Source organism: Pezoporus occidentalis, unplaced genomic scaffold (assembly GCF_034315485.1).
Source record: "Pezoporus occidentalis ecotype Australia unplaced genomic scaffold, CSIRO_AGI_Poc_V1 ctg190, whole genome shotgun sequence".
Classification (NCBI taxonomy): domain Eukaryota; kingdom Metazoa; phylum Chordata; class Aves; order Psittaciformes; family Psittacidae; genus Pezoporus; species Pezoporus occidentalis.
The window spans coordinates 670266-737597 of record NW_026913749.1 but is presented as its reverse complement, the minus strand read 5'-3'; the positions used below and the strand labels follow the sequence as shown (position 1 = coordinate 737597).

The window sequence follows — 67332 nt, the reverse complement described above, 5'->3', positions numbered from 1 at the left end:
CATAGGCCCAAAGTTTCAAATCCTCTTAGAGCATACCCAGTTCCCACTAATTCCAATCAGAACTTGACATTCAAATCCCTCAGGCAGCTGTAGAAACTGCAAAGCAGTTGCACCACTGGAGCCCTAATTAAAAGCTCAGTTATCCAACTGGAAATCAGAGCACTGGTTCCATGACAGCACTCCTCGACCATAGTTTGTTTTACAAACCTGCAGAAATCTAATTGCATCTCCTGTGCAATGGAATACATGAGCCACTCGCGAGCAGTATTTCCAACAAATGTCACAGAGGTTTGTTTTTTTTATAGGAGGAAAACTTCAGCCTCGCTTTTAAACAATAAAATCTGTTTTAGCAAGTCTCCCTGTTGCCAAATTAGTGCTGAGTGAGCTTTGCTTTGCTTCTCTGTTTTGCTTTTATGTGTCTAAGTTCCCTTAAAAATAAAAGGGGGGTAGGGAGCAGCAGGGAGGGAACATGGCATTTTTTCCAATAAAGTGATGGATCCTAATGATAAATAGAAATGAAGAAGCTGTTCTCAGAAGATCGAGATGTTCCTACAGATTTATAACAGTATAATAAAAGGAAAAATGACTTTCTATCAAGTCCCATCCAATTCCATAAAAGTTATTTAAAGTAGAGTCAATGAATAAATAAATACTTCATTAGTCTACCCTGAAGTGTGTTATTTAGCCCTAATTGAAGGAAAATTCAGAGCAAAGTCTGAGCTAACTATTGATCCCATGGCCTTCACTCGTTCTTGGCTCTCTTTCCACTAAACAACCAGGGCTGGTCTTTGACAGAAATATGGGTAAATGAAAATATTCACATAAAATGCCTTGTTTTCTGGAGAAAATCATACTTTTATTAAAACAAAAAAAGCCTGGAAACATTAAAGGTTTTTGTCTTCACTGAAAGCTAAAACATTTCATTAAAAGCCTAAAAGAGCCCTTCCAAGAGTCATCTTCTCGATGGTCCTTGGGAGGGTGTTTCAGCTGTTGGCTGTCTCCTGTGACGTCCCATTTCCCTCCAGTGAGATGAGAGGAGGGATGTAGTGAGATAAGGTGAGGTTTAGGCAGTTGTAGTTTTCCCATAGAGGAAAATGGTGCTTTAATTCCTCCACAATGCAGCTCCCACGAATGAAAAAATAGCATTTATTTTTCATCAAGAAGTTCAAATTTCACCACTTTTAGCCCAGCCAATTAAATAAGGTCCCTTTTACTTCCCCTTCTGTGACCCCCACCAAAGCCTTGGTTATTTAGAGCCTCGGGAACATTTGACACGAGCGAATGGCACAGAGCTGGACTTGTGTCTTGTGTTGGAGAATTTATGACTAAATTAGCATTACAAGTGGAAACTGTCCTTGCACGCTCCTTTAAATGAACCTTTGCATTGACACGCGGTATAGTAAAGTCAGCACATCCAACTGGGGCTGGAAAAAACGCCCTCATTTGTTATATACTCTTTTGCTCACACAATGTTATTTTGATCCTCGCTGGCGTTTCTGTGCCACAGAAATAATCCCCTGCACATTCGGTAAATGCTCCATCACACATTTTGCAGCTTCGACACTTTTTTAGGCCACGCTCCTTGTAAACAAGTTATTTTGGGGGAACCTTGAATTTTCCTTCATTTCGACTGAATTTAGTGGTGGTTTTTTTCACTTCCTGGCCTGAATTGTCCCAAAGTGGCTCCCCATTAGCAGCCCTGCAGTGGCTTGTAGAAACGGTTGGCACTTTGCAAAGCAGTTAGGGTTCTCCTGGATGAAAAGCGCTGCATAAACGTGAGGTCACTGCCATTTAACTCTTCTATAGCTGCATGTTTACAGCCTCTGGCAAGGGGTCTATACCACTGCTTTTTGTTCCTACCGGTGCCAGAAAGAGGGGTGCTGACAATCCTGTACATGTCTTCCTGTGTATCTGTGTACGATGTCAGTGCTGGATGAGTACCAGGATTTACTAATTATCACTTTAACCACTATCCACAAAGAAGGGGGCGAGGGATGAAGTGTCCAAAGAAAATAGTTAAAATCTTCTTACCAATGTTCCGACAGGGCTGCCTTGTGTTTACAGGAGGGGGCTCCCGCTGTGAAAGAGAAAGAAAGTTGTGATGTCTGTTTCAAACAGAGGAGGAACCAGCTTGCTTTACACACCGGTTTTCTATGTGTCTGTTCCCAGATGGAAACGCTGCACTATGGGGAAAAGGGACTATGGAGCAGACCAGGAAAGCAGGAGGGTTTGGATGGATCAGACACAGCTGCCAGACAGTGGGACCCGACCACCTCATGCCCCGCATTAAGTCATAACTCACTGGACCACACGTTCAGAAAGTGAATGAATGCTATAACCCAAAGAAAGGAAAACTTTACACCCAAATACCAGCTAAAACTCAGATTTGGAAAGTTCTGCGCTGGGCACGGTGCCGGTTTCTCTCACCTCTCCCACCAGTCTGTACAGCTTGCTTTCCCTATGTCTTTTGCAGCTCCACCAGCAGAAACTTTGTCATCTCCCCATCCTGCTTCTGAGCCAACATCCAAACGCTTTTCTAACACTTGGCTACCTCAGAGAAAAGGTGATGCCCGAGCCCTGTGAAGCAATCAGAGGTAATCCATCGAGTGATACCTGACGGTCTGCTGGCACCAGCCCCTCTCACTGATCTTTGGTTAAAGGGAGAAGGCCTTTCCTGGATTTAGGCTCCACTACAAGCCCTGGTATTACCACCAGAAGTTGTTACCTGCCTATCGTCACTACACTGCACACTTCATAACTCCCTGTACCAAATCCTACCTCCCGCTTCCCAGCCTGTCCTGGGATGAAATGCTGGAAAAACCATTTACCAGTCAGTTCAGGAAGTCTTTAAACATCAAAAAAGAAAGGTTCAAGGAATAGGATTTATTTTTTTTTTACCCTCTCAGTGCCTACATTTGTGGTTCAGGTTTTGGTTTATTTTATCCATTGGAAGCTGAGGACACCACCTCTCACCTCTCTGGCAGTGAGGCCAGTCCAGCTCAGGCACCGAACAGCATCTGACTCTGAGAACTACAGATCAAATCCTGCAGGAGAATTTCCCATGTTCCATTGACAACTGTGAAAGTTCAGGGGTTTACACTCAAAATTCAAGGTATCTGCAGTAGTAGCTATATTTAGGTATAAAAAGCTGGATTGTGACAGTGCACTAACAGGCAAGCATGGCATAACTTAAAAATAGCAGTGCTGGCTTTTCCCCTTGATTGGAAAATCAGTGGATAATCAGCAATAATGTCTGTCTCAGGTATGCTGCATGTGTGTAAATACATCAGGTGAGTATGTCACTGTTAGAAATACACCAGGGAAACTCACCATATCACTGCCCTGACGTGGAGCATCCATAAGCCCCTCTCTGTCCCCATCAGCCAAGCCATGTGCAGAAGGGGCAGTCCTCTCCACACTGCAGCTCCAAACAGACCTTGTGACGCACCACACGCAGTCCAAACCCCCTTCCCCTTCCCTTCTGCTCTATTCTTCTGTATTGTTGATGGCAATAGAGAAGCTGCTTTCTTACCTCATCTGAAGTAGCTGAGAGACAGCAGCAGCAAAGGACGGGCATGTCAGTCTACACAACCACCCCAGGAAAGGGGGATGTCAGAGGAAAGCGTCTCACTGGGACCTTTCAGAAACCTTCTTGCACCACAAGAAAACAACAGCAACCCAATTGCAAAACAGCTGCAGCCCAAACAGAGTCAGGACTTCGTGTCATGGCATGAAGGACTTCCCATGCCAGGGACTTCCCAACGCAAAATGCTCCCTTGCCCCGGTATTCACTGGCAGTATTCCTCGTTAAATCTGCATTTTCCTGTCGGCAATGCAGTGGTGTCTGACAAGGCAGATTAGTGCCAGCACCAGGAGGACCCAGGGACAACCCCCATTTCCCTGTGCTGTGAGCAGGCATCCTCATGAACACAGGGAGCTGCACCTACACCAGGATATTTTACTGTGCCATGAAACCTGGAGGATTAGGACTGGATGTTGACACAAGCAATGCTCCCCTTCTGTTCTCACGAGTGCTTCCATACTGTGTTTGGCTGCTTGTCTTATTTGACATGTCACAGCAGGAGGATGATCCTGTATAACCCATCTCACACTGCGTTTCACCACTCGTCGTCTCTTATCTCTGTGGCCTTGATTTGTGCGAGCGTTTCTGATTCCACGCTGCACATGCTGATTGGGCAATTTCTAATACATATTCTATTAACCTGGGTAAAATTCAGCCTTCCCACTACAGACTAAGAGTGAGCTGGTGTTTAATCAACACAGCAGCACAGGGAGCACACCTGAAGGGGTAAATTTGTCAGTGTAAGTAGTGACCTGTAGCAGCAGTGCCAGAACTTAGATCCTCCTTGAGACAAAACAAAAGCTAGAAGGATTAGCATCTCCCCCTTGGCTCTCAAAGTAGCCTTTAATTGTTGGATGGCTCCTGTAATACAGTTGGACAATCCGCTCCCAGCCAATACGAGTCAGAGAGACACAGATTCATAAAATCTTTCTGCATCTCATAAAATGCAATTGCTAAATTAGAAATTCAGATCTTCCACATACTTGGCTGAATGGAAACGGAGACTCCAAATTGCTTATTATTAACCACAATGTGCTGGGCTCGCTTTGGTTTTTCCCCCAAACCCTTTTTTCCCACTCCTGCTATGAGATCTTTTCTCTTTTTCATAGCAGCCTTTCAACCACGAATCCCAAGTCATGGTCAGATTCTTGTTTCAGTCTCAGGGCTCCTGCCCATTCCCTTACTCATATAAAATGGTGCAATTAATTTATTGCAGTCTCGCCACAGTTGTTTTATTCATCATCACTGTAAAGCTCCTGTGAAGTGTGCCCAGGAGAGGTAATATCATTTTAACTAAACTGTCCTGATGAAAGCAAGCTGAGAACCAAGGGAGAAACAGCAAGATTATATACCTGGAGTGTGTTTCTGAGACAGTATTTCTTCCAATGAAACATTATTTCTTATGGTAATGAGTATACGGCCTGTTCAGTGAAGAAGCCACACAGTAAACAGATGTGGGAAAAGTCAGAGAGGAAAAACAACAGAATGAAGCTAAGTGAGCTATGGCAAATTCATCAAGAGATCCACTCTTACCCTGTGTATGGATCTGGGATGAAAATGTAACTGTCTTGCAATGTGTGTGTATCAAGAAGGAAATGATCACAGCTATTCCACAGGTGGCAAAACCCAGATGTGGTGGATGTTGAAGAATGGAGTGCCCCTAGTCAAAGGGACAGGAGAGGATCAGAGGGAAGAGAATCATCTGCCCACAGGAAAAAGGCAAATCTGGGTCCTGGTTTCTCCCAGACTGATTTTGTAATGATCAGTTCTGATTTGCAGTGATCAATGACTGATTTGTAACGATCAAATAAGGCACCTGATGGGTACTGGCTACTCGTGATGCTACCTAAGGATTTACAGGGAAAAAAAAGACAGATCAGCTTACAAATCAGCAGGTAGAGCAAGCTGCCATGAGGTTAGTTAGCCTTCTTCATGAACCTGAGCTACGTTTTGGTTTACTTTGATTGAGTTAAGATTGCTGGTAGAAACCTTGACACATGTAATCGGGTTTCACAGGCTGAAGGCACGCACCTATTTGACTGTCACTATCTAAAATGGTACGTTTGAGTCTAAATCACAGTCTAGAACCTGTCTCACTCAATGACTGCTCAATGCCAGCTTGGAGTGCTGAAACAGACTCTCCATATTTTTTGTTCTTATTTCTTTCAGTCAATATGTGCAATCCTCTGAAGTCACATTAGCCTGGCACTGACAAACAGGCGTCAGCCTGCTCCCAGTCTATCTCTGTAGCCCATCAGTTTGGTTTATGGCTCTTTCGAACAGCTAGAAGGGTCTGCACATGAAGAAGCAGCAGAGATCCAGAACTGGCCTGTCTCCCTGTGACATAGCGCCATGAGGTTCCCAGACTGCTGCTAAGAAAACACAGCTCATACACACGGTGCCCCTGCCCAGCTGTGCTGCATCTGCCAGGCGATGTTGAAACCGGGCCTCCCTGGCGCTGCCTTTATTTACCACAGTGGCACTGACTTCATGCGCCGCGGCCCTTTCCATTCGGGTTGCCTCAGCCAAGGTCATCATTGCGTAAAGCATGAGCCCGCAAATAGCAATTTCTTGCTATTTCTGAGGAGAATTACTAGTTGTGTTTGCATCGAGGACTGTGAGGAATCCCTGCTACACTTGGGACGTGGCAGAGCTCACTTACTCAGAGTTTCTTGGATTCAGCAGGACCAAAGCAAAAAAAAAAAGAGTTAGATGAGTCACTGCTGAGTGCAAATGTACTCTGTAGCTCCTCATGGAAATAAAGCTTTCTGAAAAGTCATATGATGTGCTTCTATATATACTTGTTCTATATACTGATATAGACGTGAGAATGTACACAAACACACGGAGATTCAGGTATGCATGCACCCAGAAACGTTCGTCTATGCACATACACCACCACATTCTGAATGGAGGGGAGCATGCATGCCCAGGACATAAACCTTAAATCTACTGAAGGAACTGTACAACATATACCTACACGCCTCCTGTGCCTGCTTTGCTGAAAGAATAACACTTTAGGAAAAGAAGTTATCATGAAGAAATGATTCTCTGCGTAAAATCAGAGGCATCTCACTCCAGATTAGAAGTATCTCAATGCCCGGCTCCTGTTGAAGTCACAAGCCAGATGTTCTGCTCATCTGCTGTCACAGGCCCAGGGCAATGCAGAATCTCTGAGACATTTCATAAGTGTGAGCTACTGACTTCAAAGTAATATCCCTTTCACTCATGGTTTTACTTTGGATTTCCCCTTTCCAGGCAGTCAGGTAATACAATATCACAAGGGGGGGAAATGGAAATGTCCTATGACTGAGAAATACTAATTGAAGATATTATTACTAGTAGGACTATTTCTTTATTCCTGGGCTGGCCTAGGTACCACAATATCTGTCTGCAAGCATCTCACTTGGAAAATATCCTGCATCCACACTGCATAAGGGAGCACATGGCCAGTAATCAAGATAGGTAAATAACACTGATCCTCTAACTAATTGCCTAATGGAGTTAATCTGTTCAGCAATTAATTCCACCTGAAGAGGTTGGCTCTTTCTTACCCTTGATCTTATTGTGGCTGTTCTGACTCAGAAGGTACAAGGTGGCTGGATAAGGAGCACAAAACCAATCACAGAAACAAGAGGATCACACCTCCAGCGTGATTGGATTTCTCCTCCTTTGCTGTGTCTAATTAAGGTTTTACAAGATGCTGCAAGCCCTGGTCTCTCTCCACCCCTTAAGAAACCCCCTCCTGCATGGTCACCACATGACAAAGAGACACCCCCATATAAAACACAGCTGCAAACTATACAGACAATTTACAGGTCTCCGAGATCACATTTATGCAGAGGTCCTGCAGCAGGGAGATTCTGAATGTCGGACCCTGTCGGTGGAATGTCATTAATCAGAGGATAATGGACAGGAAGGTGGGTGGCTGCTGATAGTTTTGGCTCATTTAAGACGGTTTTGGGAGGCTGCCAGATTGTGTGGAGGATTTTTGAACTGGTTGAAACAATATGGTCTTTACAATGCTATAAAATACCAGGGTGGCTCGAGTGGGTTTCGAACTGGCTCCTGGCCAGGGAAATCTCAGGATTCCAGTCAGCTGTAACCTGGACTCAGATGTATGTCTGGGGTGGCTGAGGTCACCGGCACCCCTTGCACCCTCCCTCCTCCTTGTGCACCACCATAAAGTAGATGATGTCCATAGCATGAAACCTTAAAGCTTCCAGCTCATCTCTCCATGGCTTTGCTGCTTCAGCTATTTCCCCTTTGTAGTTTATAGAGATGCCTTTCCCTTCAATCAAATACTGAAATAGTGCATTGATGATCAGGTAGGGCTGTATCTCCCGTTGTATTTCATCTGTCTTGCCACAAATAGAAATGATGTGCTATAAAGGACAGATGCCTGCAGGGACATATAGAGTGTGATGCTGCACACTGCTTCAGTAGCATGCAAAAAGGAGCCTTAACCTGGATGAGAATCAGGTCTGCAGTCATCTTAGGTTAAAAATTATTAATGGGTAATTAATTACTTGCTGATGTAACTGCACTGCCTTTATAACAAGCAAAGCCACAGCTAGAATCACAATGTAAATAACTATTGGGTTTGTTTCTGTCGGTACCACTCCACTGCACAAAGTGAACTAATTGTATTCACATGAACGCCGCAAGTCCCAGACCAGGCTCCTTCTTCTTATCCACAGGAGGTAGCTGCACTTTCACTAAAATGAGGGAAACTTTTCGGAGCTCTCTTGAGAGCTGTAACACTGAACTCTTTCAGCTTTTTAAGAGTAAAAGTTTCCCATGCTGGTAAAAGCGATATTATTTGATTTTATTAATTTAATATTTTGGGGGTTTATCTTATTTTAGTCAAATATCATCCTGATCTTTTTATTACTTTTGCTACAGAAAATTATTCCATTGCCAAATGAGACACAGCTCAGGCTGCTTTATTTATAGGAAAGTAAAACCTAAACCTGAAGCTATCTTTTCCTCCCTTCTGTGTTTCCATAAACATGATTTCTCCCAATAGAAAAAACAGCTGAAGTAACTTGTCATAATATCATTCATCAAAAGGAGTCTGATAATCCCAGCCACTTGAAGCCACGTTTGCAAGCAAAACACACTAAATGGAAACAGAACACTCTAAGAATTAAGCAGTTTGCATTGCTTGTCCTTCCTATGGTTAGAAAAGAGACTGTCATGTTGTAAGGCTCTTGGTATGCCATGATGCTTCCTCTGCCTGTATATCCATAATGAACTATGGAAGCACAAGGCTGCCATTCCAGCCTCACCTATGTGACACTACATAAGGGAAATGCCACATCTGGAGGAGTTTCACTGTTCTTCAAGATGGAACAGACCTCCTAGACAAGCCCATCTTCTTGCCAAGCTCCTCCTTCTTTCTCCATGTGATTGTGTAGTGGATTACTTATCACTGAGCACATGGCAGATGTCAGGGACACAGTTTCTCTTCCCAGCAGATTGGGATTGATCCATTAAATAAAACCCTTCTGTAAGAAAGAAATGAAAAGCCATTAGCAGTCACAATGGTGAGGACTAACAAGCACCCACTGGTGTCCAAATAAAATAAACAGATAGGAAATCAAATCAGGCAAGACTGTATTCTGGATGTTACTGCCCAAGTGCTTGCTTGGAGTCAGATGTATGCTTTCATAACTGAAGGGTTCAAGCTTTTCTTTCCACCTACTTGTTGTGCCATTTCAGGAAGCTTACCAGGAAGGTTTTTTTTCATGGAATCATGGGATGGTTTGAGTTGGAAGGGACCTTAAAGCCCATCCAGTTCCAATCCCCTGCCATGGGCAGGGGCACCTTCCACTAGAGCAGGCTGATTCAAGCCCCATCCAACCTGGCACACATTCACACTTGCTTTTATCACACAAACTTCAGGAGCAAAACACCATTATCTTAGGCCTCTCTTTCACAACAGGCGATCATATAAATTAAGGGTGGAAAACCTTTTGGAGGCCTAAAGAAACAGGAGGGAAGTAGAAGAGAAGGGGGCTCGCTGTGTGTCTCTGGTGAATAGCTCAGTGTAGCCCCGCTCCCATTGCCCAGCCAAATGGCTTAAACGACAGGCATTAACCTTAAACCTGCCCTTTTATTCGGCTCTGAAGTTGCCAAGGCAGTTTTCCTGATATACCTACAGGGTATCTCAGCCTTTAAAGCCTCATGCTCACTTCATTAGCTTTGCAATGACTGCTGCACGTCTCTGAAGCTATAAAGTCTTTTTGTTAATAAAAATTATACTGTGATTATATAGTAGCTTAAAAAGCAGTAACATCAGAAGTCTTTTCAATATTCCCATAATACTAAAATAATATATATGTTATTTTGAATTCCCAGAAATACAATCTTTTCTTGGAAGTAAACTCATGGTACATAATCACATGCTCCTCCCCGCCACTGAATGCACTCCACCTCTGATTCACATTTATGTTGTGAGTGGCTTTTAATGACAGAACAGGGGAATATATTGTGGTTTCACACATACACAGATTTTACGGTCACTTATTCCTAACTAGGAGATAGAGAGACATAGCAGGGAAGTATTCTTTCTTTCTTCCAAGCTACTTCACCTCGGAGTACAGGAGGTGGTTCCCTCTATTGTAACGTAATATCTCAGAACCAGTTTTATATCAAGAAGGAGAAAGGTAAAACAAGTAATCCTGGGGGCTAGATGATAAGGAATTGCTTTAGGAGAATTCATTTCAGCCCTAATACGTGTGATTTGGGGTAACTGAACAGTGGGTTTATTTCCTCAGCACAGTAATTCATCAAATTACCTCTTCTCATTGGGCCTGAATGCCATGATGTTACCTCATTTTAGTGTGTGTGCAAGTGTAAATCAGCCTGCACGTTCCCGAGTGGGAAAGGGGAGTGCTCCCACCCTTTGGTGCTTCCTATCCATTACACTGTGCTTGGAAAATCCTTCTGCCCCGAGACGGACAATGGAGATGGAAAGAGTTGCTTGCAAGTGTAGCTTAATTAACCTTATTGCAGATAGCTTAAATTCAAGGAAGCAAATATTACCTTAGCTCACCTTCCCTTTTTAGTTCTTGGTGGTCGTTGAAAGCCTATTTCGGATTTGAAATACGTATGTCTTCATGTGATATATGAAAGGTAAAGACTTAAATGTATAATCTGCTTCCTATCAAGCTGTACTGCCTGTTCTTTTGCCCATAGAACGCCTTGTTGTGGCAAGTCCTGCTTTCTATAGCAGCATCAGCTCCTTTCAGCCGGGGATGAGTAATACCGAAGCAACATGATGATAACATAGTGATAAATGACAAGCGATTAGAAGGCAGAGCAAGTCATCAATGAGTAGACAAGAAACATACACTTTCCAACTACTTATCCCACTTGATTCCCCCTCCTCTTAGCAAGTTCAGCCTGATGCAGAGGTGTTCAACCTTTATGCCTTTATTAGAAGCAGTAAAGCACTTAAGATTATGGTCTTCTGCACACAGTGGACTTAAAGTGAATGACTTGTGTTAAGTTTATATTTAAGTGCTTCCCATGTGAAAGCTCATTGACTAAACTTTAGCCTTATTCCATGTGTAAAATGTGCCTCATTTTATACAGCCAAACTTGAGAAGATTGGTCCAAATATATTGTTGAGTTACTTAAGTCTCTTAAGTGAAGACTTAAGTTCTTTCCGTGCCCTGCCTGACACTACTGTTTGACAGGAATTTGCCTTAGAAATGGCAGTGAAAAACACAGCTTTGCAGTAAACACAGCCTCATTTGGTGCTGCTTTTGACTGGCATTTCACATTTTCTTTAACCAGGATATTAGTAGCTCCTTTACAAGCTGCAAAAATAAACAAGGAAAAGTAAATGCAAGCCTTTGTTTGGGAATTTCTTCCCTTTTTTTTTCTTTGGGCTTCCATCTGAATATATGTGGCCGTCTGGGGTGAATCAAGGCTGATCCTGGTGCAAAACTATTCTCCAGCAGATAGCCAAGCTGCTTGAACAAATGGTTCGCGTTAGCTAGAGAAAGACACTGAATCTAAACCATGTGCTTCTGGGTCTTGTGGTTTCAAATTGAACCACAAACACTCAGGCAAGCTGTCAGTCTCTATTCACAATTTCAACCAACCCTGCAGAAAAAAGGGGGGGTCTTTGCCCACCAATCATGTTTTTAACCCTTCTGTGATTAGTGGGGTGGCTTTAATGCTTTGCATTCGAGAGGCATGCTGCTGCTTAGAAGAAGTAAGTAAACTGGTGACCTGGGAAGGAAAGAAAAGAAAGGCAAACACTTGTTGTGATGGGGGTGAACATAAAGATGTTTAGAATCCTGCAAGTTTGGGCTCCAAGGGTTCTCAAGAAATCAGCCAGTCCAAAACCTTTCCAAGAGACAGATCACACTAAACTAAGCTGTCACTGGCAGGTGTCTCATTCATTCCGTGGGAGACCTCACAGAGCATCTCTGAACTGCTTCTTTACAGAAGAGCTATTTATAACATGCTAGAGTTCTGCCATTCTCAGTAAGCCGCTCTGAAAGTGCTGTTGTAGCAGAAAGTCACCCCTGAGAGTGCACTTGGGACATTCTGCATCAGAGGAAAGTGATGCCACCACCTGAACTAAAGAAATCACCTCTGTGGACTTGGCCTGTGTTTACTGCTCTGGACCAGAACACTGCAGTACATGGGTGTGAAGCAAATATCCTGTTTGCTCCCACGCACTACTTCTTGGTTTAGACCACCCAACAGTGAGCTTAGAGGGTGACATAGCCATACTGCTTCCATTCCTATTGCTTTGTCAAAAGAAGCCAGAGTACCACGTAACCCAGTATGCACAATCTCAGCCTTTGAGTCAGCTCAGGCAAGAAATCCAAGTGAGGCACCTAAGAGAAGATGCCTGTGTATGCTGGAGGACGTTATAGGAGGCAGCTATTTGCAGGTTCCTTCTAGTTTTTTTTCCAGCATGTAGGTGACTTACGTGCAAGGGAAGAACTGCTTGTTCAGGAACTGAAGCTGCTGGGGAAAGCACACAGGGACAAGCTGCATTTCTGTTCCAGGAATCACGCTGGGTAAAACCCTGCTGCAGAGAGTTCAGGCACACCTGGTTGCAAGCCCAAAATGGAAATGTGCAAGGGTTGAATATTTTGTGAGGACATGTTCTATAACAGCATTGTTTGGGGGGCTAAAAAAAAACCCTCGCTGTAAGGCCTTCGTAAGTCTATATCTCCCACCTCAGCACTCTTGGAATACCATAGGAATGTTTTTCTCCTAAAGTGCTGTATCATATTTGGGACTGCTTAGAGGACTGAGGGCTAAAGAAGGGAAAGAGAGGCAAGGGTTAGAATCTGTAACTTTGAATCTCATTAGTTCTTTACGTGTTAAAATGAGCTGCAATCTCCTTCCTCCTCACTCTTTATTCCCCTGCATATCCAATGAGATGGCACTGAGATCTCCTTGGGAAGCCTACTAAAAACTGTAATGAGCCAGTTTGTACCAAAATCTTCTCATGTTTTCCTTTTCACTTAGAATGAAAACCCAATTTTGTATTTGGAAAGACGTCCCAGACGTTATCCAGGGGAACAGGACTGATTTCAACAGCTGAGGATTTACCCTAGTATTGAATGGAAGAAATAATGTCAGTGTAAAGTGATAGGTTTAAGTATTAAAGAAGGACTTGGTGAAGATATGAGACTTGCTCCAATGTTGTAAGAAACTTAAGCAATGAGCCTATTGAGGGAGAGCAGAATTGGGTATATTGGGCAGATAAGTACATTTGGAAAAACTAAGATTCCTGGTTTGCCAAGCCATCTGCTTACTGGACAATGCTGCCCTTGTTGAAGAGCTTCCTCCCATTACTACTTTTTCACCATAATGATGATCTTAAGCAATTAGTCCTTATTATATTGATTTTTACAGCACCACCTTGTTATATTGATTTCTTACAGCACAACTGTCACCCAGTCACAATGCAGTGTGTGCTTGGGACAAGTCTGCGACAGACCTACTCAGTGAGCAGCTCCTGGCTGTAAATAGGAGGAATGGCTCAGGGGGATAAAGTGAGATCAGATTCCATCACTTCTGATATCACCTTGAGGATTTTCACTAACAGTGCTGAAAGATCCCCTACATTTCAGTACCAGTCAGAAGGGAGAAGATGGGAACTGCTTCTGGGGGGGATGACATTGTTCATCTCCTTACAGCACATTGTATGCTGTCCTGATGGGTTTTTAATGACTGATTCTGAGGGGTGCCTGGTCAGGCCCTTATTTGGCATTTGGTTTAGCTCATGTTTCTACTTTAATTTCCATTGCCTCCACTTCTAATTTGGAGACCTTTGGTGAATCCAAACTCAACTTTGTGCAACCCAATAGAGTTCTGGATTAACACCACCACAGTTCAGAGCTACCTCAGACTGACACTGCTATAAATGAGTGCTATAACTCCTTAAAAACCAACCCTTTCCAGCATTGCATGAAGGTTACATGATCCCCTACTTAATATGCACACGAACTGGGATGCCACAAACTTCCCTGGGGTTTCCTGAGGGCTGAAGTAAAACTTAATTATACCAATTGGTTCGACAGACTGTTAAAACTTTTGTTTCACATCCACTTTTTATTCCCTCTCCTCCATCTTTTCCCATTTGCCAAAACCTCCTGAAGAGAAAATAGAGATTATTTTACTTTTTACCTTAAAGGGCTCCTTGTGTGCATTTGCCTTATTAAATAACTGCCAGAATATCTAATATTCCATGGACAGCACTGATGAAAATGAAGCATAACATTGGTCAAATGAGCAAGTTTCATGTATAGCATTGTCCCTAATTTGGTCTCCAGCCAATGAAAATCCTGTACCAGGCATCTGTTGGCTACAGATGAGTCTTTGCATTCAAAAGGGTCTTAGAAATAGCAGGATTTCTCTTTTCTGTCACTATCATTTTGAGCTTAATCATAACCCACTCATTTATGCCCCACTGAGCTTCTTGCCAGCCAAACTTCAGTCATCTTTCATCTGTCCCTGCACAGGGCTGAGTCTTTCTCCCCTTGATGCTGTTATTTTTGCCAACCATGCAGAAAAACCAGCACATGCAGAGCTACGTTCAGCAGCAGATATTGATCACAGCAGCCTCTAACCTTTGCCAGTTCAGAAACAGCAGAGGGAAATGTAGTTATTGCTATCTGCAGTAGTCTGGTAAAGTCTAAGGAGGAAATCTGGAGCTGCAGTGTCTTCAAGGCAGCCAGGCAAATACCCCACATGCCTGTATGCATCTGGCTGAAATGCGCTCTGCAGACTGACGCATCATTAAGTTCTCCTTTAATGATTTAAAGGGGAAAAGGCCTTCTGCTGGATTTCCACAGAAGGTTAATTTTCCCTTTTCTGGCAGATCTGCAAGGTCCTTAATGGCAGATGGAAGGAAATGGTGCTACCTTTTTACACAGACTTTTCTGTAGTTAGACCACTAATGTGAGGACCACCATATTCTTATGTTTTACCTATAAGAAATTAAACACCAGCCATTAATATGTTACCTACTGACGGCAGCTCAATTCCTTTCCTGTAGGTTTGCCAGTTGTGAACTAGGAGGTTCCATTCCCTGACTTCAGACAGGGATTTCTTCCTCCATGGTAAAACATCGCCTACCTGAGGCACTAGGATCTTGTTCAGCATTTCGGTCCAGAAACAGCAAACACAATCTAGCTGTGGCAAGCAGGGGGAAAACTGGAATGCCAAGGGCAGGCTGGGAATCCAAACCACGATCCGCTGGAAATAAGGCCGGTTCCTGGAAAAGCCAAGAATTTCCACCCTGTTTGTTTGAAAAGATTTCACTTGTCTGTGCACACGCATGGGCTTGACTATAGAGCTGCAGAACTCTTCACAGCCTCACTGCAAATCATGTTAAACTTCATACCGCATACGATCGGGAGTTTAAAATAGTCTTCCTCCAAGTCCATCCCTGTTAGCACAGTGAGCTGGATTGCCTTCAGGCTTGAAGAAATCCTTTCTGGTAATGGGGTTTGTAATTGTGTGCAGAGATGAGGGTACCAAAAAGCTTGCAGAAGCTGGAGCAATGATAAAGCTACACTACATGGGAAGACATCTCCAAAGCTTTTCAACAGTCCACTGCATTCAAGTGTTTTGATTTACTGCCATGTGTCTTTGCCTCATTCTGCAGCTGCTTTTACACAGCCAGAAACCTTGTACTTCACCCAAGTGAACCATGTCTCCTTTCTCACATCTCTTTTTCTCTTCAGTTTCTAAATGAGTCCCCATCAATTTGGAGCACTCACACCACACTTGCAGCCTTCCAGTAAATATGAGATTTAAACCATGTCTCCAGTTCTGTAGAGGGGTGGTGGAATGAATTACCCCTTCAGAGCAAATTGACTCATTAAAAGAATATTGGACCCAGAACTGGGAATCACCCATCCATCCACATTTGTCAGCATGGCATGTTAACACTGGTATCAGCACACTGCACGGGGCTGCAGAATCACTCTGAAATGAACATGCCAGAGGAATGGTGGGCGTTCAATAAACAGGACCAAGGATTTGAACCAAGCATTTCAGACAACTACAGTAATCAGGAACATACTCAGACTTTGGTTTTCATTTGAAAAGTTTTAATTAGCCAAAACAATAACAATTACATCCCTATTGATTTAATAACACAGGGTATGATTGTGAGCTTCATCCCTGTAAAAATAAATGACCCAACATTTTTTGTCAGAGTTAAATGGGACGTTAAACAAATGAATGGAGATGGGAATGCGTTTCAATGAATTTGAACCCTGAATTAAATGTGTGCATTAAAACAATGTATTTACAGAACCAAACAGCTTCAGAAAGATTGGGATGTGCCACGTTTTACTGCCTGCTGAGTAACTCCCTATGGGAAAAAAGTGAGGGTTTGTTTAACTTAACAATAATGTATTTTGTGATCCTTGATTGCTGGAAGGAAAGGGAGCTCTGGAGTGGTACAGGACCACGCTGCCCCATGGAACACTGCAAAGAGGAACCTTAAAAATGGACGGGGGCTTCGTGTCTAGAATGTGGCTTCCTGGAACAATGTGAGTTTTAGGAGGCAGTAGCAAAACCAAAGCAAGAGAGATGCCAACTAGGATCAAATGTGCTTCTTGAACCAAGAAACCTGCTTTGAGTATCTGTTACCTCCAGGGCTATGAGCTCCCTATGGAACTCGTACAGTCTTTCTCTGAGTAACTTTTTAAAGGACAGCATGGAACTGCTGCCTGCAGGACAGCAAAATATCTTGCTATGACCCTGATCTCGGTTGCAAGTGGACAGAATTCAAATGGCATACACACAGAGAAAAACAATTCCCCATATTGTGAACAAGAAAGAAACAAAAACTGAAGCAAAACTAAGATAAAAAAGATTCTGAGATGGGGACTATTTTAGGAAACAAGCATTTTATCAACATTCAGGTAGGCAGAGAGAAATGTTCAGAGCCAGACATAAAAATGTCACTTTTCACTGCTGAATCAAAGGCTACTTCTTCCCTATGCTAAAATTGCTCAGCAATTGCTACAAGGAGCTAGTGATGGGCCTTACCCAAAATTCAATGTATTTACTCCTCTGAGCATTCGGATGGTAAAAAGAAGCTAAAATCTGTTTAGTTTTAACCTCTCAAATATTCCCTTTCGTATAGGTTTTCCACCAAACCAGGCAGCACAAGTACAATACAAAACTCTATTTCCAGCTCTACTTAGAATGAATTATTTTCTTTCTCCACATAGCCGCCTGTCTCTTGGCTAATGGTGTATTTTGATTATAAATTATTCTGGACAGACATCCTCTCTATATGTATACACACATATATACAGATCTATATATATGTATGTGCTTATATTTTCATGTGCGCTGCCAGAAGTCCTTTGCTTTTGATTAAACTTGTAAATGCAGCTCTATTCTACTAAAAATTAAATCTTGAAGATAAATAATCTCCAAACTGAGCCCAAGTCTTCTCCAGATCCAACACGGAGATGACAAAAATAGTAAATAAGAGAATGCATTCACAGCTTTGCAGATTAGCTTTCCACGTGATGTACTAGGGATCCTGGAATGTAAAATAGTGGCACTTCTGGGTTTGATTTCCCCATAGATGGCAATGGGCGAATTAACCCCTTTAATCTGGGTGAGAAATGAAGAGCCAAACCCAGAACAAGGTGCATTTGAGGAGTCGAAACTGAAAGTGACTGTGCAGTGTGACAAACTGACGTTTATATACTCTACCTACAGGGGTTTTTTTCCACTATGGAACTGTTTAAGTTTAGTTTTTGTTTTTTAACTGCAGCCATGGGAAGCATTTTAGGCCATTCTGTACACCTGCTAGCTCCATTTCATTTGTTTAAACACATTTTATAACTGCAGTTTATATATTTTTCCAAGAAAATAAAAATGCTAAAAATATAATGTGGTGTTTGGGAGAAGGTAGGTGGGGGGATTGGAAGGAACAAGAGGGCCTCATCTTGGCACAGGTTCCACTTTATGCCAACTGCAGCACATTCATCATTAACGTACTGGATGGGGATTACCTCTGTAGACTCATTCTCACTCACACACACGTTTCCCCTTTGCACCAAAGAGCAGAATCGTGTATGGGGCACAATAGCCCTATTGGGCATGGGTGCTGCTTTATTGCTAATTACAGAGTTTGCCTCGCCAAGGTGTTACTGCTATTAGCCTTGAAGCAATTTTCTGCTCCATTGGTAGGATATGCCTCAGCCCTTTTGGTGCAGTCATTGTGCTGGAGCACAGCCAGCATGAAAAGGCTTCTAGACATGAAATGTTGTAGTATTCACCCCACAGAAAAGGCTTTAGAAGGGGACCTAACTGGAGCTCAGGGAAGATCCTGAGATTACTTTTTAACAAAGGGCCTGTGATATTCTTGTCCTTTAAAATGCTTTCATTTTCAGCAGCCTGACTGTGTTTGAAGCAGTGTTTCCACTGTTCAACTATATAGTATATGGTGTTATTCATGACAAGCAAATGAGAAAGAAGATGCTTTAGTCCTGAGCCATCTCCTCGATGAACAGAGATTGGAAAGACATTTATCAGAAATGCTGGTACTTCCTTGCAGTTAATGTGATGTGTTTATGTTATCTGATTATAGAAACAGAGAAGAGCAAAGCTTTGGATCTTTTATCAAGTCTCCTGTTGTCACAAGGAGCACATTATCTTCCATAAATTTCATCTCAACAATGCAATGCTTATGATTTGATTTCAGATTTATTATGTCTGTTTTACAAAGGGAAGAACACTGAGCATCATCACTGCAGCACTTTCTTTAAGGTCATGAAATGCACTATTGTAAGTCTCGGATAGAGACACACACCGCAACCCAACCTCTGTCTGCTGGCCTAAGCAGCACCCACGCTAGACTGGCAATACACAATGAACCTGTTTCTGTTCTAAGCTCTAGAAACAGGAATGGTTGGAGCTACTGGAAGTTTCATGGACCATTGTGGACCTACCTATCTTTCAATATGAAAAAGCTTCCTGACCACTGCATCTATGACTTACACAATTACATCATCTCACCACAGAACATGTTCCCTGGCACAAAGAGATCTTTTTCCTTCTGAGGGAGTTGGTGTTCTTCGACTCAAGCTCTTGACTAAACCAGCCAGCATGATTCAGATCTGCCAAATGACACATTAGCATAATGCATAGAGAGGGAGTCTCCATTCCCAGCTAACACTGATTTAGCTTGGCATTAAGTATTCCCTCCCTTAAGCTCCCTTCCCCCCATAAAGAAATTCATTACCTTTGATTTTCTTTTCAGCTTTCACCCTCCAGGATACATGTGCTCTTCCCACACTGATCCTCCTCTTCTCTATGAATGATGGGAGAGGTCCTTCACCTCCTAACCTAGGCGCATCTGAGTCTTCTCCTCCTGAGGCTGCTAAGGTGAGAGATAACACAATAAATACAGAGGAACCCAAACCAAACGAGAGCATGTCTTGCCTTCTGTATTTGAAGAGGAAAAAGAATAGCCTCAGGACAAGAAGACTCCCTTACGGCCAAGACGACTGACAAATTCTTGTGGCTTTCTCCAAAAGTCAAACCAAAATCCACCCGCCAGCCAAGCTGAGTTCTGGCAACCTTGCATTGCCTGGAAATGAGCGCAATCGTATCCTAATAGCTATTTGGATAATTGTCCGTATGAGTGATCTGCCAACCAGTGTTGGAAACAAGTCTTTATTACAAATATAGCATGAAGTCTAATCTGGAATACATTAAAATGTTATTTCTGTAGCTGCCTTTTCCCAAACTTTAAATAATGGCTAAACCATTTATCAGCTTTGCAGGAGGAAAGCTGTGTGTACTGTGCTTTTAGAGGAGAGATGAGAAAAAAAGTCTTCAACAAAAACTATTCCCCACATAAACTCTGTAATTTCTGGTCCTCTGTATGTTGCTAAAAATGATTACAAACCCATTTTATCTCTGCTGAAAGGGGCATGGTATAAACATACTATAATAACCAAACTGTCATTCTAGGCACCTGCTACAGAGCTCTACTAATATCACTAGAAGCTGCAAGTGGTTGAAGCCGGCAGAGGCACCCAGGTATCGTAGACTATCTGTAAGTAAGACACAGCACTTAATATGATATGCCTGAACAACCCACACTGCACTGCCAATGAGCAATGTAACTGCACACTGAGGTGATGGTCACTGTAGGAGTATTGCTATTGCTTTGTTATCTATTTGACTTTCTGAGACCAATACACATGCATTGTCTACTTGTACACAGTTCAGGAAGGTATTTTACCCCTAGGTTTCATTTGATACCTACAGGAGTTCTCCATCTTGGTTAGACTAGATCATCTTTAAAGGTCTTTTCTAACCCCAGACATCCTATGTTCTTTGCCACCACCTTCTGAAGATATCTTAGATGGGGCTGAATATAGAAATATGTCTTTCCCTAGGCACTACTGAGATGGACGAGGTGGCCATAGTCCTGATAGCTGAAGGTAGCTGGGATGAATCCCACCTCCAAACAGCCCTGAGTTGGTGAAGCAGCTCTAGGCCTTGTAAGTTTAACGTTATGTGATAGTAGTTAAGCACAGAACACTCCCTAGCACCAGAATTGGGAGAAAACTTCAAGATACGTATTTTATACACGAATCTGAATGGCACCTCAGGCATGAGAGCTCTTAAAGCACCACAGCAGGTCTAAACTGCTTTTAATTGCTGTCTTCTCCTATACCTCAAGAAGAGTATTCTGTGTTTGATGGATGTGCTAGGACTGCCATATTTCAGTCCCTCCATTTCTCTCCCTTCTGTTTTTTTCCCCTCTTGTTATATCTATTAAAGTGATTTACGACTTTTTCATTGTTCTGCCTGGAGCTTGGCCAACTCCTGAGATCAAACCCGAAAAATCCTCCTCAACAAAACCTTTGGGTGACCAGAAAGAAACAGGACCTGTGGAAAAGATTCGAATTGTGGGAAAGGAAATAACCCCCATCTCCATGGAAACACAGTCCCGTTTTCCAGTTGCTCCTGAATAAATGAAGTTTGTGTTCTCTAATTCCTAGACTTCAATTTTGAGCACACCTAGCCTTGAAGTACCTGGCCATACTGGTAAAAGCATCAAGGTTTCTCTGAGCAGCGCTGCAGTTTCACAGCAATGATTTTGCTTTTATTCTTTATTTTTTTCCTTCTTTTTCCTTTTTTCCTTTTTTAAATTATTTTTAATTCTATTTTTTATTTTATTTGTAGAAAATCGCCATCACAAAACGTCTGCAAAGCACACACAGCCTACAGGGTGCTTATAAGAATCAGCTGGAGTGGCTACATTTCTACTCCAGAGCTGCAAGCCCTCCTAATTCCACAAGAATCACTGCAGCCGTCAGGAATACCCAGCAAGCCCCACGTGTGTGAGGTTTAAAAGAAAATACTTAAAGCTTTCAAGCCTGAATTTACATAATATGAGCATCCAGCCAAGTATTTCACTCCATTTCTCCTTCACAAGACTTTACTGTCTCCTCACAGCCGCGGCGCAGGCAGGCACCATGCTCTTGGATGTTTGCATATCCACCTCAAACAAACCCAGCACCTGCCCTTGTGTAGGTCTGTGACTGTTTTCAGACCATAGAATGGCCCCACAAAACAGGGAGGTGGGATGTCCTCCATCCCATCTCATCCCATCCCATCCCACTGCACACATAGGAATGGCTGTAAACATCATGAGGCTCCATGGCATTCCCATAGTATACTGCTAGCTGGGATCAGGGTGAACTTTAGTGTTTCATCTGGTAGAATTATTCCTTTCAGCAGGCCATGGAAATCAATCTAATCAAATCAGAGTATCTATGGTGGAGAATCTTTGTCCTTAAGAGCTGTAGCAACAGAAATCCCCCACCTTCCAGCTTCTTTTTTATTTATGGCAAAGGGAGTTTTATTTCTAGTGCAAAATCAAGAACTTCCTTTTATTCTGCATCTTTACCTAAACGCCATTCACAAATTCATTAAAAGAAAGAACATAAGCCTTGAATTCTGAGAAATAAATGGTTCTGCTCTGCCACAGAATTCTTTTCTGAGCTGCAGTACAGTACTTTTAGCTTTATATATCCTAGACTCAATTTGTAAGTCACAAAGTAAAGGAATGGTCCATGTCACTGATAAGGCTGTCAGCTCCCTACTCTGTGGTAGGGATCCCACAGATGGATTTGCAGACAAGCATGTGTAACAATCTAAAATGCAAACCCTCTTATACCTGGTGGATACAAGAGGATGCCATGGTTAAAAACCTTACTGGATGCAGGCCACATCCTGGCCTGTGGATGAGGCTTTTAAAAATCACAGTCTTGTATATTACAGGAAAAAGTGTATGAAGAATGTCCTTTTACTAGGAAGACTTCCAGGGATGCACAAAGGCTGCTTAGCACGTTCAGCTGAGTTATCTGGGATGACCTTACGGAGGTGCTTCGCATCAGGCATCTACCCTTGGAATCCTGGCATGGTCCTGCTGACATTTCTCGCTGTCGTGGCCTATCAGGCGTGTTTGTTTTGCATTGCTATGAATGGCAAGGCTGACACTTTCATTCTTGCAATGCTTTTCTGGCAGTTTCTGCAAAAGCTTTAAAATGGACTCAACAGAGATGGATTGTCCCTGGCTGCAGCAGCCAACAGGTAGAAGGTGTTTGGTCTTCTTTCACTGTTACCCCAGCCTCGCAAAGACCCAATAGCTGCGTGGATCAATAACCCCTGTGTTTCCAGTCCATGCTTATTAAAGGTGGTGCATGGAAAAAAAGTAAGAAACTTTCTCTATTTATATCTGGAACTTAATGAAGTGAAATTATCACAGCCGACAGGCGCTAGTGTTGTAATTCAGAGCCATGGCTTGGCTTAGAGGGATCTGCAGGCTGTTTTTATTCCAAATAATAAAAAAAAAAAAGAGTGAAACCTAATCCTCTAATCAGTTCCAATTTACATATTCACGGCTCTTATTTCCAGCCTGCTTGAAGGAAAAAAAAGATAGTGTTGGAGTCACGAAGCGATTATTTGATTAAGTAATTATTAATCCCAGAGTGCTCTGATTAATTCCGAGCAAGTTAAACAAACGTATTGGAGCTGGGCTGGTCACCTTCACGCCATTGTAGGATGCAGGGGCAAAACTGGTGGAGATATATTTTTACCTGCAGTACACTGAGGAGTTTTGTTCACTGAAGGTCTCCCATTCACTTCCCCAGGGGTTAATACTCTGCTAAATGAAGTGTTACAAATTTGAATTTTATCTGTGGTTAACTGCAATACCAAATGCTGATCTTTGTTTTTCAGGCTGGAAACTCCATCCTGGATCTGCGTGCGATTCACTTTATCCATGTTTAAATACATGTTAAAAATTAAAGAAAAATCAAAAAGGAAGAAGAAAAACTCTGGATGTATTTTAAAACAACTTTTTACCAACTGCCCTGACTCTATCATGTAGATCACGTTGTACCGGTGAGTGCCACAAACCAGAGTAGATGCACTGATTCCAGGAGAGCTGAGATGCATGCTTCCAAATGTTATTTTTCTACCGAAAAAAAGAACAGTCAAAGGAAAACATCTGTTTGCTAGTTGTATTGGAGTCTATGTATTTTATTCTAACATGCTAAAATCTCTTGTAGTTGGCTGCTCTATTTCTTCACACACACACACACACAGAGATCCCTCTTCAAATTCACTTCAGGTTAAATTCTGCCCTTCAAGCCAGGCCTTTCCCAGTCTATTTTCCTTCACTTACCCCTCACACAGAGGAAAGCTTAGGAAAATAGAAAGATGATGTATAAGAAGCCCACGGTAACAAAATCTGACGTATATTGCATCAAAGGCAAAGGTGAGAAGCACAGTATGGCACACCTAACCTAACCACCTTGTGAACATCTTGTTGCTATGATTGAAGGCAATTTATGTCACAGGGATATGCTGTACTAAAAGCAGAGTTAGTCAAATGTCTCCATGTTCAAAAAATGCAGATAAAAGCACCAAGTTACTGACTAGGGACAGAAGAAAGCAATTAGGTGGTTGTGTGTCAGACCAATAGATTATGGAAGTGTGTTTGTTATTCAGTGTCCATTATTTTACTGCTTAACTGCATCTTCTCATCTGATCCTGGGTCCACATCCATCTGGTTAACCACATTACACTGGGATGAATATCTGGAATTGAGTGTTCTTAAGCAATTTGGAGACTGAGACTGGCTTCACAATGATTTGTTAATGAAATACAATATTCATAACAAACCATTCCTCCTGTAGGCATTCTTAACAACCCAAGTCTTTCCATCAGCATGGTCCAGCAATAATTCCAAGTAACAAATCTCAAATATCCTGATTCAAATGAGTTTTTAAATTCCCTTTACAATTTTTAAATCAGAAAAAATGTAAATTATCTGCACTGAAGATGGTTTTGATTTTTTCATTTTGGTTTGGTTTGGTTCTTGTTATTGCTTGTGGATTACAACAGAGAGCTTCCAACTCCCTTCAGTTTGAATCTTCATCATCCCTTTGAGGACATCATGCAATCTGCACTTTGCTGCACTGTGACTAAATGCTTGGTCCCAGACCCTTAATGAGTATAGAAACACTGACCAAAGCCTATTCCCTCTGCTACAGGCTACTGTATTTCAGCACATGGAGAGATGTCAGATGCCCCATCTGCTGGGGAATTCAGCATGCATAGACCAGCAGAAGATGAGAGCAGTGACCCAAGACTATGAGTGAATAATGGGCACAGTAATTATGGTAAATGACACGACGCAATGAGTGAGTAATGGATGCAGATCCAGCTCTTCCACGTCTCTTAGGGTGGGATGTGGGGTTGAAACAGCTCAGCTTTTGAGGGAAGAAAGTATTCAGAGGTTAGTTTGAGGCAGATGAAAGCTTTTGTCTTGAGTGACATGGAAAGTTTTGCTTCTCCTCTGTACTATTGATGTCTTTGCCTCAGTCATCTGTGCAGTATTTCAGCATCTTATAGCACAGCATTAACCAAAGGCAACCAAAATCCTCTTCCAGAGCCAAGATAATTCATTCAGATATATTAATCAAAAGGTAGCCTGAAGTACCTTAGGAATGACAATAAACACACAAAATCGACTTTCTTCCTGGAAAATGTTGATTTTGATTTCTCTTCAGAACAGATTTCCTTCACAATCTTTTGAGCAGCTCTGCGTGACTGCTGCCTCCCACTTGAGACTTCACAAGAACACAGGGAACCGCACTCCGCTGAAGGAAATCCTTGGATTCGGGAAGGTTGCAGAGGATGTAATTTAGGGGAGACTGCAGCCATGACTGTAATGTGCTACAAGATCTGTCCTGACACCGTGGAGAACGCATGAGGAGGGCTGTAAGAATGTAACCAACAACCTCACTCTCTTTCAAAACTTTCCAAAGAAACTACTACCCAATGCAGAGACCTCCAGAAGAAAAATAAGTACTTAAAATGTGGTTTGCTGTTTTTTTGATCTGAGGTGAACGTGAAATCTTCCTGTTTCTTTCGCTTGCTGTCACACTCATGAGGCGCCACCAAATCCAGTGAAGAAATCCCACTGCCCTCAGATACTTCATCCTGAAAATGAGAGCAAAAACAGTGGAAAGCTCAAATGCTTCTGCAAGAAGATCTAGACTATTGCCTGCCTGCTCCAAGCTGAGCCTGGCTCAGATCTGATGCCTCACACATCTGCCTATGATCCCAGTCATACACATCCCATGCTGGCTGGGACCCCCCATCATTATCTGTAGATCTCCAAATGCAAAACTTCTTTTCTTCAGGGTCTGAAAGGATGTTTTTCAAGTTATGACCTGGCAATGGCTCCCTTGACTTATTTACCATGAACCTCTCTGTGTCTGAGATGCAAAGGTCACCAAATGACACATTGATTTGTAAATGTTTTCCTGCAGAAGAACATGGAGCACCCTGCATTTTGTTAACCACTGGGTCAGATAACTGAGTATTCAGAAACACCTGAAACCCCCGAAACCCCCTTGAGTTCTTCTGAAAACTCTGGAGTTGAAACAAGGCAGGTAAAACAGCCACTAACCCCTTTCTTCTGCGACTATGAGTTGAAAACTTCAGTAAAACATGGGCTTATGCTACCCTGAAGTCTCATACAAGGATGTGGTGGCATCTGAAACATGTGCAAAAAGGACTTGGAGGAGAAAATGTGCTTGACCAGATGTACTCCACAGCCAGTCATCAATGTACCATCTCAGTGGGTGTAATGGTGGCAGCCAGACACGCTGAGAAATCAGACGAGAAAAGATTTGTATGTGTCCTAGGCTCCATAATAAGCAGAACTGGGAGGTTTCTTTCAGCCCAGTCCCAAAGTAACATGTATGCTTCTTTAACCTTTTTAGTTTAAAATCGCCTCATACCTAACAGACCAAAAAAGAACAACTAATAATCTGAGAGGGTGGAATAGAAAATCTGTCAGCCTGAGTCAGACTATTGGACCATCAAGCCCAGTATCCTGTCTCTGAAAAGCTGTCAGTATCTGACACTTCGGGCTTCGTTGGGATAATAAAACATTTTCCTCAACCTTATGTAACATCTCGGCCTGGCAAAGAGAAGATTTAAACATTGATTGCTTTCCACTCCCCTCTGTCCTATGAATGTGAATCTGACTCTTGTCCAAAACGAACAACTCTGATGAGCTGGAATTGGTTTCTGGGCAGGATGGGAAAAGCTCCTCTCTCGTTACTCATTCCTGGATAGATCTGCTAAACCTTTGCCTCCTAAAAGGGGGACTTGAATTACGAGACATAAAACTCCATCCGCGAAATTCTGGGTGCCCAAGGACACCTTTTCAGGGAAGGTGGAAACGCACGTCCCAAGACTTCATGTCTAGTCACTTTATTTTTCCCTCATCATGTCTACTTCCTTCATTTTTGTATTTGTTTAAGCTCTCCATTAGTTTATTAGCTTGACAGCAGCCCAGTTAATGAGACCGTCTTCCCTCCCCCGGCATTAAGTGGTGCATTAGGCTCCCCGAATGCACACAAAATTTAGTGCTGCTGCTGGGGCACTTCTCAAAACAAATAAAAGATTTGCAAACCAGCCACCAAGCATCCAATGTAATTAAACTGCATTTGTTACTTTTTCGGCCCTCGCACACAATCGAGGCCTTGTAAGAAGCAAGCACTCCCCAATCAGGCTGTTTTTCTTGTGGAGGGAAGAGTGCCAGGAGCCTTACCACCCCAGGTAACATAAGAGCTCAACCAGCAGCAAATGGACACTTGCAGCCAGAGTGAATGGACTGTGGGGAGATCTATATGAATGTGAATACCTATAGAGAGAGCTATAGATGTATGCAAACACGCACATACAGGGGAGTATAGTTCTTTAGGGGGAAAGGGGGAAAAAAAAGGGCAGTGGAAAGCCTCCTAGAAATTACTGCTCCATGCACAGGTATGTAAATGACTCTGGAGCCTTGCTGTCCACCACCTCAATCAATTACAAGGTTATCCAAGATAAAACAAACACCATTTCAATTAACTGCACATACAGCAGTGGTTAGAGGCACAGGCAGGGAGGAGGAAGTGGGAGGAATTTTTGGAAAATGGCACTTTTTTCTTCGTCGTTCTGTAGATAGGCACAAATAGAGGTTGCCTTGAGGTTCTGTGAGTGCAGCCATGAATGGTCTTAAACTCCAACCTACAGCCGTCATGCCCTAAACTGAAAAGAAAATGAGGGGAGGAAAATTTAAGGATCTGTTTAGTTTGTACTGGCTCAAATCTACTGTTTGCAAGAGTCAATGGGAGCAGAAACTGGGACAAGATGCTCAACTATCACTGTTCTGTTGGAGACAGGACCAGGGTAACATGCACCTCAGTGCAGGTCTGTGCAAGTACAGCTCTCTTATCTGTATGCATGGGGATGCCCAAAGCCCAGCAGTATTAGGACACAGCTGGACAACAGAATCTGAAAACAACCTGCACATTCAGTAGTGGTTTGAGAAGACACAGTAGTGATGAAGAGGTGGGGACTGGACACATAACGTCATGGATCATTTTCCATCTGTGCCATGTACTTCTTGCCCAACACCAAGCAAACTATTTTACTTCTTTCTTCATTTTTCACACTTCTGTGCAACAGGCAAGCCTCTCAACCTTTACCTGTCTGATGCATTTACAATATGACCTTTACAGTCCACCAGCAGTGTTCCACTCAACAGAGGCTTCATTCTCATTTGGATATGTGTGTGCCATTGGACTATAAATCAGGCCCTCTGATCATAATACATCATGTTCTACATGACCAGAGGCATCCGGACTCCAAGGACATGGCTGTTCGAAAATGGAGCACATCATGTCTGGCACATTATTGATCGAATGAAATTTCATTCTCTGTCTTTCTGGGAATTGGCCACGACTATATTTCAATTGTTATTTGTCAATTGAAATGATGGGCTAAGAATTTCTGGTCAAAAGGTCTTACAGACTGTTCACTCACAATCAATATGATATTCAACATGAGATTTACATGATTTTTCTACTTCTTTGGCTGATGTAGTAAAGTTATGACCAACTGGCTTTTCGCAAAAAATAATTATGAATCAAATATTGCTTTCTAGATGAAACAGACCCAGGCCAGGAGATAGGAAGAAAATTTATAGCCACAGCACCATAAATCACCATCCAGTCTCTTGCAGCTCTGCTCATGATCACAAGCAATAAATTTATGGCAGTTGCAGGGTTTTCATCGGTGACTTCAGACACAATAGCTGACTGTGAGCCTGCTCCTAGCCCAGTGCACCACAAGGTAAAGCATGCATATGTGAAACACCTTCACATTCATTTTGTTTGCCCCTCTTTGGAGGGTACTGGAGGTCTGTTACACTTCCATGCCTTCTTTCACATCACTTTAATTTATATTTGTGGCAGACCAGAAACACCTATTTTCTTGCTTATTGTGGTCCAGCCTAATGAGCAGTAACTCCACACTTAAGCCATGTCAACCTTCTCTTTGCTGACTACAAGTGAGAAAATCTTGACTTTGGGGAGGAATTGAATCAAATCCAGAGCTGAAAATTAAGCTCTCTCAGTAAAGACTCAAACCTCAAACCCTTGAAAAAGAGGTGGTTGCATGGCAGACATGTTTAGGAAGATGAGGTCCAACTCCTGGCCTTGATTTCAATGCCTAACTAAATGCAGAAAAATCAAGACCTGATCCTTCATTCCTTTTAAAACATGTTTTCCCCTCTTCTCCAGCAGACTCATTGCCAAGAGCCACCCTAAACATCAAGTCAGGGATCCTTGCAGGAGCACAGACACAGCTTTGGGGTTTTTGTGTATTTCCCAGGACTATTAACAGAGTAATATAATGAGAAATGAACTGAGAATTCAGGACCTCATGTATTTTTACTAAAAACACTGACTGCATCAGGGGACCTGCCAAGAGCAGAGTTTAATATCATATGAAAGGGAAGAATTTTCATAATGATACTTGGCAGTGCCTGCATCCCCCCATGAATGAAGCTGCTGGTGCTTTCTCTCCTCCTCTCTCCTATTCTCTCTCTCCCCAAACAAACCAGCTATTAATGCTCAGTCCAGAAAGATACCACAAATCATAGACATTTTCTCTTTTATTCTATCACTCACATGCCATATGCATCCCACTACCTGGTAACAAACATAAGACTTTAGGTATAAAAGACCAAAAGGCCTTCAAGATATTAATGTGTTGAATGAAGAGGTTCAAGGAGGATGAAAGCAATCACTAACATTTTGAGCTTCTGCAAACATAGGAAGTTTGTAACAGGAAAAGGTTTACATCATCTTTAGAAATGAATCACTTCCCACACCACAGAAGACCAAAAAGTCTTCAGGTAAACAATATCCAGCCCTGAAGGCAGCTTCTCAAACTAACCTGGTGAAAAAACTGATTCCTGGCCTCATACCTGTCTGCTATTGAGCATATAAGGAAGGTGCACCAGGAGGGCAGCTGGAACAGCTGTAAGTTCAGGTGATCCCTTAGACTTCTTGCTCAGATCTTACAGGGAAAGTCTATTCTCTTAAGCTGACCTTTGCTAGAGGAAAAGTGCTTCATGTAACCAGAGAGAGGACTCAATGGGAAAGGTGCTCATGAGATTAGCAACCAGGAACGTGGCATCTGGCTGCAGAGTTTTAGGGATGTGCCCTGGACAAACAGAACTGCCAAAATACATCCTGTTCATATGACCATAATGTTTCTGATATTTCGTGTTAAAGCAACCAGTGGTCAAGCTGGGTGAAATGCAGGCCAGGCTGGCTTTCTGATTTAGCCATTAATGCTTCAGAAGAAGCTAAACTTGGCTGGAGCTAACCACTGATAAGTAACACTGTACCCCATGGTGCCTGTAGAGACAGAAGCCTATATATGATTTTAGTTCTGTTTTTATTTCATTTAATAGGTAGAAATGTCTGCAGTGCAGTCTCTTGGCTTCCAGACTGAAAAATAAACCCACTCAACAGAAGCTATGACTGTCATTGCTGTCCCACATATTCTGTTTCATTTTATTGAAGTCAGCCATTCTGACTTAGGGCATCTCCACATTTGCTGCTTCTTTAAACCCCTCTGACTATCACTGAGTTAACTTAGGTCAAACCACATGGCCGAATAATCCAAGCACGTCAGGGTTCAAAGTCTTAATCCTTGATTTCTGTCGGATCAGAAATCCCTCAGGAATACTTCCTGGAAAAGTATTGAGAACTGACAAAAAAAAGTCTTTCTTTCTCCTTCTTTATTTTTTAATCGGCATTTTCAACTTCCACTTGAGTTTCTGATCAGGAATAATGGGCTCTTCTACATCTCTTGACTCTTCCTGAATTGCCCAATTCTGATTGTATTCAGACATGCACTCCAATATATATTCCCTTGCAGTGCTGTTTGTTCCCTTGTTTTTCACTTCCATCTCTGCAGAAACTTCATGGAATGAAAAAGGAGAAAACAAATTACAAAACAATGCTTTGCAAAGAGATACTATTTTCTGTAACACAGATTAAATGATCTTGATCTATCATGTTCTACCATGCAGCCGGCACTAGTTCTCAATGAAACAGTACCAGCTGCAGCAGAAACCAAACCCATTCCCTGATGATGCACTGATCTCAACTGGGTTTATCACTTTGATTCGGGCCAAACTCGCTGTGGAGTCCAAGTTCAGTCTGAGTCAAAGCAAGCTAAAAGCTGACAGCCTGCCCCAGCGCAGCTTTTATGTGGAACAAATCACACACCAAAACTTATGTATAAGGGCCTAATGTTGGGAAAATAATTCCCAGTGGTGACATGGAAAAGCAATGGTCAAATCCTGCTCGCTCCAGGCGACGTGCAAATGGAGCAACCCCGTTGACATCTCTGGGGCTCAAGAGGGAGTCACTCAGCTCCTGCAGCAATAAACCCCAGCACACTCAGCCCATTTGCAACTGAGGCTCCCCGTCTAAAGCAAGCAGGAAAGCGCCCTGGAATAAGGCTTAGGGAATGGAGCTCTTCCTTCGGAGATGACGGTAGGGCCCTCATTTGCAAGTGATGAATGTCAGTGTGCTTCCATCTGCAGCCTTTTCAAGCCAATCTGAGGGACTACGCCAGCGCGTGTAATGAGGTTACACAGCCCGCAGCGAGTGCAGCGCCAGGGAGGCAGGCAGGGGAGCGACCTGAGCCTCCCTGGGTGTATCAGGGCGCACTTCTCCCCCCATTTCTCCCTACTTCCCCCCCCCCCTTTTTTTTTCCCTATTTTCCCCCCTTTTTCTTTTTTTTTAACCCAAATGAGGTGCCCCAGGGGAAAGTCAGCAGTTAGAAGCGGCCCCACCTGAGTGTGTCTTGGGAGGAAGCCTACGGCCTCGTATTTTTTAAAAGGAAAAAAAACAACCAAAAAACCTTCAAAAATTATAATAATAGAGCCGAGCCAAAAATATCAAGCAGTTCATAGCTGTTAAAAAGCCAGGGAAAGCTGAGTCGCACCCGTTCGGTGTTGTTCTTCCAAACAAGCTGACCACCCTCCCTTCACAGCATTTTATTTGTTAAAGCCAAAGTTGACCCACTGGACTAAACCGATGCTGTTGTTATGTGCATAGGTACGCATGCACACACACACATTTAGTTATTTACGGCTGTGTTTCTCTACGGAATTAAATCAGAAGGTGTCGTCCCCCCCCCTTAGATTCTTTGGTGTGTGAACTACTGAATTCATTAAAGACAGACATTTAAATGCCTGTGGAGGGGGCAGGCTGTAACCCAGGCACGGCCCCCGCCGCGGCGGCATGGCGGTACCCGCACGGCTAGGCCGCAGCAGTCCTCCTGTTACCGCAGCAACAGCGTTCCTGTCTCCCATTGGTCCGTTCTCCGACGCATGGCGTCAGCCAATCAACTGCCGCGGTTTTGCTTTCCCTCTCGCCCCCCTCCCGGCGTGGTGTCGGTAATGGCGGTCGCCAGGAGCACGAGGACGGAGGGGAGGATGCGGTTCCTGATGGAGAAGCCGGCAGCAGAACGAGTGCTTTGTGTGGGTATTGCAGCGGCTGCCGCCTCTGTTCGTAGCTGCGAGCTCCCGAGCGCTGTGGTTGGTTTTATGGAGCTGTTTGAATGACTCTGTCCTTAACCAGTCCTTCGAAGCAACCTGCTCTTTCTTACAGGGAACAAAACTGTGTCGTGCCTTTAAGAACCTAACCAAGTGCTTTAGAAGGTCAGGTCAGCAGCATCTTGGGTGTTTTCCTCTGCCTGTTTGTTTTTGTTTCTTTCCTCCTGTGTGTTCATTCCCGTTTGAAAGTGCCCTGTATTTACCTGCAGGACAGTCTAGACAGCTAATGAAATAGTAAGAGCCCAGTGGAGTTCTGCAAGAATGTAAACAGAAAGAGTGTCAGAAATAGGTATGTATTGGAGTAAGGATTGGAGGTTGATGTCTGAGTACTGGATGTGCCATAGGCAAGGGTATCCTTTCATTATTAGGTGCATTACTGTCATTCCTGAAATCCCCAAAGGAATCACCTCATTGTTCCAAGGGCTGTACAGGAACAGCAGGTCAAATTTATAAATGTGCTTAAAGATGCAGATAAGATCCCAATGGGATTTTTCCAGACAGTTCATAAAACCACGCTGTGAGTCACCACTGGAAGCTAATGGGAGCAAGGCCTGGAACTTACCTAGGTGCTTTCCATAAATCCTGCTCTTTCCATATCGATGTGATTAAATACAAAATATGCTTGCACAGTGCCAAAAGCAGCAATCTGAGCACTAAAATACTCTGTGCTTCTTGAGGATAGTGCCAGCTCAGGGGAGTCTAAACTCCTGATGAGCAAGGCAGTGTGCAGAGTGAGACAGACCTGAATCTGCTTCCTCAGTGTCTCACAGCAGGCTTGTAGTCTTTAATGTTATGTTGATGCTCATGTTTGTACCCTTGATTTCAGAAGTCATCTCTGAAAGCCAAGGCCAGATTTGCATTCCTTATGTTCGCTGTTGGCTGTTTCTTGCCAAGTGTCCTAACAGGCACGGCTTTATTACTTTCACCTTTGTTACACAAGGTATGAGAAGGTTACCAAGGGATCATCTGGAAAGCCCAGTTCTTACATTCCATCTTCTCCCAGAGGAGAGAGATACAGAGGATGGTTTCCCCTCTGCCATTACCTGTTGCTTTTCTTGCTCACTGCTGACACTCATCAGTCATTGTGTTACCCATCACATTTTCCAGACCAGGGTGTTGTCGTGCGGTGCTTCCTCCTGGGTTACTGGTGTGTGTTGTTTCTGGAGCGTGCAGTACTACTGCTTGGCGTGGCTTCTGCTGAGTGACTCGGAGGTGGTGGCAGGCAAAAGTGAGCCGTGCCCAGCACTTCCCCATGGAGGCCTGGCTTCCTCGCAGAGGAAGAGCAGCTGAGCCTGGTGAAGCATGTCTTCCAGTCTATCAGGAAGAAAGTACAAAGTGATTCAGCTTATTTTAGTTTCATCCATCTGTCTTACAAGTAACATCCTCAGTGAAATGGAGCTGCTTTGGTTTCATTTGAAACACATTCTTCACTTACAGCAGTGATTTCTTCTTTTCTTTTAATTGTTTATTTATAATTCCCTTCTATCTATGTGGCTGAATAAGAAGCCCTTTTATTTTGAAGCTTACTGTTAACTGCATGAGGAACATGGGAAGCTCATTGAGGTCTGGAGGACTGCTAGGGTCTGAATAAAACACATTCAATGATAATAAAATCATAGAAGTTTGGAGCCAGAAGGAAACTAAACAGATGGTGTAGTTGGGACTCCCCACACTGAGTCAGGATGAGCTGCACCTGGGCTTGGATGGTTGCCTGACCAGTGCTTAAACATCTTTGACATCTCCAGGTAGCTTCCACCACACTGTTGGATGGATCCTCTTAATGTTTCACTTCTATGGCAGAGAAAAACTGTTGGCTGACTTGACAGAATTAAGCATGGAGGAAAGTTAAATAGCTCTGAAGTGCCTTCCATTATTTAAAATAGCTTAGAACTTGAAGTGCGTTGTAAGGAATAGGAAGAAATTTGGGCTGTTGGTTTCTCCGAGATGTTCCCTGGTGTTACTTGGGAACTTTAAACTGAGAACTTTAATGGTGGAACATGAAGAAGGAGAACTCTGTAAGATAATAGGTTTTCCTCCTTTTCCTTGTCTTATCGTCTTGCTTTGTTGAAGTGGATTCATGAAAAAGAGAAAAGGATAAATAGAGCTGGTTTGTTTCATATTCTTGGGGATGGGAGGGGGAAGAATAACTAGTTTTAGTTAGGATGATCTTGAAGCTTCTTTTTTTAACATAGTGGCCAGTAACCAGAGTATTGGTTCTGTACTGCTTTTCTGGAGGATAAGTGAGGATCAGGAAGGAAGTGGGTACATCATGTTGAGCCATAGCATGGGATGGAATCCTGAAAGCCAAGATTATTTCTTACTCATTTCAGAAGCTAGATACAAAGGAAGAATTCAGGCCCAAAATAAAGTCTGTCTTACCTGAGCTGAACATACTGCAGTATCAGATGAAAGTTATTGCATCGAATTTGATTTGATTCAGTCGATACGCTGCAAGTGGCTAGAAGAGGAAATCCCAGTTTATATGACTCACCATTTTTGTGAAAATATTAACTTTGGCTGATACACGTTTCTCCTTGTATCTCTTTTCCAGATCTGTGTGGAATTATACCATGTCTCAGAGTAAGTTGGCTTGGCTGTATTCAATCGTAGCCTTTGGTTATTTGAATAGCTTCAATTTTTAACTACTTTACCTATTTATTGTTTCTGAAAGGTAAAGAAAATAGATTTTTTTCGCATGAATGTGCTTTTGATGATGCAGGATTAAATTCTGCACCATTGAAAAACTTGGCTTTAATGATGGGAAAAGACACAATGCTGAGGGCTTGCTTTGCTGTGCTAAAACTAGTGGAAAATCCTAGAAGCTGGCAGTCTGCTTCCCAGGATCTACCTGGACTCTGAGCCCCCATGCCTTATGGTCAGTAGGGCTCCTTGGAACAAATTGGTGGACACTGGAGTTCACCTTTCATTTTGCACAATGTTCGTAACCCGTCAAGGTTGCTGCCATCAACCAGGTGGTTTTTTTCTGGTCAAAATCAATGATGGGTGATGAGGAGAAAGCAAATTGATTGAGGGATGTCCAGTGTATTGCTTGTGCTGATTCCTGACCACAGGGACTAGATGAGCATCACCTGCAGTAGAGGAATACAGGAATGGAGAGTTTACATCTAGAACCTCTGGTCTCTCTGGGTGATACCTAATGTTGAGCATTACAAGTTAAAAAGCAGAACTGGAGTTAGGGCTGTTAAGGATGGTTCATGCCTGTGGGCTTCCTGAAAACAGTCTCGAAATCAATCACTTCTTAATTTTTTTAAAGCATCTTTTTCAGTCTGTGGGTGTTAAAGTGCTGATGCAAGGCGAGAAAGGGAACTCTTCCCAGGACTTGCCAACCACAGGGACACTGTTCCGATGGCATTCCACATGCCACTGTTGGACCTGCATCATCACGCAGTTCCAGACAGAAAAGCAAAATTAACTTTTCCAGTTGAAACTCCAAGCAGTATTTTAGGGAGGCTGAATATAAATAGCCAAGCTTGGATTTGGACAGTGTACCAGGGCTAACACCCATACTCTTGCAAAATGTGCCCTGGGATCTTGAATGACCACAAATGGTCAGAAGCTTGGTTTTGGCATCCTATATTGGCAGGTTTTCGTCATGACATCAACAGTCATCTCCCCTGTGCTCCTATCTTCCACTCTCAGAGGCTCACAGTGACGGCTGTGACTGGGGGAGGCTCTAAATAACCAACAGTTTTTTCACCTGTTCTGTGATTCTGTTTCAAAATGGATAAAGTAATCTCTTAATTTGCCAACCAGATAAGGAACAATTGCTTCAAGCCAGTATGGAAAGGAAGTGGGAAAGGTTCCATGAATTAACTGAGCAATGCATTTCCAGGGCATCACGTGGTAGCTCTGTCTTGTTTTGGTAGTTTGCTTAATGTTGTCAAGTTTTGCTTTGTTTTGTTTAATTTTGGGTCCTTTTATCATCTTAAGTTTTGACTTCCAGGCTTTTTCAACCGTCATAGTTACCAAGTCCCTTTGCACTTATCTTATCGAGGTTTCCTCATTTCCACTATTAGGTGATGTCTGACCCCTTCTTTGCTCAAATCTGGCAGTCTGGACGCACAGTGAGTCACTTAGTCTCCCCCCACATCTTCCTATGTCCCCTCATCCCCATGTGGAGGGTGTGACGTTGTGTATGCAGTGTGAGATGTGCAAAAAGCAACACAGAGAATCTTAGGATGTGGGTGACGTTGCTTCTTCACTGTTAATGCGACAGGCAGCAAACCCACTGAGAGGGCAGTCAAATCAGAATGTCCCTAGATTTTGAATTGAGTTCTAAAATCGGTTCATAAGCACTCAGAACCATAGTGATGCACAAGAGGACAGCTTCCACTTGCAACTGAAATCTGTAGTGTTCAGTCCAGCCAACAAATGAAGTTATAATGCATGTATGATTTTTCTGTCAGTAATTCTTCAGGAGGGAATGAAGTCTGATGATGTAGCTTTGGGCATAGGAAATGTGCAAATGTTTCTGTATTGCTGAAGAGTGGTTCTGTGTTGGAAGGGGCGTTTGTAGCAATAAGATGCACTCTCAAATGCATGTCTCCACAGCAAACAGCTCCAACAAAAAGCTGTGACAAGAGGGAGGACAGAAATCCTGTGAACTTATCCTTATTTATCTCCTCAGATGTGATGCCTGATGATTGTTTTCTCAGCACTCAGGCCCTGGACATGGTGCCATATGCAATTTCCTCTTCCCTTTCTGGTCTCCAATATCATGAAGAAGCCGAGAGATCTGCACTGAGCAACTGGGTGCCAGAGTAATGCCTTGTATTGCTCAACAGTAGCTTTGATACAATGTGAGCTGATCCCATCCGTGGCCTTGGTTTTGTAATTGCATTCCAATGGGTATCTCTAATTCCCCCTGAGTAGAGGGAGCAATCCACTGAAGTCAGTTGCTGCTTCCTTTGCATTGTAACTGCTGGCTAATGACCAGTGTTTACTGACTTCCAGTGAGTCATTTGCAAGTGTGATGCTTGGCTAAAAACTTGTTTCCAAGAACCCTATCATCATTAATCATTAATTCATGCACTGGTATTCTGCTGCTAGATATGAGTACCCACAGCCTGAATTGAGATGGTAATAAGGTACCTCAGCCTGGTCTGGAATAGCATGTGGTAGATAGAAGATCTAGGTTGCCCCCATTCACAGCCCTGCCAAGTGATCGAAGCCATTCAGCAGTGGCAGAATTTGGCATGTTTCCCTGCCCCAAGGAGTTTGCAATTTGAAGAAGTGCACTTTATTCATACTGCTTTTATAGCTGTTCCCGTGTCAGTCAGTGGGATGAATTCCCATCTTGCCTTTATTGAAATGTAAATGAAGTTTGTCAGGACTTCACCTAGCCTGCATGAGTAAATAGAGCACTCCAGGTCACTGAGATGTGTTCAAGGCTCTGTTCTTCCATCCTTCACCCTGGAAGAACACTGAAAGCATAGTTTGGGGGTTGGTGTGGGGTAGAAAAGCAGCTGTGGCTGATGGGCAGTGTTGATAGCATGGCTGGCTATAGGGTAGGAGTGGACTTGTAGCTGCACATATGTATTCCTCACACAGCAGCTGCTGTGAGTGCTTGCTGGGGGATTTATGTTGGATTTGAAGAAGCACTTAGGATGTGAGTAACTACTACCAGGTTCCTCAATGAAACCTGCAAAGTGGACAGTTAAAATACAATGCATTTATTGGAGGGTTAAGGACAATGAGCAGGAATGAGCTGATGGATGTTTCACTGCTCTGTTGGAGAACCCCAGGGACTCTGTGTTCTGAAGTCCCTCTTAACACTTCCCACTCAGCTGTTAGACCAGAAGTAAAAATTGTTAATGCATTAAAATGCACTTGGCCTCAGTGTATTTTCCCATGCAATTTCCATTTTATGAAGCAAAAAACCTAATACCATCAATATTCATCATTTCAGCCTTTTAAAACTGATACCAAGGGTAATTGAAACATCTTCTGGAGCAGGAAATAGAGCAAGTGAGTGATGGAAGTCTTTAGTTCCCATAAATTCAGTTCCTATAAAGTCTGGACACGCTGGGCGGATGCCTTGGCTCAGAGTGACCTCCTGGCTCCTCCTTTTCGTCTTGGTTTTTAATTGGAGCCAGGAGAAGGATCCCGGCATTTGCCAGGTGAATGCGAGTTGTACCCTGGCAGGCTGCCTGCAGACCCATTACTGGTTTGTAGATTAAAATGAGGACAGCAAAAGGGGTGGAGAGGAGCTGGGAGAGGAGGAAAGAGGAGAAAGAGAATAGCAAAACACTTTGTTCTAATTCAGGTGCAGAAGTTAATCTCAGTGTCTATACGGACCGTCTGCCACGTACAGGGTGGAGGAGGGAACACATTCTTTTTATGTATGTGTTATATTCTCTAATTCTCCCTGTGTGCCAGCCTCTAGGAACAATTGAACACTGCTGCCAGGGGCTGTGCCTGCTCAGACACCATTCTCATGGGGAAGCTCTGGGAATGGCTTGGCTGCCACGTGATGAGCCAACTGCTTCCAGCTCGGGCTCCTTGGAGCAGCTCTTCCTACCCACAGAGTGTGGTCTGGGTCTGAGGGGAGGGCAGAGGGCCAGGGGCAGGATTGTTTTCGTGGTGTTGGGACTGAATCACTGCAGCTTTACCCCAGCTCTCAATCACTGCCTCAGTTTCCTGAGCCTTAAAGTGGGGAGGATGCTGATAAGAATGCTGAGTTACAAGGAGCTCATGAATCGAGTGCTTTCAGGTCCTGGGTCACAAAGCACTAACAAACGGATGCTGTCAAGCTGTATTTTACTGTGGGGTCCATCCTAGTTTTGAAGGAACCATCTTTTTTTTTCCCCACAGTTTTAAACCTAGTGGACTTCACAACGAGCCCCAAATTTCCTTTACATTAGGCAGTGAATTGCTGTTACTAAGCCTCTTGATTCTCAGGTTCACTTGGGCATGATGGGGAAGGCTGCTTGTTCCCTGTAATGGCAATAGCAGCCTTACAGCAAATCTACCTGAAAGACTGCTTATTTAATGTTACCACACACACTGAATAGGTCTGCTGGGCAGTTTTCCATCCCAATCATTTTCTGATAGAAAATGGCCTTTGCAAAATCAGAACTTGTCCTGCAGAATACTACAGTTTTGCCAAAAAGCTTCAGTTTAGCACTGGGGAAATGGACACGACAGCTCCTGGCTGCCCACTTTGAAGCCTCATGATGCAGTTTTTACTCTTCATTGAGGAAAAAAATGAGATCAATCTTGAACATTTCAAACAAAAAGGCCTTCAGAGGGCTTGAAAATCCCTCCACATAAATTCATTTCCATTAGGTTGGTTGTTGCCATTTGACTGCTTGTTTTGTGCCCCTGTCAGGATGATTCCATCATTATTTTGTAGTGAAGGTGGCTTTCTTCTGGAAAGGGAATTCCATTTTCAGCCACCTTTTGTACTACAGAATTGTAACTAACGGGGAGGACAGGATAAGAACCAGAGAGGTGGGGTGGGAGTTAGAGGATATGCTTGGCCAGGGTAAAATTAGTTTACCTATATGGCAAAAATGATCTTTTGGGTAAGATGGGACTATTTTCCCGTGGAACTCAGTTGGTTTCTAATTGATTGCATGGAAAGGACACTCAGATGTGTGGAAATCAATGCTTGTATGTTTTTATACTTTCAACTATTGAACAGGTCCCAGTTTCAAGCTAAGTATTTTCAATCTCCTGTGTTTCCCATTCTCATGCTAATCAGTCAGTTACCTTGAATTCTATTCTGGCACGAATATCTGAGTTCTGAACAGCAGAAGAATGTAGGTGCCCAATAACCATTAGGAAACACTAATCCAGAGCACAGTTACATCTCCTGAAGTGACTTGGGCATTTCAGTCCCTGGGAGGGGACTGTGTGTGTTATCCTGCTTTTGCTCCCATCGTGATCTCAATTACATGATCTCCTGCTAAAATACAGCAGGTTTCACTTTGATGTCCAATGTGTTCTATAGTTTTATGAATGGCTGTATCCAATGTCTTATGAATAATGCCATCATGAAATCCATCCAGAGTTACTGAACAGATTGATCTATATTCTAGTGTTTCTGAAGCTTATTGGAGAAACACTAACTCTCTCAGGGCTGCCTTGTATTTGACATTGTTTATGCTGGGGAAACTCCTTGGAGACAAGGAGCAAATTCCTCTGGGATCATGTGGTCAGATCAATTTGTAGAGCTGTTTCCATGTTTTCTGATGCAATCGAGTGTAACAATGTTGTATCCCAGTAAACATGGAAATGGAGCAAGGAAAACATTTCTCAATCGACTTCCTAAAAATACAGCTCTGAATGGGGAGGGGCTCAAGTTTTATTCCAGGAGCTCATTCAAGCCCTCATCAGTTTCCACAGTGTCTCAGATTTTACTTAGTCTTATATTTCATGTACTTATAGATTGGGAAACGGAGTGTTACATGGGCCAAATGCCCATGAGCGTGACATGCTAGAACCACTATGCATCCAAATGTACATATTCATGGGTGGAGAGTTGCCAGGCCTGGCTGGAAGCAAATTGAGTGTTTGGCAAAGTGGGCAGATCATCAAGGGGATCCTGGGAGGAGCTGTCTTGAATTGCCTTCTCTGACTTGGGGTTTGAATATTGTAATGCTTCCTTCTGTAGGAGGGGAGGAGAGGAAAGCGATGTCTTTATTGTGTTAGCTTGATGTCTGTGATGTATTTTGTCTGGGGTTTTGCTTAGCTTTAATTATCTTCCCCTCATTGCTTGGTTGCTACTGTTGAGATGGAACCTGATGAAATACAAGTTCTTAATGTGTTCCTGGAGAGGAGGAGCCGAATTTACCATTGTGCAGATGAGGAGCAGCAGTTAGATGGGGATGTAAAACTCATTCACGCTGTTCCTATGCCTGTGTCCCTCATGTCGTAGGACACCATATTTAAAGACTCGCCTGCTTAGGACCCTGTTTCTCAAAGACTTGTTCACAAAGTGACATTGAGGAGCCTGGCCATCTTGTGGGTAAAAATAACTGCTCTGAGTGAGCATCTGTGAGAGCTGTTCATGCACAGGATGCAGACAAGGCATGGAGCAATTGTGTGCATGTGCATTTGTGCCTGCCTTTTACACCCACAGCTTCCAGAAATTGGGTCCTGAATCTTTGTATGGCTTTACCTTTCCTCTCCACTATCCAAATATGAAGAGTGGTGGTAAAATGCTGTAAGAGAACTGTTTATCATCATTGGCACTCTGTTGCTTTTATGTCTGTATTGAACTTTGTCCTCCGTGAACATACCCCCAAGTGGCTTCAGGGACTAACTTATTCCAGCAACTGTTGCAGTGAGACATGGTGAAGAATAGTCCATGCCAGTGGAAATGGGCTCAGTTAGATGTATAGCAGCAAGGGGTATAACTGTGTCAGTGAAGGTGTATAGAGCTTTGTTTCCACTGGAGTTGTGCCTCAGCTTGCCCTTCAGCAGGCACCTCACCATGTAGGAGTGGATTCAAGCACACACAGGACCTCGCTGCTCAGAGCTGGGTCCAAGGTCTCAGCCGCAGCACAGCGCTCTTGGCCTCATCACATTTGAGCACAGCATTTGCATCTGTTTTCTGATTCCGCTGCTTTTGTTTCTGTTTTCAGGACACTTGAAAGAACATCTCCCAGTGGCAAAGATAAGAGCCCATGTCCTGCATCCTGTGGCTGTGCATTCTCAGCCACAAGAGTCACTGCAGCCCCTTTCCGGAGGGAGGCGATTTGGACAACGCCATCCGACTGATGCGGCTGATCCAGCTTTACCCGAGGTAATTATGTGAAGTGACATTCAAATCTGAGCTGTTTTCCTAGACACAGAGATTATTACATTATGAAGAAAGTACACGAGCTACTTTCCTCCCCACATGTCTTTAGTACAGTCTAAAAATAGCCTTAAGCATTTGAAAATGTGCCTTAATCTTTTGACAGGGAAGTGGATGAGGTCACAAGACTGGGAAAGGACTTGTTTGCTGTCAGGAGGATGGTGAGCTTGACACGTCAAATAGAGCTGAGTGCTGCTGTGAGGAGAGAAAGGTAGGGAAATGGGGCCCAGCATGCCCTTCTTTTCAGATTTTGTTTTATACATCTTTGATGCATGTGAAAAGCTGTGTATTAAGAACCCTGTTGTTGATATATAGAGGGCCGGATGTGATGGATCAGCTGTTCTGTTTTCAGTATAGTAAGCTGCAAAAAGCCTATAAAGAAAAGACAAAATGGTATATTTGAGCGCAAAAGCCAAATGTAGACATGACCGGAGTACAGTTCTGCTCTGTTCTTTGTGACTGCTTGTTGTCTGCATTACAAGTAATTTGGGATTTCTCCTTCCACATGGTGAGCCTGCTCCAGATCAAGTTCATTCTCTTTGGTTTTGGGAAATGTGTTTTCTTTGTTGGCATTTGACAATATCCCAGATCTTGGATCTCCCTTATTACTAGAGAAATGCTAAGGGTATATAGCCAGCGATTGCATGGGATAAGTGTTCTCTGACTTCTCATTTCCTGCTTTTACATATTGGACCCAGGCTATCACAGTCAGTCATGCATGAAACACCTCTCTACAAACTTGCAGCCCAATAGGAGCAGTTCTATTGCAGGTCTATTATTTGCATAATTGGGTGCTAACAAAAATAAAGCTAACAAATTGCTGATAATTGCAAAATGTCAACTCTGTTGGGAGAGGTCAGAGGTGGAATAGAAGGGTGAAGTCTCCAGGTGTGTTGAGGTCAAAAGTGACTTGTTATTGAGGGGAAACTTGTTAAGTGTAATAGCTATCAGAAGAAACCCAACTGAATAATGTTAAAGCCAACCAAATCTTTAGTAACGTGTTGCTGCAGTACTGCAGGAGAGGGGGACCATTGCCAACGTAATTGGTTCCTCACGTGTTACTTAGAGGGGGGCTGGAAAGGGGCACTAAAGAGAACTGTGAACACTTGTTGTATAGCAAGTGGTACATGACAACTGCACAGAAGGACTTCACCCAAAACATGTTATAAAGTAGAATGGAGGTCCCAAAATCATTTTAGTGCTGGAACAAACTGCAAGTGGTTTCCCAGAAAACTCCACATGGCACTCCAGATGGCTGGGAAGAGTTGCCTGAGTTAAGACTTGAGAACGTGAGGGTCAGAAGGGAATGAACTTGCACTGATGCTTTGGAGCGATCCAAAGGCTGTTGCATTTAGGTGGCTTCTTCCTAGCAAAGCTGCAGAGTTCCCTGGTATTTTCAGGAAAATAAAGAATTATGGACAGCCTGAGGAAATGCAGTTCTTTTTAAAATGGCCTCAGTTTTAACTACAGTGCTGTATTGCTTCAGAATCCTCTCAAGAACTTCCTTATGTAAGTGAAAAACTGCCTCACAAATTGTCGGTGTGGTTTAAATCAACTTCAGTGCAGTCAAAGGTATATGTGCTCCCTCAGCCAGGGGAGTTGGAGCTATCAATAACAGTATGTCAGATAAACTCTGAGGGCAAAGAGAGGACTTTGCTGGGACATGACTTTTTTCATTCTCTCAGGGATTCTCTTTCTCTTCTGTCTTCACTTGCTTTTATATCTTTAACCATACAGCAGCCAAGGCAGGAGAGGAACTGTCTGACAAAGGTTTCATTGACAAGAGTGTATGATTTTTGCTAGAAAGCACTTCCTTCTCCACTGAAGGCTTTGAAGTGTCGTCTTTGTTCTTTCAGGCTTGGTTGTTTTTTTTTTTTTCTCTTTAAAAATGATAGACAAAATACTTGAAAGTTATCTTTTGGTACAGGCAGAGTAACAGGAGCAGCAACAGAAACCCGTCATTTAAAAAGGTATCATCATGCTAAAATGATGGATTTGAAATACCATTTCTAATCCTTGCTAAGAAAACACCGCCTTAAATAATTGGGAACTGCTGGTTGAATTTTGAAAACATGTGTAATTTACTCTTCAAGTTGTCTTCTTCCTTCATTGACTATGTCAGTGTGCCCTATCTGCTGACTCTGATCTTTGTACCTCTTTCATGTGGCTTGGGTTGACTATCTGCAGAATGGATTAATGGAGATGAACTCCTTTGTAACGTACATTGAGTCACCATCAGAAGGTGCCATTGTAAGGCAAGGGATTATCAATGTAGTTTGCTTTTTAGTGTTTGAACAGTGTGGTAGATGTTGGGTTTCTAAAATCTGGTATCCTGGTTGGCTCAGTAGCACCAGGTAACCTCTTTCACATCCATGCCAACCTACATCCTAGATTCTACATCGTGAGACCTAAAACTTTGATCCTGTCACTGCAAGCACATGGCACTCTCATTGCAGTTCATTTGGTAACTCCACACTCCCTTTGTGTGCAGACCTGATTCTCCATTGCTGAGTAAATGGAAATTTCACTGTTCACTTCATTGGTACTAGGGTCAGATCTGTTTCAGACTCTTCAGGATCAGGCCCTTAAAGTTACAAGTGAGGAGAAAGACATGCGATAATACTGCCAGCAATGAAGTTACTGTTCTAATAATTTCAGTTCAGTCAGACCACAGAGATCAGCAAACCACCAGAGACTACTCCCTGTGGTCTGACACTATAATCCTGTAGTGAAACATGACTGTGTTAACCTCTTCTTTTTTAATCTCTTCATTAACTCACTTTTTTAAAGTGTTAAAAATCCGTGATCTCCAGGTTGTTATTATCCATCAAAAAGGGCTTCCCTGGCATGGGTTGGGGAGGGAAAGTTTCTTGGCACATAAGGATGGATGATTACAGCAGTGCAATTCCTTTTGGTGCTTCCAGGCTTAGCATCCAGATGAAAAGTTATTTGATATACTTAATAGTGCCTGTATCCAAAGCACAGCAAAGCTTATACTAGGTGAGATAATGAGGCTTTTTATTCCCTCACCCCACAAATCAGTATCTCTTCTCTGTGTATTTCTGCAGGAGAGCTTGGCTCTGTCTTTTGCCTTTTAAACATGGCAGGCAAGAGAAAAGTGGACTGGAAAGATGAGTGGAGTAGCAGCAAGATAAGACTTGCGTTAAGGACACTCAGACCCACAGTGAGATGACCTGCCCTGGCCATTCCCACTAACTTGCTGCTTGGGGGTCCTTTCTCTTAACCTGCAGAGGCTGAGCTGATAAACCCTTTAAAGTGATTAGGATAATTCAGGGAAATTGTCACAATAACACCATAAGCTGCCCTTGTGTTAATGCCTTCAAATCCAGACAGGCTAATTCTGCCTCTTCAGCCATCCATGTGCACAGATGTACCCCCCATCTCCTGTGCGTAACAACTGAGCTGGGTGGAATGCAATAAAACTGTGAGGTTTCAACAAAGGTTTGCCCAGAATCTCCTAAATATTTTATAAAAATAATAATAAAAAGGAGTATTTTTAGTGGTGGCTGTTACTGTTGGGAAGTCCATCCCATTTCTGCTGAGCTGAGTTTTCCTTAGCTTTCATAACTGGGATAGTTTAGAGGTCAGTCTTTATGATCTGTAAGCGATCACAGTTGCTGGGATTTACAGGAGGGAAAGATAATTTCTTGCCCCCTGTCCCTCCTGCTGCTCCTCCAGGATTGCAGTAGCAGTGTCCTAGAGGAAATAAACCCCAATAAACCAGCCTAAACAGTGGGTTTTTTCAAATCCCCATTCTTAGCATAAGCAATGCTCAGCTGGAAGCCCAATAAACCCTTTGAACCGGTAATTTGCGCCCATTCTTTTAAAGCCTTTTCCCATTTTAAATATTAGTATAAAAGGGGGATTTGAGGAATCAGGATCGCCAAAGCAAACATTTGACACACTGTTATATTAGATTTATATAATATAAAGCTTAGGCACATGAGCCCATGTGGCTGCTGCTGTTCTGCAAATCAGTGCTTACGTCTGCAATAAGGACAAGTTTCTCTGTCTGTGTGTGGATGTGCTGCTCTGGAACAGGAGGAGGATTGTACCACATCAGTGTGGCAACACACTGCAAGCAGAGAATCCTCCTATTTGAAGTTCTGCAGGAGACTGACTAATTCCTATCTTTCATCATGAGAATAGTAACACTGGGCCACAGACAGTGATACTTGGATGCTGTGGAAACTAACTGGGCTGAAATGTTACTTTGGGTTCTGTTTCTGAGAGGACACAGCGTGATAACCACATTTCAGACCCAGATCTGCTACATGTGTGTTTAACTTTATAGCCCAGAGCACATAAAGCTAAATCCCCATGTGTTTCTAGGACTCAGCTCCTGGATCTTGGAAGCAGAGAGATGGATGTAAAACTTCTTGTAGTAATAAACAAGTAGTTTTGTGTGCAGAGGGTTTAATGAAAGCTACTTTTCAACATCTCTCCCTCTCTTTTCCTCCCTTTAATGTGTTTTCTGCTGCCATGGGGGTTGGGGAGGCTTCTCTTAGCATTTGGGAGCTGTCTCCCCTGTCTAATTCCCTGTTTCATGAAATCTGTTAGAAACCTATCTTTCATGTCTTTGATAGATTTGCTTGAAATTAGTCAGTGATTAAAGCTGTTTGGGATAGAATGGAATGGAGAAGAAATCCGTACAACTCTAGTACATAAACCTTGTTTCTTTAGGCATGCAGCTAAAACATTTAACATGTCCAAGGTGAAAAGCAGCATGCTGGTCTGATGCTCTGTATTTGTCATCTGTATTTGCAAATCCAACACTGTAGCTTTATGTTTCTGCTGGAAAGAAAAACAAACTGAAAACAATAGGAGAAACCACAGAGCCTTGCCTGGAGTTGAAGGGTTTCTGCAGAGACAGGGCTGGGTCTACTGTGGGAATTAAGCAGTTTCTTATGCACCAGTTATAAAAGGGCCAGCCCCAGTACTGGGACTGGTTACATGGGAGCTAGGGCTATCTACTTGTGTTGCTTGGGGGAAAAGAGGTGGACTTGGTTTAGTGTCTTCTTATCACTGCTGACCTCTCTGCATGTGTTCAGTCATGCACAAAACACGTCTGACAGGCAAATACAGGTACTGAGACTCTTTAATTGAGTTCACTTAGTAGTTTCCAAGCTCCCTGCTCATACCTGAAGTGGAACTCTTAATGCAGTCCTAGTGGAGAGTGAAGATGGGGAAAGATCTAAATACATTTGTTCCTGAAGACAGTATTTAGACAAAAGCCAGGAGTACCTCAGAGGAGGAAATACTGTTTTACAGGGGAATGGCTGTGGGTTTGTGACTCTTCAGAACAAGCGTTAAATCCCTGAGTTTAATGAGTGGTACCGAAAAGCACTGCCTGTCTGCTGCGCAGGGACTATGCCATGGCTTCTCAGCAGCACGGATTTCCCTGGGAATTAAAAAGAAGATATAATGGTCATGGCTATGCATGCAAGATGCTGCCACAAACCCCCTTGGAGCTACCATTTATCTCTTTCACCCATCCTGCCTCTTCTAGGCCATGTATTTAACACTTTCCATCTCCTTAGCAGTCGCTGCAAGCATGGAGGAGTCGAATGGAAACTGGATTCACAAGTCTGTCACTGTTTTCCCTTTGCTCGTGGCATAAATCAAAAGGGAAAAACCCCTCTGTTAGCACAGAGCTCAGGTTTGTTTATTTTTTTGCCAGCTGCAACATGCTACCCTCTTAGGGGATCACGTCAAACCAGCCATGGTTTAGGTTGGAGTGACACGGCAAACCCAAACTGCAGGCCTGGCCCCTCGCGATGAATTACAACCTTGTCAGGAACCTATTATATATATACATATATACATACATCTATATATTTTTTTTAAATTAAGGTAGGGTTTTTATCAAATCAAATACCTGCACACTAAATTATATTGCTGGTGCCAGCCTGACTCTCCGTCTCTCTCCCCTGCTCTCTTTTCCTTGCATTGCGATACAGGGGGGTTTGTTCCAAGCAGAGTGCCTGGTGAGGTCCCGTGCTGCTGAGGGACTGCTGTTTGACCTTCCCACTGGTTTTGTTTTGAGTGTTTCCCACAACATGTCCCAGCGCTGTTGCCTTAATGATAAAAATATTCAGAGTCCAAGAGAGGAGTCCTGGGGTGATGGGGGAGAGGAAGGAAGGTGAATCAGTAACAGAGTGCAGCCCTCAAAGCTGTTTACTCCTCTGTTTGCTGAAACAAGTTTGTTTTGTTTATTAATAGGGCTTAAAATGCCAAGGGGAAAGTTTAAGGTGAACTAAAAACTCCTCTGGCACGGAGTCTCCTTTTGTACTTACTAAAATCAGTTGGGTGCTGGCTTTGCCCTTTTTATCCATCCTCCTCCCTCTGAGGAATAGATGCTATTGTTATTTTAGAGGAGGCCATTAAGCAATTGAAAGCAGTAAAAGTTCACTGGAGGTCTGTTTAATCATGGCCCAGCAGTTTCTGTAGTCAGATCCTTAAGCTACTTCAAAATAGTGCACACAATAATTTAAGACCTACTTTAAGAAGCTGTCAGGCTGTCAACTCGCCATCTTTTCCATGTTGTTAATAATTGTTATGAGCAAACATCATCCTTTGTGCAGAGCTCTGCATACAGTGAGAAGATGCTTCTGCTGTAATCTGCAGGGAAGTTACACGCAGGACAACATTGAGCAAATCAAACTGGTACACAGCATCCCTGTGCCTCATAGTTTGATCTTGTAGAGTATCCTCATGAGGGGAAGAATCTCTACCTGGTTACTGGCATAAAATCCTTCCTTTGTGTGCTTCCGAGGAGCGTTATGGTTTGGTTTTTATAGACTTGAATTGAGAGCACACTTGGGGAGGTTTGGTAGAAAAGTTTTCCTCGAGGGGACCTTCACAAAGCGTGACCATTTCTGTTCAGAGAACATAATGAAAAACTCTCACTAATCCTATATCATGCGTGTCTGCACACTGAGCTCGTGCAAGCTGAAAGAGGCTCGTGCTTGCAGGATCAATTGCAAAGTTAATACAGGGGGATAGAATACACCGGTGCCTGAGCACACAGCGCTGCAGTAACTCCAGTCTGTGTTCAGGCTGCCCTGCACTCAAGCATTTGTTACACAAGATGAGATGGTGAAGGAATGCTTTGGAGGAAAGGCCATTGGAGAAGGTGCCTATGCTGATGGGTACATGGAGGTAAAGAACAGAGAAGGATCTCAGAGCAGAGGGGGGTCTGATGTTCTCGCTTTTCTTTGCAGCTCAGGAAGGGACATTGGATTTTCATTATTTAAAAGCTGCAGAGGAAATCCATGACATTCCTTGAGACTTCAGGTTGTCAGAGATGAAATAAGCTGAAGTTAAGATAAAAGGAAAGTAGAGCTGTGAGATGGGGAGGAGATTGATCCTAACAGAAGAGACTGGATGTGTTAAGATGCTCTGTACATAGCTGGAGGGGGGAATCCATTTCAAACAGGAAAAGCTGCAACATGGCAGAGGTGTCAGAGGCATTGAGATCCATTTCTGATGGTTTGGGCACTTTCAGCACTGGACCCCAGTCTCTTGCTCTAGCTGTGACCAACTCTGCCCTTCCGAGCATTGATCTCAGCACCCTAAAACCCAGGCTCAGTCACTTTGGGTCAGGCTTTTATCACCTGAAGAGGAGCTGGTGAGGTCAGAGGCAAGCACTGAGATTTAATATGTCAGGGAATCTTAAGGGAACTAAATCTAGCAGGTTTATGATGTTTCTATAGGTCTTATCTGGGGACAGAAACATATTCCTCAACATCTGAGGTCTTACACAATCTCTCCAGTAAGTACATCTCTTTCAGGATAGGGCCACCTCCCAGCCACGCTGCCTGCTGAGGGCACATGGAATAGGTCCTGCCTAACCCCTCTGTTGCTCTGTTGTACTCAGGGCTCTCAAGGGGGGTGGAAATCAGTCACTGCAGGAAATAGCTCAGAGAGAAAATGTTGAATGTGTGTAGTTGTTTAATTGCATTAGAGCCTTATTAAATAAAGGTACAGGAGAACACAAAGGTGGCCTGCTTCTATTTTGCATGCAGATATTATGGAAATTTATGTACCTGATTATGCCAATCTTGTGAACCCCTCAGGTTTCTGAACAGTTTCCAAGCCATCCCCTTTACTCGGTGGGGGATACTTTGTCGTTTTGTTCTGGGTTTGGAGGGGGGCCTCCTAGACCTCCAGTGTGTGTCTGTGTATGCAGATGTGTGCGCTCCCTTGCTTTCCTGCAAGCCATGGACTGAATCTGGCACTGGCTTGTCTGGCTGGGTGAAGGAAAGTGTGTTTCTGAGGTGAAAAAATTTGCCTTTTAAATTTCTATGTAGCTTATACCAAGATTATAATTCATATCCAGGGCTGAATACCAAATGACCCTGTTATTCATTTCCACAAATATTCTGAAAGGCGAAGAGTGAGGCAAGGGAAAATACTGGCCTAAATCCAGTGCTGTTAGAACCCAAAATCAATGGCATTTATATGAAGGTTGGATTTGGCCTCCTCCATTTTTCCTTTAAAGCTATAGATTAACAGAATATAAATATTACATGATGCCCCAGAGCTGCACCAGCAAATCTGCTCAAAGACTCATCTTTCCCTGTTGAACAAGGCAGATATTGTAAAATGAAGTCTCTGTGACAAAGCCCCCATCTCCTGGAAAATCTCTTAGTGACTGTGCTTGATGTTGTATGTTGTGAGGTACTTGTGAAGACTAAAACTTGGAGGATGAGCTCTCCAAACGTGAAAAAGCAGCTCCTCTTTGACAGCAACAGAGCAATCCACAGTGGCTATTTACATGATGCATCATTAGTAAAAGTTTTCATCACACTTAGTCCTTCTGGTTCCATACTGACAGACCCATGTGTTGTCCCAAGAATTTTCCAGAGCAAAGAAAGAAAAGGAAATGTGAATCTTATTGTAAGGGAGATAAACCCACTGGAAAATGTGCTAAAGATCTTTCAAGGATCTTGCAGTCGAACAAGATTTACTTTGCCCATCTACTGTGAATTATGGTTTATTTCCACTCTGTTCAATGTGGTGGGCACTATTATGGGAACAACCCAAGGGGTTTTAATCTTTATATGTGACATCAAGAATGCTGCATATTTGTGCTGGCTCAGATGCTAATGGGGATTCTTGTTGAAATGCTGAGCAATGGGATATGTCCTTGCAAAACCCATCCCACCATCAGTGTTCTTCCATGCCTGGAGCACTGACCGGTGACAGTCTAAATCATGAATCCTAAGGAGGTGATCCAGCAAAATAGTGGCAAAGCATATGTTTAACTTCCATTTGGGAATTGTTGCTCTCTGGGATTGAACGTTTGAGATAAAACATATGGGTTTCAGCTGGGTCCCCAGGGATGCAAAGTTAGAGTGCTGTAGAATACCTATTGTGCATAAAGCGTGGTTGTTATTTCTCCATTAGCACTGCCAGTGCTGGAGCTGGCTGTTAGCGTGTCATTCTCCTGACACATCATTAATAAACAGGTAATTTCATACCTGATTTCCACAGAGTGTCATGCTGAAAACCACCTGGGTTTTGGTTTTCATCGACATTTACAGTGAAACATAAAGAAAGGAAGATGTGGACTGGGAAGTGCTGATGTTTGAACCGGGACTGCTCTGCTTGAGTAATGGATCCATCAGGTTTGAGCGAGCAGACACACTGGAAGGAGAAAACGTGTAACAGGAACCTGTGAGGCTCCATACAAGCTGATTGTTGTGAAGGAGATTCCATGCTTTAGCTTCACAGTTGGGAATCTTTTACTAAACAGGGATCTTGCCCACTCTGTTGCTTCAGTAGTATATGCATCGATCCTTTATTATATCTTATCCCACGGATGTGGAGAGCAATTTACTCCCTTTTGTAGCAGCTTATCATGTATTTGAAGACCTGATGTGTGTTCCTTCTGTTTTTCCTTAGTGCAGCTGAATCATTCCAGTTCCTTCCTCTTTCCCATGTGTCATTCCACAAAACCCCTGACCTGTGCTCACTAATCCCAATGGATTTTGTCATTGATCCTTTTCCAGAAGTGCTTACAGGAGTCTGCATTTGCCAGCAGGTGTCACCATACGAGAACAATAACATCAAGCTCTGGAACGCAACTGTCCTGCAGGAAACGCGGATTCTGTCTCTGCAGTTAGCTCTAATTTTGCATCCCATTGAAACTCATTTATTCCAGAATGACTTGGCACTATCTTAGAAAACAGGTATGTCCTGAAAGCAGAAGAACCCCAGCCAAAGGAAGACCCACCAGGTTTAGAAATGGCAAAGTTATCAGGGGTTTTGCAGTGGTTGCTGGCTGGTGGCAGGTCAGGCTTTTGAATAGCATTGGCCTCCAGGTCTAGGTGTCCTATAAATGCACACTTCTTGAGGGTCCAGCATATGGCACCTTCCCTCCACGACCTGTTTCTGGTGCTGAAGCACTGTTTATAAGTACCTTGATCTGTGTTTAGTAGGCAGAAACATCTTCAGAGACAAGCATTTGCACAGCATCTAAGGGAAACACTTGTATTTGTGTTCTGATGCCTAACTAATTTTATTGCATAGATACCCATGACATAAGTGAGTTTCTCACTGTTTTCTGTCTCTTCCTCTCTTGTTCATCCTTAGCTTGCCGAGGCATTTCAGAGTCAAACCTCTTCCAGTGCCCCCAGTTTGCACAAACCAGTGTGAACAAGTGTCTGTTCAGATGCTGTGTTCTGATTGACAGGAGATGGGAGGCTTCAGCAAAACCTGGTTGTTTTCCAGAGGTTCTACATGATGTTTTGCTATGGGGACAGGGCAGTGATACACATCAGTAACTGCAGAGATGCGTAAGGGTGGTTCTGATGAGTTGGTCCTTTTTGTGCAAGGATGGGTGTCTGCAGTACAACCTGCATCGCATGAGCTGGAGCAGCCCATTGGAAGGGTTTGATTTTTCTCTTCTTGATTAAACCAGCAACCGCTGCATAAATACTGGAACTAAAACTTGCTGCAAACAGAAGGATTAGTATTTAGCTCTTTATCTAAATACACTCCATTCCCCCATCTCCCCTCCCCAAAATAAAATAGTGTTGTTTGAAATTTCCAGGGAAGCTTAAGGCCTAAAGCATTGGGTGAGATGTAAATTTCTTAAAATATTTATCCATCCATAAGTGGCTACATATTTGACATTATTATAGGGTTTCTCAGTGTTCCATTTTATTAAAAAATATTTATTTGGTTTCTAAGATTACTGCTTCTCTGACCACAGAAAATTCAATTACTGAAAACTGCAGCTATCAAATTGGTTGAAAATAAATAGCCTTTTATCCAGACCTGGCATGGGCTGGTTTACTTTTAATACGTAGCCATAAAAAAAGAAGCTCTTTCCACAGAGAGCTGGTTGGTTACAGAGCAAGAAGCCAAGGAATACTTTGCATCATCAGGTTTTATTTAAAATAAGGTAGGGAGGGGGGTACAAAATAAGTCGTTATGAGACTAATTAGATGTTCCTTTTGCTCTTTTGCTTTAACAAGTGAAAGAGCATCTCTCAAGGTGTTTCTTCTGTTGGGATAAGCAAGTCTTGTATTCTTGTTCACTCAGGTGAATAGATACATAGGTAAAGTCCTAAATGCTTTGACATCTCCTAAATTTAAGGTTTTAAATCGGGGATTGTCTTTGCAAACGGCAAATAATAGAAATTAGTGCTGAAAGAACTAATTAACCTAGTAGGTTGATTAATTGTCTTGCGTCTTCAATGATGTAGATTCCATCACATCTCAAGACAGTGTGCTGCAGAGATTTATTAATGAAGGATGTGCTCGACTGTAGATAAAGGCTTTAACATCCTTTATGATATACAGGAGATGTAGTACATTTATGATGGCTGGCTGGCTCATACCTTCAACCACAACCATCTCTCTTCTAACAATGCTTTTGCGAAGAGGTGATAAAGCAGAAGGGAACAAATCTTGTAAGAATGACTCTCATTTTCAGCTCTTTCCAGGTGATCTGGGCTAAGACTTCTCTTCCTCTAATTTGTTAAATAACCATGTTGCTTTTTGAGTCTGTTTGCTTGCCTGTGAAGTCCCTTCTGCACCGTGTCTGAAGACACTGTGTCTTTCAGCTGAGGTCCAGTCAGCATCAAAGGCTGGAATGTGAAACATCCCTGTCCTGTTGTATGCCAGGAGTCCATCGTTAACAGGTCCTGTTAGCAGGCTGGCAGGCTGCGAGCCCCTGCCTTGCATGGATCAAGGATGCTTGCTGAGAGACAGCCCTGCAGCCCCTGGGTAGGGAACAATGTGCTCCAGGCAGACACCCTGCTCAGGGCTCACCACAGAGCTGTCTGTCCCAGCACCAGGATGAAAGCTGGGAGATCAAAGCTCAGACGAAAGCAAAGGGAGATAATGCAGTGGGCACATGCTCTTTCCAAAAAATGCTGCTTTTAAAGGGAGGCTGCCTTTTTGCCAGTAGAATGAATGCCCATTGCTTAAAGGGGAGTTAAAGAGACGAGATTTTTCTAAGAGAAAGAGAAACATGTCAGTATTAAAAATCTCAGGTTTTATTGCTTTGGAAAGACATCTGAATTCCCTAGAAGATGTGTGGGAAAATTTGTCAACTGCTGAGATGGGTAAAAATATTCCTGTATCTCCCACTGGGCAGAGGGAGAGAATCACAGTTATAACCATTTCCTTGAAAACTGGAAGCACTTTGTAGTTCCTGTTTACCCAGTTTGTCATCCTTTGCAAATGCAGGGGAGGAGGATTACCTGTGGGTCTCAGCTAGAGCACGTGGGGCAGAACAGCAACCCAGACCTCTTCCGTGCTTATCCCCTTTAGGTGGCACGTTTCATTTCCCCATCCCTCAGTCTTTCCAGCTGTTAGATAGAGATATTGCAAAGGGTTATGTTGCAAAGGTTAGTAAAATTAAATAATGCTTGGAGAGGGCTTTAAGAAGATTTTGTGAGGAAAAGACTCACTTAGGTTTGAAGAATAGCTGGCTGCTTTTCCATCTCTGTGGCTTTGCAGGTCTGTACACACACGTCCCATTGTACACAAAAGCCACTTATTTTTTTAAGCCAGTTGGTGAGTGTATTATATGACATCGAGTCATCCAAAGAGATTGCTTCAGCCAAAATGGCAGGGGAGAAAAGAGGCTGAGAACCTACACTTTAATCTCTTTTCTGATGTGATCTCCCAATTGCATCAGGAGGCGAAGTCTCCCTGAGGTTAAAGTCTGATTGTGTGGAAGATAATACACAGCAGCGGTTACGGCACACTCGCCTTGCCAGGAGGCCTTTCCCCAGCTTCCCTGGAGGTGAACCAGCTCCTATTGTTTCCTGCCCAGCCTGCTAGCTACAATGCTGTTGAAATGTAGTTTATGGATAAAATGTAGTTTAGGTATCTGTAATGGATCCTGCACTCAAAGCCAATAGAGCGGTAGCTTAGCCATCACTTGTCAGCCCATAAAATCTGTGGTTACCTTTCTTCTCCTTTTTTTTCCTTGCCTTTTTTTCCTTCTTTCCTCCTTCTTAATGTCTCCTGAAAAGCAGTAAAACACAGCAGAGCCTGCTGTAGTCAGGTAACTTATCACTCACAGCAAAAAGCTCCCTGGAAGTGTGTTCAGAACACTTGTATATTTGTATCTATTTTGAATATCTGCTTCTAGATAACGTTGCTTTGCTCATCTTAAAAACTCTGCCTTGAATAAAGAGCTTCTTTGGAAGCTTTTTCAGTGTGACTTGGTCCTGCCTTGGTGGCAGATACCCTTCAGGTCACAGTATTCATTGCGATGCGTACAAACAACACATTGACTCCAGCCCCACTTTATATTCTCACTAAATCAAGGTAAAGCTTTTTTAAAGCCCAATTCATATTCAGAAATTTCCCTGTGGGTGTGAAGTGATTTGACAGAGGCAGAGCTCACACTGAGAACCCTCCAGCCCTGCGGCTTCAGAGCAGAGAAGGGAAAAATATAGCCTGGGGTGGGGACCAGAGTTAGAAATAGTTTAGAGGACCCTTTGGTGGTGGATGCTGGGCTTTAATTCACGTCAGAAGAGGCCCAGCTATCACACGGCACTCATCACAGATTTATGCATCTCCTATTAATGCTTATGGATCTCTTGCTGAACGTAACCCTTCTTGATTGTGTTCTTTTAGCTGATCAAAGACTGTTATAGTTGTAAATATCCCTGTGATATATTGAGGTTTTCCTAAGTACTTGCATCGATGGAACAGTTGTCAGGGTATTCATGAAGTAATTTATTTGCCATGTATTAACAAGTTTCTGATACGTATTATTAGTTTTCTATATTGTATATACACATAAAATACATATTTTAGATAATGAACAGTCTGTGCTTTAAAATAACCAGCTGGTGAATTCGTATGCCGAGTATGACCACATAGAATGAAGCCATTTGTTGTCATCAGTATTGCCTGAAATGCAGGTGTAGAAGATTTGGGCCTATACCTAAATAAAGCACGGCAAGACTTTGATCTCATGAACGTCATGATGTAACAACCAGCTCTTTGCTAATTCCTTCCTGTTAAACTGTTTTTCTCCAGTCTGAAGTTACTATCTTAATGACAGTGAAGGCTGCAAGTGGGCATGGATGGGCATCTCATCTTTGCCCCCACTGAAATTGCCTCGGTGGGCTCAGATGTGTTCCCCTCCATGCACCATTCAGGCAGCAGCTTCTCTCCTGAGTCTAACGGTGGAAATGATTTATGTCTGTTGGAGAAAACAGCTAATTTCAGATTGCTGCCATTAATTGCACTCTCTTTTATAAATAGAGCTTAAAAACTGAAGGTTTTACATTATTCCTATAGAATTCCATGTGCAATATTGTATTACTGCATGCTTAGGCTGGGCAAAGGCCTGAGGTGTCTGAGCTGAAGCTTTGCCAAAAGCATCTAAATTACAAACTCAGTGTCTCCTTTTTGCCTGATGCCTGGAAGCGTCATCCTCTGAGGGCAATGCCAGTAGATGGGGTTTTATTTTAGGACACATCTCAATTGGTTTAACGTTTAACTTAGCCACTGCTGGTAGAGAGATCTTAAAGTCTTGATAGCTCATTCAGCGTTTGGATTTGAGCGTTGCCAAGGGTGGAGCAGGGCAGGAAGCTCTGTGTCTCTTTGGTGATTAATGAGGCACATTCCCATAAGGTCCCGTAGCCTAGGGAGATCTGCTACAAGAGTCAAAGTCCCTTGTTGGGGAGATAAAACAAATGGAGAAGCTGGCACTTCCCAGAGCTTTTGGAAGGGTAATCCCGTTCTTCGGCTCACCACGTCCCCCAGGTGAGCCTCCCTGCTCTGCTTTCCTGGGAATACACACGGCATGGACAGCAACCAGCATTTAGAAACAAGTGCACCCACAGGGAAGGTAGATGTGAAGGGAATACAGATGGTGCCCAAACCACAGCGTGTACAACTTGATCAGGCTCCAGACCTCAAACATCTCTAATTTAAGAGTTATCCAGATACAGGTTTTTAGGTTTGCTCATTATAGAAATTAGAGACTCACTCCAGCCTTCAGACGCTGGTCGGAACACTAGTAAAGACCACAGCGTTCAGAGAGATCTGGACCAAAGGTGTTAATTTTAATCCATTTTTAGAAAGGCATGATTATTGCTGGCATGGCTGTTCTATTTGAAATGTTTTAATTACCAGAGAACAAACACTTTTATACAGTTCCCATAGCAGCTGAGCTGCATGTTGGAAGCCAGATACTCTGGCCAGAGATAAGGTTGCTTTTTCTGTGAAAGCAGGAAAAGGTAAGTGTACGGAGCACTTCATGAAATGCTAAAATTATGGTGCAGTGTCCATTCTGTCCGTCACTAGGAATTCATGCGGAATTCCATTGGAAGATCTGTAGTTTAGGTATAAATTTGGAGGGGTTGTTGCTGCTTTAAAGCGCATGCAGATTATTTCACTTCCATTCCAAGGCACATTGTACCCAGCCAAGTCTAGTGTCGTGTTACAGACCTGAAAATACAGAAACTCTGTTCTGTACTTCCTTAGTATAGGATTGAGTCCCTTGTTTATTGAGGATGATTTTCCTTTATTTCACTGAAAGCAGCAGTGGGGATGAATGCATCATGTGGGCTGGTTTCACAGTTTATGTTACTCCTTCGGTGTTTGCCTCTTAGTGTGAGGTTAGACAAAGAGCCCTGTACTATATGATGTAAGTGAATGGATAGATGAGAAAGGAGGAATTTGCTGTACCATCTAAGCTAACCATTCATAATTAATACATTTTTCATATTGCTGAGATTGGCAGTATTCTCAGGGCAGTTGAAAATGCTTATCCTCATTTTCTGTCTTCAAAATAATAGGGTTCTTTTCAGTTTTGTATTGAATGTGATTACACCTTCAGGAAATCTCAGTCATTTCTGTTAAGATGAGCCTGTGATATTAATGTTGTCAGAATGACGAGATGCATCAATTGAAGTATGTAGAAGGATGGATAATAATCTGGATTCCATTTTATCTTCTTCATTTTTCATAATGTTTTCTGTAAAGCTTGGAGCACAGCATTTGAGTCTTTTGTGGTAAGAAGCACTATGAACACGGCTTGCTCAGGGCACAGATGGAGTTTCCAACCAACAGCAAGCAAGTTTTGAGTGCTGACAGCTTATTATATGTAGAGACCAATGGCTGTGAAAGTGCTCAGGCCAGTAGTACTGGTGGAGGTAGCCAACATTTCCAGTATTTATCTGGACATACAACAGTTGTGGAGAATGGAAGGGAAAAGCTTCTACGGGCATTTCAGTTGAACAGGATTTTCTTGAGATCTTTTCTGTGTTTCTGACAGGTTTGAATGGGCACCAGCTGCTATCTCAAAGCCGCAAGCGTTGTAGATAGCCGGGTCCAGGCAATTCCCTTTTAAATAGGGTGAAGCAGGGAAAATAGAACAGTGTATTAAACTCTAGTATTAATGCAAATGTTTCTCCAGGAATCTTACTGGAATTACTTTAGAGGAATGAACCCTAAGGTGTGAATTTAAGGTGGGCTCTTGGTTTCCTGTTCAAAGAGAAACAAGAAGAGGTGAAACTAAAGAAATGTAGGAATTTAAGTATCAGGAACAGAGACAGCAAGTTTCTTTCTCTTCCAGTGCAAACCAATATAATTTTATGTCTGCTTCCAGAGTATATCACAATCAAATTTTGAGGAGTTTTCATGGAAGTTTTCCAGCCTGGAAGTACAGAGAACGATGGAAAAGGGGTGATGAACTCCCTAATAAATCTGTCAGTAGGAAAGACCCTTGAAAATAATATGGTTCTTCACTTTCTCCAACTACCACATCTCATCTTTTAACAGTATAAATAGGTGGGTTTAAAACTAGATTTCTCAACTGAATATGTTAAATTTGCTGGCATAAGATGCCAGCTTTTGACATGAGAATATAGGACCATTCATTAGATTTACAGTCTTGAAGTCCATATTCCCTTGAAGATTAAACCTTCATTAAGTTCCCCCTTTTTTCCCCTTTATTTCCTGCCTCTTGCTCACATGACACTATAACTTTCATAAGCACTCCTGGGTTTATTGCTTTAATAAAAACAGCTTTGGTGGAGGTTTAAGGGCACTTCAGATTCTCTAAAAACCTCTTGGAAATTCACCCCTAAATCAGTAATTCAACCTTCCTTCCCTATCCCCTCATCTCTGACCATACATACATCTTTGTTATGATGCATCTAGAAGAAGGTAACCTGTAATTTAAACAATTACATCAAGGGTTTGATTTTCTTCTTCTCTCTTTCTTTTTCTCCACCATTGTTATGACTAGACAGAGGATCATACTGAGTACATTAGCCAGGCAGTGACTCAGGACACCTACTGCTTGGAATGCCATTGCGCTCTGAAAGGAAAGGGATAAAACCGTCTCTCCTCCAGCCCTGAACCCCACTACATAGTAATATTTCTGCCACAGAAATACTTTGCTGTCAGCTCCAGCAAGGCAGCGTTGGATAGCTGCGGTAGTTTGTTGTCAAAATGAAAAATGGTTCAGTGCAAAAGGTCTCATTGCTGGGATGCTAACAATCAAGGAACACTAAGTCAAGCATTTGACAAGGAACTTTGGTCTTGCTGTTAAATACCACTTAATATTGTCCTGCCCGATAATCCCTGCTGTTTAACAACTCTGCAATCATGGCTCAGGGATGGCATTATGCCTTTTCTGGAGAGAAAAACTAGGCCATATGTCATGCATTTGCCTGCAAAAGAGAATACATATCTTTTAATATCCAAGGAAAATATAGATGGTTCAAAAATAGGACAGTTGCAAACATATTATAGTCTTGGTTCGTCTTTGGAGTTTGTGTCCAAAGCTTGAGCGTTGCAGTTCCAGCTGAGGTCAGTTGTAGGTGAGAAGCTGAGCAACTTCCAGTCCCGTCCTGTTGGAAGCTTGTATGTGCTGCATGCAACCTAGGAACAAATAAATGCATCCCAGCCTTTATTCAGTGGGGTATAAGTGGGAAGTTTTGCTGTTATCACCTGGTCTCCACAGCTTTTGCCTTAAAAAGAGCTCCCTCACGGTATGTGTTGTATTTTCCAGTTAAGATTTGTTGCTTTCAGGCCATGACCTCCGATATATCCATTCTTTAACTGGTACCAAGTTCTTTCTGTCATTTTTCTCATTGCCTTTCAATGCTTGATCTCGAGTCATCCAGCCACCAATGAGTCTTTTCCCTATTTGGATGTGCCTTGCTGATGGTTGAGTTCTATGTGCAAATAATAACCTTTGCTTATGTGGTTTTAGTCCTGTTTGATTCTGTACATCCGCATTATGACTTGGGGAATGTCTGATATGAAGGCATTCTTCACAAACGTATAGAAAGTGTTGTGGCAGAAGATGAATTGATTATTGACCTGGAAGTCAACAGGACATTCTTTGTATTGGTTTGGCTACAAGTCCTAGCTGGAAGTGGGAATAATGATATTCACAATGGGGAAAAATAAATAAAATAAAATAAAATAAAATAAAACAAAATAAAATAAAACAAAACAAAATAAAATAAAAATAAAATAGCCCCAGACCATAGGAAAGTTCAGTGTGCAAAACTCAGCATTGTTATTAAGCATTTATTTCCAGGAATTGCATAGCTAACAGATTAAAGTAGATAATCTGCAGTAGCCAAATAGAAAATGGTGATAATGATTTTCAGGGAGTGAATGACTGGAAGGGCAAGAAGCTGAAGCAGTTATGGAAGAGGTTGAAGGCAGCCTTTGGAGAAAAGAGTAGAGACCTGAAACAGCTCAACCTCCCCTTTGCAATGCTTCTGGGACAGTTTCCTCCTGCTGAAGGGATTGAACCCAAAGCTACACCAGGCAGTTTTCCTAGTTGCTTGCTGTTCCTCCATCATCGTGCTGTCAGGGCAGGCCTATTTTGGGTACCATTCTGTTTACATATCGACCCCAATGAGCTAAATAACCATGTAAAAAGGCAAGGAAATTCTGGAAGAGATGGCTGATGGCAAATATTTTTCTATGCTTGATGTGTCAGCAGGGTTCTGGCAGGTGCCCTTAGAAAAATACAGCGCACATTTCTGTGCATTCAACACCCCCTTTGGGAGACACTGTTTCCTCTGACTGCCCTTTGGGTTATGTTCAACACCTGAGGTGTTCAAAGGAAAATACAACAACTGTTTGATGGTATGGAAGGTACAAAGGTTTGTGTAGATGACATTTTGATCTGGGAAAACCAGTGGAGGAACTAGGCAGTGGTTCCTAGCAGCCTTGGAAAAACCAGGAGTTAGGCTACAAGCTAAACCAGCAGTAAAAGTAAGTTCTGTAAAATGGAAGAGAAATGTGCATAGCGAGGGGAGTGTACATCACAGCAAGCTTGCAGCCGAGTTGTCCACGGTAGGTGAAGAAGGAATCAAAGCTCTCTGAAGTGCACAGAGGAATCTGTGCCCAGCCTGGCTGCCTGGGAGTGGGAGACTTCAGGCTGACCCTCCCTCTTGGTGTGAGAGCTGCCCATCATCCTGGGGTGGGAAGAAGGGCATCTATCCAGGTAAAGTACTTTTGGAAGGCTTTATCTGGGGAGAAAAGATGCAAAGAGCTCTTCAAATCTGTTAAGTCTCACTTTAGAGAGCAGTAATCTTTTAAGTTACTAAAACAGTGGGTAAGGTGAAGGTCTCATACAATCCCCTCGCTCTTTGTGAATTTACTCCCATGCATAGAAAATAATGGGGAGACCTCTGCTATTATTATTACTATTTTGTGACATTATTGAACCTCTCCTTTTAAGACATTGCCTGTTGTCATGATTGGAGAAGACAATGTGTAAACTCCCTCTAAATGGAAAATCTGGCTTGTTGGACCCAGTTCTGCCACAGTAAAACTCCTTTTTATCTGGACTTTTCCCAAAGCTTGTGCTTGCACTAGATGAGAACAGGACTTATATAAAAAGAAAGCAAGTTAAAATAGTTTTCTCTTTGGAATTTGTCATGTGGAGCATTAGATATCTCTGTTCTGGGAACAGGGTAAGCAGTGAATCACTGATGATTTTGCCATCAAAAGAAGTAAATCATTGACTGAAGGAAGTGACAGAATTTGTGGTTTTATTGCGATCTCTCTTGAAAATTGTTTTTTTTCTCTTTTAGTTCTCTAAGTAGGTGAAAGTGTCATATTTAGAGTGAAGAGAAGGCTCGTCTTTATCCAACAGCTATTCCTGTGCAATGTGTACATAGCATCCGGGGGGGGGATTTTGTTTGTTTCTGTCTTTACAGTGATGCAATTCAACCCCATAGGCTCCACAGGAGCTCGGTTCTATTTCAAGTATCCTCAGCTTTATGAGTAAGGCAGCGCCTTCCTTGCTCAGGAGCCCCTGAGGGATAGCTCTAAATAGGGCTGTAAATTTATTACTGAAACTCTGCAAGGAAATGATAGTCTGCCAGGCTGAGCAAACCAGCAGATACTGTGTCAGATACGTCATATCTTGTCAAACAGCAAGCACATGGCTACTGGGATTGCGTTTCCCTTTGCTGTGGATATAAGCTGGTCCCAGTTGTTAGGACGGATTCCTCACCCACTTTACATTCAAGGGATGAAATGGGAAAGAGAATGGTTTCAAGATTCCCAGTGCTAGAAGCTGGCTCTGCATGTTGGAAGCATCTAGATTAAGTGACAAAACGGGGGGGGGGAATTGCCCCCAGGGTCTTACCTGAAAAAGGGTTTTGTCCATTTTGGGTATTCTGGCGTATGTGTATGTGGGAAGGAGATGATGAGAAAAGATGGAGAGAAAGTTTCACTTGAAACTGAAGGCAGAGGTGGAAATGCTGTTTGTCAGCTCAGTTTGGAACTGGGCAGTACTTGATGCATGACCAGAAGGGTTTTTCATATATCCTCACTCTGCAGGTGAAACTCCTTTGTGCTGGGACCTGGGTGAGTGATGGTTTGGATGGGATGTAGCAGCTTTAGCTACAAGTATTTCTGGTAAATCAGACCGGCCTGCTTGGCCTTTGTAGATCAGGATCCACCAGCTTTCCAATTACAGAGGAGCTGAAGCAGCAGGACAAGCAATACCAGTGGCATTTCTTGTCCTTTTTAGCTAATAATTCCCTAAATAGTCAGTTTCAAAAGGCAGGGAAGCCAAAAAAGCTCCATAATCTGAAAGCTAAAGCTCCAAAATTACCTGTATGCCTACAGTTTACCTCAAAATGCTAATCACTGAGGAGCCCTGCATTTAGAAGTAAGCCTGTTATTAAAAAGGCACAGTGGTGTTCTAGGGAGGCATAAATAACCATTACCATTTTCCCCATTTCTTCTCTGGAATGGATGGTACATTAGCAGATCCAGGTTTATTAACGGAACATGGTTACAAGCCAGTTGAAATGTCTCACCCTGGATTTAAAAATGAGGTTTCCAGGATCACTCTGGATTTAAGCCAAAAGCTTTGCCTTTTAGGTTGTCAAGTCAAAGGCATTTATAAGCTCTTCTTGTTGTTTCCGTCTCATTTGTATCATGAGCCATGGAAACTGATGGTACTTGAGGATGTCAGACCAGTGGCCAGCCAGGATGTAGTGGAACTTTGTCCTCAATTCTGCTCCATCAACCTCTAATCTACTAGGGCTTGCTCTTGAGGAATGCTCTGCAAAATTCTTGTGGTGTAAGAATAAGACTACAGAATAGTTAGTAAATCAGAGATCTGGGCTCCTGTGCTTAAGTCTTTCATCTCCAACTATTCTATCCTCTCATTTTTCTCCAAAGAAACAGTAGAATACTTCATCCTGTAACCCCTCAATAAAAGAAAATCAATTTCTAGACCATTCCAAATGCTTTCTCTGGGCAGCTGGCTGTACTTCTTTCCCATCTGGACAACTGACTTAAGCAAAACCATTCAGCTCATTTTTAGTAGTCAGTTTTTCAGCTGAAAGTGATTGGATCATTCTCAAAAATGATAGGAAACCCCAAAAGTGAGCTGGAATCACATTCGCAGCAATGTGGTCGGAAAGGAGCAGCTTTCTCCCATCTTCTTTTTAAAGCTACAGCACTCTAAGGGTTGCTATACCCAGAATGGGTGTTTTCAACCCGATATTCAGGAGTAGATACGAGTCGAAACACACTTGGACCCACTGAAGTTATGGGAGATTGTGAGCAGGTTGAGTCACCCAAATCACTCTGCACCTTGGGGTTTTCCTTTCCTTCACCAACAAATATAAACCTTATTATCCTGAGCTGCTTCCTGAACTGGCTCCTTTCCAGGTTTTTGCCTTGCCAAAATATTCGGCTGACTGTGGGGACGTTCTCCATATTTTAACTTCCTGAATTGAAGTTAATGGGACCCACCTGGCCTCGTTTGGAGATGAGTCAGCAGAAGAGTCCAGCCCATTTAGAAAGAGTCCTTGAAAGTCATGTCTAATAGGGACTGGGAGCTGGGGAGGACAGGAAGCCAGGATTTACGTCACTGAGGCTTAAAACTGCCTCTGCTGCAGCGCTGTGGTAGTAAGTGCACTTCAGTGCTTTTTCCTGGGTTTTTATTGGAGTATTTTTATATATATATATGTGTGTGTATATAACGTTTCCAATATCAGTTGCATTTGTGGTTGTAACTGTGTGAGTGGGAAGTTTTGTGTAATCTTTCATGCTTCACCTCTCGTGCAAAACTTACCTCAGGGAGCAAAGACCCTGAGGTCAAGGCATGTCTTTGCTGATCATTTTAGATGATGCTCTGAGCTGCAGTGGAAATACAGATGGTCGTTTCTTCTCATCATGCCAAATGAAAGTGCTGCTGCTGGCTGCAGTTCTTTGGGACTGGGTTTAATACCTCTTGGGTGGGTTTCAGAGCCTGTTCTATAGGCTGAGGATAAGCCAAGCCAGTGGTACAGAACCCCTGCAGATGGTTCTTTCTGCAGTCAGGGCATTCATCCCTCTCCATCTTTCTGTTCCACTGATAACAAGGTTATTCCCTTGCGGAGCTGTAGGAAAGGCACAGAGACAGCATCGCAGTCACTTTCCCAGGCAGAGCACTAAGAAAAGAAGAGGGAGAGACAGGGTGTGAGAATTTACAATAGGTGGAGCTTGTTGTGCCGGTGGATGTTATGGAATAGATGCAAAACAAACCCAACTTGTGTTTCTTAGCTGATGTTATGGCTGGTAATTACAGCTTTGGCTCTTCCCAGAGAAACTGATCTAACCCCTCTCAGTACAGATCCATCATTCTACTAAGCAGCAAGGTCCTAAGTGGCAATCTTTCATTCACGCTCCTTCCTTTCTTCCCTGTTAACTGAAATGCTAAGGCTGAGCCAAGACTAGATGAAACTCTTCAAATGTGTACTTATGGTTTTCAGAGAATTCCCTACATCAACGTTCAGTGTTTTTAAGGGAGAAGAAAACATAAGTTTGTAGGAAGATGTTCCCTTGGAGGCAGTGATAGTTTAACCCCCAGATGAACTTCCCTTAAAGGAGGAATTAAACCCATATGAAGTGATTGATAACCAGTGTGAAGGAATTGTCTGTTTAAAGCCAGTTTTAAAACCAAGACATCTTGGGGGCAAACACAAGCATCTGCATGGTGCCAGGCTTCCCTCTGACAAGCAGGTTAATCTCTGCCAGCGCTGTTAAGGGCTGCCTGTGCCATGAATCCTGAATTCTGTGCATCCATCTCAAATGTCTCCTCAGCTCCCAAGCTGTGCCTTTAGGATTGTCTGTTCTGGGATGTGTGCATCCCTTCTGTGCTGGGCAAGGGGGATGAGAAAACCTGAAGTGCATAGGGGGTGGGAGAGAAGGCATGTGCGAGAAGCAGCACACCTAACCCAGGCATCTGGGGAAGAGGGGGGCTTCTGCAGTCTCTCTGAGGCTTAAGAGTGACTAAAAAATAACCTGTCTACAGAATAACTACAGTAACCAGGGCCAGAGAGTAGCAGTTGCTTTTGTTTTATACTAGTAATGCATTGAGCAAGATCCTGAACATGAGAAGCAGGAGCATGTGCAAACACTGGGCTGTAAATCGGTGCAGAGTGCTACCTTCATTGGTTATTTTCACTGTACCTGTCAAATTAGCAACGAAATCCTGTGAAGTTTATAGCAACAGTTGTCCCGGAGGTAACTAGCCATGAGTGAATGTGAGTTAATACACATATGTGCAATGAGGCTGATCTTTGGTTTTATCTCAACTGGAGACTCGCAGGGGTGTTTTTCAGGCTTGTGCTGAAATGAAAGATGCTTTCAGGACCTTAATTTCAAACCAGCAACATTTTCATTTCCACCTGGGAATATTACAAATACCCAGGCACAGATTTCCAGACAAATCCTTGTTCCTAATTAAAAGCAACAATGGATCCCTCTGAGCTACGAGCTCTGCAATAAACCCGACTTTAAAAAAAGCAGCGAGGGAAGATAATAGTTTAATTACTAGAGCCTGGCGCCTTTCCAAAGCACACTGTGTCAGTTGGAGTATGTGAGGTGGGGA

At 42.9% G+C, this 67332-nt stretch overlaps 3 long non-coding RNA genes across 3 annotated transcripts; 2 read left to right on the top strand and 1 right to left on the bottom strand.

Annotated features, from left to right (window-relative positions):
* The first annotated feature begins 7415 nt into the window (after positions 1 to 7415).
* Positions 7416 to 22975, top strand: LOC134162715 (uncharacterized). Its single transcript, XR_009964417.1, has 3 exons — positions 7416 to 7503; positions 20084 to 20168; positions 21308 to 22975. It is a non-coding gene; the product is annotated as an uncharacterized LOC134162715 (long non-coding RNA).
* A 1385-nt stretch (positions 22976 to 24360) lies between these two features.
* On the top strand, positions 24361 to 27129 carry LOC134162714 (uncharacterized). The gene is made up of 2 exons (XR_009964416.1): positions 24361 to 24837; positions 25207 to 27129. It is a non-coding gene; the product is annotated as an uncharacterized LOC134162714 (long non-coding RNA).
* Positions 27130 to 30426: 3297 nt separating this feature from the next.
* Positions 30427 to 32352, bottom strand: LOC134162713 (uncharacterized). Its single transcript, XR_009964415.1, has 2 exons — positions 32249 to 32352; positions 30427 to 30973 (listed from the first exon to the last, which is right to left on the bottom strand). It is a non-coding gene; the product is annotated as an uncharacterized LOC134162713 (long non-coding RNA).
* Between the last annotated feature and the right edge of the window lie 34980 nt (positions 32353 to 67332).